The 71712-nt window shown below is 46.9% G+C and overlaps 1 protein-coding gene across 1 annotated transcript; it reads left to right on the top strand.

Moving 5' to 3' along the window:
- Positions 1 to 19680: 19680 nt before the first annotated feature.
- On the top strand, positions 19681 to 31989 carry LOC111154312 (galanin receptor 1). The gene is made up of 3 exons (XM_022513828.1): positions 19681 to 20346; positions 24633 to 24698; positions 31672 to 31989. The coding sequence occupies exons 1-3, from the start codon at positions 19681 to 19683 to the stop codon at positions 31987 to 31989; spliced, it is 1050 nt and encodes a 349-aa protein (XP_022369536.1).
- The last annotated feature ends 39723 nt before the right edge of the window (positions 31990 to 71712 follow it).

Raw genomic sequence — 71712 nt, 5'->3', positions numbered from 1 at the left:
GATAAGCATATAATTTCTGGCAGTGTTGTGTAGTCATGACATCATCCATTCCCAGAATGGTCCTGGCATCCCGGACTGAGCTTCTGTCCCACGAAACGCTGGTTAGTCAGCCCTGGCTGACCCATCTCCACAGATTTTCCAATCTTAGTTGCTTTCCACTGTATGCCCTTCATTCCTTCTTGAGTTTTCTAGCCCAGGGTTGCCTCCATTTCTTACCAAGTGTCTATAGGGGTTATCAGGGTGAAAGGAGAGGGGCCATGTTTGTTTTCTACTTAGGCTTTCCTGTTTTATTTACTTTTTTCCTTCAGCAGCATATTTTTATAGGTTACAAATAACAGTACATCCTGCTACTGAAAAAAAATTAGATGAAATATTAGCAGCACCTAGAAATTTAAAATGAAAATTAAGAATTGGGAGTAAAAACATATCATCTTATAAAACAATGAATGCTGGAATACTGAAAAGAAATAGAATAAAATAAAAAAAATAAGCAATAAGATGTAAAGAAAAAAACACACACAAAAAACAAAGGCTCATCTAGTTTTCACTTTGCAGAAATCTTTTCATACTTTCAAGTTTTAAATCTTCCCAACAAGTGTTCTTTTACACGATCTCATGGAGAGCAAGGTCATGGAATATACCTGGGCCAGAGAATGAATCCATATACCATTTCTTTCAAAATATAGGAAGACGCTCATCTCTGAATAATTCCCAAGGATATTGTATCTTTATTAGCCAGTTTATGGGACACACTGTGGAAAGGGGTTATTATTTAAACCACATATATGATGATTAATTCAGTTGAACTTCATTGTAACAAGCTGGTTATGATAATAGGTCATGAAACACGAGACACCTCACATTTTGTGATGAAAGTGTTAAACCACCTTAATAAATAAAAGAGTAGGGATATTAAATTAGCAGAAATGCATAGAACTAGTTTAATTTTTGATAGCATAATTGCCAGTGGTCTAAGCACCACCTATAAAATCACCACACTTCCAGCTGTCTCTCCTAAGGAAGTAAGTCATCACAAGAAACGATTTCTAGAAGCACAATTGTTCATTGTGACCTTGTTCCAATATTTCATCATTATTAGGAATCCAAATATTTAATAAAAGGCAGATGACTAATACATCATTATATGCCCACCCAAGGGGGTAAAAGCTATAGCTAAGAGGAACATAGAGCATGTGAAATTCTTTCAGGACTGAATAGATAAAAGCAGGATGCATAAATTTGTGGATGCTTTATTTGTAATTATTCAGAGAAAACCCACTGGACTTGACCTTTATGTAATCAACAGCTGCTTAGTTGCTGGCTCAGTAACCTGACTTTCAATCTTCAATCTTCCTGGCTTGTGGATAACTTTCACACCATTGCCCATGGTCCGCATGTGGAAGTTCTCTCCTCACTGTGTCTGTGTGGCACCTTTCTCTCTCTCCCTCTCTCTCTCTCTGTGCCCCTGCCCATTCTCCTTCTACATCTATGACTCTTCCTTCTCACGTCACTTTTTTGGTTGCTCTGGTTCTTATTCCCTAGACTCAGTATTCTTCCAGGCTTTGGCATTAATCATCGTTCCTTGTCACCCTACACACACAGCATGGTCTGACCTGTCCCAAAGAGTGTTAACTAGGGCTGGCTAATATTTGAACTGCTCCATCAAATACAAATTGGCTTACTGTTCGTACAACATTCTGAGTCTGTTCTCCTTGGTGTTGTCAGGGACCAGGCACTCATTTCCGTGCAGGGAGAGGGCATAGTTCTAATGTGTGACAAACAAGGTTGTGCAGTCCACATTATTGTGGGAAGTCAGAGTAGGGAGAGAAGTGGAGGGTGGAGGGCAGTTTGAAGGGAGACAGAATTAAAGGAAAGTTTCTTTCAGGATGACTTGGTCTTGGCCTCTTTGTGGGTTGAGGAAGAGGAGCTAAGTAGGGGTTGGGAGCTCTGACACCCCTTAGTGTACCTGAGACGCATCAGCTTCTGGGACACAGGGCATACAGGCACACAGGAATCAGGCTAGCTTGGGAGGGTGCTTGCTGACTTCTCTGACAGAGGATAGCACATGCACTTAGAAGAGAGGTGGACGGGAGATGTGGGAGTCAGTTTTGTTCAAGTCAGATGTGGGCTCAATGTTTCTGTCTTATGTCCTGAGCCAGAAGTGGAGGATGGATGTGAGGATCCGGGCTTAGTGGCTCTTGAAGCTTCCACGCACATGTTGTCCATAGGCAGAACCCCACTCTTACAGGGCCCAAACCGAAGTTTTGGTTTGATGACATTTTCTATGACTTTTTGTTTGCATGATTTTGACTTTTTTTTTTTTTTTTTGGTAGAAGAGGAATTACTACCTTTAGTTTTCACTTTATTGTGTCCTGCAAACTGAAACAATGGGTCTTTCTTAAGAACTTTGGAAAATTTCCTTCATTCTTTTAGATGAGAAAGTATCTATTTACTGCAAGTTTTTGCACCTGTTGGTAGATACCTGGGAGCCCGGTTGCTGGATCGCAGTCAGGTCTGTGTTTAGCTTTATGAGAAACTGTCCACAGCTGCGTCCACGGTGATCGCACTGTCCTGCATTCTCACCAGCTTCACGTCCTCGCCAGCATGTGGTGGTGTCCACGTTCCATGTTTTGGAACGTTGTTTTAATTTCTGGTCCTTGGTGACCTGTGATGGGGGGTGTCTTTCGTATGCACAGTTCCCACCTGCACTTTCTCTCTGGTGTGTGTGGGGATGTCTGCTCATGTCGTTGGCCCATTTTTCAATTGGGTTGTTTCTTTCTTATTATTGACTCCCAAAATTTCTTTGTGTATTTTAGAGAGATAGTTCTTTATCAGATGGATCTTTTGCAAATATTTTTCACCCAGTCTGTGGCTCGTCTTCTCATTGTCTTGATACTATCTTTCACTGAAGAGTTTTTAATTTTAATAAATTCCAGCTTACCAGTTATTTCTTTCACGGATCATGTCTTTGGTGCTGTATCTAAAAAGGCATCACCACACCCAAGTTTACTGGTTTTTCCCGGTGTGTTTTCCCAGGAGTCCTCTCTTGTTTCTCATTCATGTAACAGTATGTTTGTAGAGCAAAAGTTTTCAATTTTAATAAACCCTGACTTACCAAGTGCAAGTGTCTTCTTTCTTGTATCACCCCTTTGACCGAACCAAACTCATGCAGATTTTCTTCTGTCTTGTCTTGTAGAAGTTTCCTAGTTTTGTCTCTAACATTTAGATCTGTTGTCCATTTTGAGTTAATATTCATGCAAAGAGTCATGTTTGTGTCACCTTTTCTTGAAATTGCCTTGGCATCTTGTCAAAGACAGGTTGTGTATATTTGTACGGGTCTATTTCTGGGCTCTCTGTTCTATTCTACTTATACATGTGGCTATTCTTGTACCCACACCATGCTGTCTTGTTCCTGTAGTTTCAGAGTAAGTCAAGAACTTGGCATTGTGGGTCCTCCAAATTTGTTGTCCCTCCCTTCCCGCACAAACAGTGATGGCTGTTCTACGACCTCCGCCTTCCAGACCTGTTTTAAAATCAGGTGCTTGATAACTACAGAAAAGCTTGCTGGGTTTTGGGCAGCATTGCAGTGACTCTGTAGCTCAGTTTGTAAGAGCAGACATCTTGACAATATTGAATCTTCCTACTCACGAACATGCGATATCGTTCCACTGGTTTAAATTTTCTTTGACTTTTTCATTCATGTTTTTATAATTTACAGTTACAGATCCTGCACATATTTTGTTGTATTTGTACTTACATTCCTTAGTTTTCAGTTGCAAATGGTATTTTTTTTTTTAGTTTAAAATATTAATTGTTCACCGCTGATACATAGGAAAATGATGGGCTATTGTGTATTTGCCTTGCATTCTGTGATCTGGCTAAACACACTTATTATCTCTGGAGATTTCCTGTGAGTTTCTTGGGTGTATAGGGGATTTTCTACATAGACAATCATGTCATCTGTGAATAAAGTCAGTTTTATTTTTTTCTTTTAAATCTGTATATCTTTGTATACCATTAGTGCATTTTTCATTCCAGTTATTGTATTTTCAGGTTCTTAATTTCTGTGTGGTTCCTTTTTATACCTTCTCTGTGTTTACTGATATCTCTACTTGGGAAGACCTTGCCCTCTTGGTTTCCTCTTACTCTTGGCATAATTAAGAAGTTGATTTAAAGGCATTTTCTGGTGAGTCCAACGTCTTGAATGCCTCAGTGGAGGTTTCCACTAATTGTTTCCTTTCCTGTGAATGGACCACACTTTTTGTTTCTTTGCATGCCTTGTGACTTTTTGTTGAAGACTGGACAATTTGAACGTTATAGTGAAGTGAGTGTGGAAATAAGATTCCTGCCTCCCCTCCCAGGATCTGTTGTTGCTGCTTGTTGTGCATTTTTTGAAGTTGCTTCTTTGTTTAGTAGCTTCTAAAGGAGCTCCGTAAACTCTGTGTATTCTTTATGCATTTGGCCGCTGAAGTCTGGGTTTTGTTAATGAGTGGACAGCTTGTGTTTTGACAGTGACTTCCTTAAACACTTGGCACCAAAAACAAGAAAGCAAGCGAAGAAACAAACAAGAAATCTACTCCCCTACTCCTTACAAATTATTCTGGTGAGACAAGCTTCCATGTGTAGCTGGGGTGTTGTCTATTACTCTGCTGTGGTCTTGCTTTTCTGCAGCACAGAGCCTGCGGTCAGCCGGGGGCTAGAGCTTGGGGTCTTCTCTGTTGTTTCCTGAGCACCTGCCCAGCACCGGACATGCATATGTCCTTGGGGGTCCTGATACAGGTGGACATTTTCCAAGTCCTCATTCCTCCCATGCGTCTTCCTTTTCAGGGTGTTCAGGCTGTCTTTTGCTTGCCTCAATTATTATCCTTTGCCACATGTGGCAATGACTAACACATTTGCCTTCAAATAGTTTCAACAAATGCTACCTGGGAACGCACCTTTGCTGTGGGGGACTCCAAGGCAGGTGAGACAAGGACAGCCCTTGACCTGATCCTCTGGGAGCCACAGATCTTGGAAATGCACAACCACTGTGGACTGGGTGGCTTCCTCTAGCACCAGCCACCTGCGCAGGCAGCCGGCCGTGGCCCTCATAGTCGTCTCACTAAGACTCGGTGGCTTTTTGTCCTGGAGCACACCCTAGTCATTTTAAATTCTTTTTTTTTTTCCAATTCCATCATATTTATTACCATTTCACAATAGATTATAAGGTACAGCAACAATTCTTTCAAGATTTCAATAATGTTTCCTTGGGGTTTAAAGAGAGCTTCATTTTTTTTAAAGCACACGAGTGTGTACTCAATTTATTTACTTTTTAAGTTTTAATTAGCTATCTAAGTGAAAATATGAGATACATAAGATATATAAAAATGCATATCATTTTAAACTCTTGATTGTACTCCGGAGTTCTGAAAAAGTTGATTCTGAACATTTTCTATCAGCTGATTCATTGCCTTTGTGGGTGAACGTGGTGTGGAGTTCCTTGCTCCTTATTGGCTCCGAAACCACTCCCTGCCTCACCTCTAAGCTCCTCTCCTTTGTGCTTACCTTTAATGATGGCTTCCTCAGCCTCGTTTTTCCTTCCTTTCTCCTTTTCCTCGTATGGAGGCTGACCCTCCCAGGCCTCTGTGTCCTTTCTCATCACTGCTTATTGTCAAGAAATTTATCTCCTCCTTCTCCCCTCCCCACCTCCTCCCCCTCCTCCTGTCCTCATTCCATTCCTTTTCCCAGAAAGGCTGTACTTTAACACTGATCAAGACCTCACACAAGAAGAGGAGAATCACTCCTGAGACTTTCAGCAATACCGAAAGGCACGCATGTTCTAGGGGTGAGGAAGCCTGCCTGGCTGGACAGATATTTTGAGAAATGGCGACGGCTGTTGCTATCACGCATAAAGCAGGCGTGCTGAGCCTGGAGTTTTGTTTTCCAGACATTTCTTGCCGAAAGTTTGAGTAACGGTACAGACCCTGTCCGCGGTGAACATCTTCCAGAATTTGTCCTGAGCAGCCAGCTGGGAGCGATGGAACAGGATGTAGCTGGGGTGGCCGTGTGGAGAGGGCACCTGGGTGGATGCCTGATTTAGGGATTACCCTGGTGAAGTTACATTTCTACAGTCCCCGTGCTCAGTTCAAAGGCTGGCCTAGAACTCCATATATACTTATTTTCTGGGTAATTAACATCATCAAGGGGGCACCCGGCAAATTAGAACCTGTCTCACCTTGATAACAGGAGTGTGCCTGCATATACTGGAATCTTGGGTAAAATTATGGCTTTTTACAATACACACAAGTTCTGGTTTGGAAGCAAGAATCTTATATTGAGGTCGGGACACTGAGCTCGTTTCCAGGTGTGCGTCCTCTTTGGGGAGGCTCGGCTGCGAGCTGCGGTGGTTCTGTCTTCCTTCACTCCGGGTGGGGCTTCTCCTGGGACCTCCCATGGCCTTGACCTCTGTGCACCTGTGACTGGCAGGTGCCTCCCGGGCGCCAGTGCCTCCTGCCGGAAGGTCGCCGCAGCCCCTCCTACAGCTGTCACTGCTACTGCGTTCTAGACAGTGCTTGATATGCAGCCTCTCTTGTAATTTTGAAAGCAAACCTCTTTACAGACTGATTAGCTGAGGCCTTGGGAAACAGTGTCGGTTGCCCTGTCACAGAGAGTGTGAGCCTGCACGCGCTGCAGTTCTGTCTCGTGCCAAGTTCATGCTCTTCACGGCCAGGCTGTGGTGCTTTCCTTGTCCTGAAGGTGTGAACTTTCCGCAGGGCTCTTGTTGGCTACTGCTCTGTGTACATGCAGTCAAGCCGTCACCATCACAAGCGTGCGAGCGGCGCGTTACAGTCGTGGTCACACCCCGTGGTGTCCAAGACGGTGGTACGCCTGTGGCTTTCACCTTTCTCTCTCGCCTCCCCCACCCTAAACAGGGCGGCTTGTGTACCTCAGCAACTGCATGGAAGCCCCAGACAGGGGAGGCATGAATCAGCAGTTGGGTGGTAAGTCACGATGTCAAATAACGGATATGGCTCCTGTCTTGTGGGCTTCTCACATTCATTGCATCCGCGGTATGTTCACTGTATCACAGTGTGTCCATGAGAACAGTGACGCTCATTCTGCTGCCTCTGTCTCCAGCCTCCATATTTCATGACCGGAGGGACCTGTGGGGGCCTCTTTCTTGTGCAACAGGTGCTCTCTCTCCACCAGCCCCTGCCTGGTGGGAGCACCCCCTTCGTGCAGAGCTCCTGTCCCTGTGGCTTCTTTATGTGATCACTTGCGCCAAAGTGCCCAGAGCAGACCTCTGTACATGACATCTGCTCGGGTTCACTGTGCCTCAGGGAAGTGTCCTCTCCTGCAGGGAGGACAGTGGGCTCTGAGTGTTCTCAGTCAGGTCTTAGATTGAGGTCATGGAGGGCCAGAACCATCAGAGCAAGCTGATTTTTGAGAAAGATGCACACCTTGCAGAAAGCCTCTGAGTTGTGATGTTTTGTGTGGCCTATTACTTGGCTGGGGACAAGGTCAGTAGTGTTGACCGAATAGCACATACAAGGGAATGTCACACCTGGTAAGCGAGACAAGCAAACTGCGTGCAGCTGGGAGTGGCTCGGTGGCTGCTGGAAGGGAGCACTCAGGGGCAGAGAAGGGAAGGAGGGACACGCGTGACATTGGTGGGACTCAGAGTCTCTCCTCTTCTCCCTGTCTCTCACGGCTCTGTCTCCTCTGTCCGTGGCTGGGAGGAGACACAACAGCTACCAGGAGCTGGGGGGAGGCCAGGGCGGCTGTCAATCATAGCCGGTCTGTGGGAGTGTCAGAACTGTGTCAGGGGTTGTAACTCTCCTTGGGGCTAAGAAAGGAGCTGCTTTGTAATTGCCGACAGCCTTACACTGGAGAGGTGGGTCTGAGAGCAGGAAGGGGCTGGAGATCAGAGTCTGGACCTCCCAACAGAAAAGGAGGGAGATGCTAATGATTTCTGACAAATGGGACAGGGCTTGGGTCTCTCAAAGACCGGCGTTTCAGAAGCCTTGACACACCGAGCCCTGTGTGGGAGTGTAGGTGGATGGGGTGGCATAGTGGCCAGATTTCTACCAGTGAGGACCAAAGGAAAGGGGGCAACTTGGAGGCTGTTTGCCACCATCAGTCCCCGACTGATCACCGGATGTTCCCTTGCTCGATGTCGTAGCTACGTTGCTGCAGTTGGAGAGGAGGCAAGGAGGAGTACTTCCTCACGTTGGGCACAGCCTGTCTGCATAGGCTGGCAGCTCCCGGAGAGCACGGTCGCTGGGAACATTAACCCCGAGCTCCTGCCTGAGGCTCCTCAACATCCGTGTCCTCCCGAAGTTCACGTCGGCCGTTCCAGGTCGTGCCACTTGCTGTGGCCACTCTGCCCTCCAAGGCGCCTTCTAAACCTGTGGCTCATGAGTGGGGCTTCCGGAAAGATGAGATTTTGGAAGGCGTGTGCGCACGTGGAGACCACAGGTCTCAGGCTGACACCCCAGATGTTGGATGATCAGGGATCGGCTACCAGTGCTGGGGTTTGGGTGAATGAGGCAAACCAGCTGACGCGCTGTTCCACGTGCAGACTTTGTTCTCCGCGACTCCATTCCCACACTGGTCTACCAGCAAGTGTCGGGAAAAGTCCCTGCTCATGTCTACACGTGCCACCACGCGGGCCCTGCAGCCGGCCACGCGGGCGGTCTTCGGCAGAGGCGTGTGGTCTCTCGGGCTACTCTCCCCACCTTATAGACAGAGAAGCCTTAGGGAGACCTCAGTGACTGAAGGAAGAGATTCAAATGACCTCATCAAATTGCTTTGAAGATTGGTAGGATCATGTGGACAAGGTATACGAGGGCTAAAAATGCTCGTTTACAGTCCCTACCATTTAACATTTGTGTGAATGAACTCACTCAAAGTGATGGGGTCACAGTATGACCAGATAAATCTACCCCAGACTTTGCTGATTCCTAATTCATAACCTGTTTACTAAGCTGCAGTGTTTTGCGACATCTCCTAAGTATTTAATTTGACATTTTCAAACATCCTTAAGTGTGGCTTAATTAGATCCAAGAAAACATATTTTCAGTGAAATAAATATTCGGTACTGTAAGAGGCCCCTGGCTTATGTTTCACTCACCAGGACTTATTATTCAACAAATTTCATTTAAATCATAGTCCCGTTCAGCTGTAAACGTCTCGGGCTCACTAACTACCTCTTGGGTTTTTAATGAGGTTGGAACTTAAAGAAACCACAGACCCAGAGCTGCTGAAAGTGTAATAAGGAACGAGAATGTGAACCCTGGGGGCAGAGGAGGGATTTCCACAATGTGTCTAAACATGAAGGCATGCCCGGTAAGGTGGCCGAGCGCTCCTGTCCTTCCGTGCACAGATGTGGGCTGCGGACGGGGCATCTTTGTTTTCCTTGTGTTGAGACGCAACCCAGCAATGGGGGATCCTGCCTGGTGCAGTGCCTCTGGGGTGCTGTGGGCCCCACCTGGTGTCCTGTGCTGGCACCTGCCACAGGGAGGGCAGTGACGAGGCGCCAACATCCACCAGCAGGTCCCTGTCCTTAGAGGATGATTTTGAACCTGGAAGGGAACAACAGGGCCATGAGCTGAGGAACCATGTCGTAGATGGAATTGGGCAGGTGGGATGAGAGAAGTTAGAGCTCCCTTGAGTGACAGCCGGGTGGATGCCCCATGTGGCACCTCTGCTCAGAGGTGTCTACAGGAATCGGGACAGCCCCAGCTCATGTGGCCCCCCAATGTCCTCCCCACCACCCAGGGAGTCCCCAGTGCTGAGTATGAGGCAGAAAGGCTCCCGCAGCCTGTCCAGGGCAACCTTGGTCAGCTGCACAGCGCGGCTCGCTTCAAACTCCGAGGGAAATAAGAAAATCAGGGGATGGTGGAGCTTCTTTATTCTGATGCCAGTGCCACATGATCAGTGGCTCCCTTGTACAAGCACACATGAGGAGAGAGCAACCTTTCTGAGCCAGCCCCTCACCACCCGCAAACGTTTGTGTGCAGTCGTGCGTGCTGGGGAGACTGAGGTAGGACAGAGCGCAGAACGGGGGATGTTCATGAAGTTTCTGCAGCTCTGTTACTCTGCAAGGTTCTAAAAACACAAACACAGGTTTGCATTCATTTCATTTTGTTGATCCTATATTACACATTACTTTCCGTAAGTAGCATTTGTTTCTCCTCGCAAGGAGAGGAACTCTGTGTGCAGTCCGTACATTTTACTATTTACATCCTTTCATGCACGCACTAAGGATTTTTGTGGGTTAAGTAATAGAATGAGAGACAGACGATCTCAAGGAAACTCAACCCTGACCTTGTCATTCTTGTCTCGGGTGAGGAAGTCAAGGCTCACAGGGACGTGCTCTCCTCAGGCTCGTGCCTCTGCTGGCATGGGTGGGCCGTGCCTGGTTCAGAGCTGTCCTTTCGTCTCTGTGCTGTTTGCCCTCTGTCTCTGGTCTGGGACACTGTGCTGGTGCGCAGGGTCCCTCACAGCGCCCCCCCTCCCTGGTACGCAGGCCACTGCACAGCCCTCCCGTGGGCCAGCCAGCAGTGGTGGAGGGAGAAGAGTGTCCCCGGCCCAGGCCTCAGCCCGGGTTAGGTGTGCAGCTGTCAGGCTGGGACACAGGGTGCGGGGGCATCCTGGTCGGGGAGGAAGCTTCTCCCCAGTGCTGGGCTATCATGTTTCTCCTGATATGAAAGACTGCGTTTCCCCCTAATTGTTTTAATGCAAAGCTTAGGAGGGACTTTAAGGGGATAAGGGAGTAAATATGTGAATAAAATTGGATAGACGGCGTCAATGGCATCTTTTAGATATTGGAATTCAAACTGACTTCCAAGAAGGAAATGAAGACGTCAACTATGTGCAGAATGAACAAGGTCAAATGTTGTGAAGATGGAAGATGAGCCAGAAACCATGTGTCGAGTAGGTGATGAGCCAGGGTCCTGCGGTGACCGGCTCAATCAGAACTTGGTAGCCGCCCCCGCAGGCTCCCAGCGGCATAACTCACGGTGACACCACCTTGCTTGGTTTCTAGGAGGTGAGTAAGGGCGTCGGGGCCGTCATGTCCTCTGCCCGACGTGTTCTTTCTGTCACAACACACAGAAGGGCGACGACTCCGTCTCCGGACCCTGCCTCTCTTGTGGTGATTTCTCCCAGCGCCCAGCCCGTGACCTGCATGTTAGGGGAGCGCAGCAAATCAGCTCCGATGAAGCGTGGAAGGACTCCTGAGAATCTGCCCTTCTGTGAGTGAATGACCTCCAGGTGTCCCTGTGTATTTATTACAATTCAGCAAGAAATGTGTCTTTAGAAAAAACAGCACAGAGAGTAATCCTTCCTTGGTGCAAGTGTTCCACATTTAATTCCCAGAGGAAGGACTAGTATGACGATGGACAGCATTTCCTCCGGTGAGTGCATGAATGAATGAATGGGATGAGCAAACACATTGCAGGAAGGAAAATCCCTTGCAAATAGATGATTTCTCTAATGAGACATCATGAGACACCATGCTAGTCTTTGAACTTATTTTCTTAGAGATCTTAAGGGTAAACATAACGATAACCTCAAATGCGCATAAAAAGAAAAAAAAAAAATTTAAATACTGGAAAATTTTAATCTGGGGGACAGACTAAAATAACTAGTTTCAAGTGTCTATCCATTTAATTTGTATCATCTTTTATATTTTCTTCTATTTCATATATATATCATCTCTCAACTTGAGCACGGATACCTAAATAGTTGACAGTTGTTATATAAATTACTCTTGAAGCCATGCTCAGCTTTTTCCAGTTGCAGAAACTGAACGAAAATTTACTTAAAAAAAAAAAAAAAGGAATGTATTATCTCACATGACTGATAAATCTTCAGGCATGGCTGGATCTAGCAGCTGTAGCTACTCTCTTTCCATCCCTGGGCTTTGTGTTCCCCTATATTATCTGTGGTCTCAAAGGGTTCACATTACATGGCAGGAAAGGCAGTTCTCACCTTATGTAGGTCTTGTGGTCCGGAATGCTGCAGGAAGTGGAGCCTCTGGAATCTTCTGATTGGCCAAGCATGGACAGATATTCATTCTAGAGCAGGGTGAGGACAGTGAGGGATCAATCAGGATTACTGCAGAATGGTCAAGACAGTGTTTCCAGCCCAGCCAGTGATGCTGGCAGATAAACATATATTCACATCACAAAATCTCTCCATGGTGGGATCCCAGTACTTCCAGTCTAGAGGTTGTTCCTCCCCAGACAGCCAAACCAGCACAGGCAGATCCCAAATGTGTGCTAGGTGTATGAAGGTTAAGAAAATCACCACCTGTGCGGTGGAAAATGGTCCGATGAGAGCCCAAGGTGGCTGGGCTGGGGCTCAGGAGCAGAGAGGACGGGAACCAGCCACCATTATCTCAAAATCCCAGAGGAAATTCTGGCTGACTCTTGTAGCCCAGAGTATGGGCTGCTGGAGGAAGTCAGGAAGAGCAGTGCATGACCCTCTAGGGTCTGGGGAGGGAGGGGAGAGCAGGTTTCCCTGGCTGGCTTACAGCATCCCAGACTGAGGTCATCCTGAGGACACCCATGGTGTGAGTGGAAAGGGTGCCCAGGACACAGGAGAACGGTGGCCATGGTTCCAGAGGCTTCTGCGGTGGACACAGGGGGACGATGGCTGCCTCTCAGCAGAGGAAGCAGGATGTGGAGATGAAACTTGAACCTTCCAGAAGCTGAGAGTAACTCCATGGGGGAGAGGGGGAATCATCTGGAACCGACCTGAATATTCACCCAGAGGAGACTCGGGTTTTCAGCCTGGGAACTCAAGCCCTCGACAGACAAAGTTACTTTGCAGTGTGCTGAGTGATTTGAGAGCGCCAACAGTCAGGCTTTCTGTGATTCTAGCAGGAGTGACCTGCCCTAATGGAGAAGCCCAGAAGACCCTAGAAATGAGGAAGCATGGTAGCCAGGGCATGAACAATGAGTGAGAATTTTCCCTGGGTAACACAAGGATAAATGATATTCAGATAGATGGACAAAGGCACACATTTATGGAGAAACACGGTATTGTTGCTAGAGAGCAGCAAACATGGCTGGAGCCGCCCCCAGTGGCAGGGCCAGGATGCTGGGGAGCGAGGAGTTAGGGGTGAATGGGGGCACCAGTGTGCCAGCTGGTGGCTGGGAAGACCCCGGTTCGGAGGTCCACAAGCAGCGAGGGCAGATGGAGCTCCTGCTGGGAGGAGAATCCCATGGTCTTCCGCAGAACCCAGAGCCACGTTCGCACACCTGCCTTCATGCCCCGCTATGCAAATCCTGCGCCATGATTCTGTGCCTTACTCAGAAATCCAACCCCCCTATATTTCTCAGGGTGGCTCTTGATTTTATGTAAGACAAACAGTGAAAACCCAGGGAAATGCACATTAAATCCTAGACATTCCCTCATCAGAGGAGGACATGTACCAGTACGCAGGTGGATATGGGAACTTCTGTTCATTTATTTGTTTCTTCATGTTCCCATGAAACGTCTCCTTTCTTCAGGGACATTTTTCTAAACTTTTTCTCCCCTGATGCATTTATTATACCTGCAGCAGTCAAGTTCACTTTTAAAAATCAGTTTGCAGACATGTCTTTCTATCGGTATCAGGGACTCTGTACGGAAAAGCCATACTAGGTTTTGTTGTTGTTGTTGTTTTAAAGCATCTTGAGCCCATAAATAATCTTTCAATAAAATGCAAAATTTCTTAGGATCAAAAAATAGAGGAGCTGAGTATCGTAGGCAGATGCTGAAGTCATTCCATCTAGGAGAGCTTAGCCCCAACCAGGAACTGGAACTCGGGGGGCTGCTAAGGACGGGCTATGCTTTGCTGCAGCAAACATACAATTCTACTACACATGTCGAACACCGTGTTGTGTACCGAGATGAATATACCGTTACGTGTCAGTGAGATCTCAGTAATAGAGGAAACCGCAGGTTTCCTGTTATTATTTAATTTCCACTAGGATAGACAAGGTCTTAGATTCAAACGAGATGGAGAATTGGAACTGGGACCCTTGCAAGACGCCAGGATGTTTGCAGGGCTCCACTTTCCATGAAAGAGTCAGCCCTACATCGTCTCCTGCCGAGGCACACATTGGTCAGGCTTGGGCTGGCAAGGCTGGGGCCATCAGTAGCTTACAGCCAGGAAGGTTTATTTCTTGCTTGTGTTACCTGTTGGCTGGGCTCAGCTGAAGTTCTGCCCCATGTGAGTTTGTCCAGGAGACAGCTTCAGAAGCAGCCCCTCTCCAGGATGGGCCAGCTGGGCCAAGGTCACGACATCCCACGGCATCGCTGGGTGGGACACAATCCTGCTGCTTCTGGGATGGGCCACCTGGCCCAAGGTCATGACATCCCATGGTGTCTCTGGGTGGGACACAGTCCTGCCGCTGAGACGAGCATGGACAGTAACACAGTGAAGATGGTGGTTATCCTTCAATGGGATGAGTAGAAGCAATAAAACAATGACCAAAACTGAGCTTCTAGAAAGCCCTGAAACTGCTTCAGATCTGGGTGGAGAAAAAGGCTTCTCTGAGAATTTATGCCACTTTGCCTCCCTCATAGAGTCAAATTCATATTCGACTCCCTTTGGAGTCGAATTCATATTCGCATGTCCTGAGACCCATCAAGCTGAGAAAGTCACGTGAAAAGTTCTGAGTCGATGGTGGGGATGACCGGCAGACGCGAACAACAGCACTTTGATAAGAAACGACTCTTAACTCAGGCGTCATGAAATCCTCACAGATGTGTCCTGGCCACGTGGAGATCTGAGCAGGGAAATCAAACACAGCAGCAACCAGTGGGCCCAAGCCTCAGGCCACAAGAAGGGCTCGTGGAGAGTGAACAGCATGATCAGGCTGCCAGGAGCTCAGATCAGAGAAGTTCCAGAATAATCTCAGCCCAAGTAAAATCTTTGAGTAAACAAGAGAGGAATTTAGAAACATGAGCAACAAGAAAAAAAATTAAAAAGTATCCTGTGAATTTGGAAAGAAAAAAAGATCAGAACTCGAGAGAAAATAGTGCAGCGGGAGGTGTAGAGCCCGAGAAAAAACAGTCCGCTGGCACGGATGGCACGTGTGCCAAGCACACAGGAGCAAGGCAGACACGCAGGGCAAGAGAGCGAAAAGGCCCAGCTCACGTCTCTCGGAATCCTGGAGGAGACGATGTCACGGATGGGGAACGCCGACATTTACAAACTAATGGCCAAGAATTCTCCAAGACTGATGAAACATGTGAATTTCCGGCCTCAGAAACTCAACAAGCACCAAGAAGAAGGAACAGTGACAACCATCGCAGTGAAATGACCAAAAACTAATGATTCTTAGAAGGTATCACGAATTGAGAAAAAAGTGAAATTGTCCACAGAAGAGCGACAAAGTAGCTGAATTCTCCAGAGCGGAAACAAAGCCACACGGAGATGATGAAACCTTCCATGGGCTGGGACCCAGGGGCTGTCTACCGGCCAGCTGCCCTTGAGCGACAGGGCCCATAACACACAGCGCGAGGAACGATGACCACGTCTTACCGTTGGCCCTCGCTCAAGGAGACTTTGAAATATCTTCCTCAAGAAGGAGGAAAATGATCTCCCAAGAGGCCTAAGATGCACACAGGACGGTGAAAGGAACAGACACTGCTGTGCGGTCCGGCAATGGTCATCGTGCCTAAGGAGGGAGTGTCCAGGGACTGACACCGGACGGGAGAACCAGGCAGAATGGGCAAGGCCGCCGGAGTTACAAAGACGTTCAAGACCTTGTCTTGCTCGGGAGGAGGGTAATAAGAGTGGTTGATTTTAAATTCTCTTAGTTGTCAATATTTTAGTTATTTCTGGACCCATGAACCAGCCCTCCCCTCTCCCATTAACTCAAGTCTAACTAATCCTATGTCTAATAAACACCTCAGATTTTAAATGAGTTCCCCCCAACCCACTCTGTCTGCGCTTTGCCTCAATCCAGTAAGCGGTGGCCTCCCTGCAGGCCGTCAGGCTCAAACTCTGGGAGCCCTCCCTCCCTCCCTCCCCCTCTTTCTCTCTCTCTCCTACTCTCTCCCTCTCCCACTTCTTCCCTCTCTCCCCCTCTCTCTTTCACTCCCTTCCATTTCCTCTCTCTCCTCCATCTCCACGCCACCCCGGGACTCTCTGGCATCCACATTCCTGCAGATTTTCTTCCTGCTCTTCCTCCTCTTTCCTTCACTCTCCTTGTGGCCTGTTGCAGCGAGCAGAGCGATCTTTCGAAAACACACAATCAGGTCCCCTCGTGGCTTCCACTGTACGCAAGTAGAACCAAGTTCTGTCCCTGGTCCGGCGTCACCCGTTCCCCTCGCCCCACCCCATCTCTTCTGAACTTACAACTTAGAATCTCCCCAGCTCTTGACACCCCAGCAATGCAGGCCTCCTTGTTCTTCCAAAGAGACAAGCGTGTCTGAAGGCAGGTCTTTCTCATGAGAATGTTCTAAATGCAGTATTCAAAACGTGTTATGGACTGAATGTTCGTGTCCCCCCGAAACTCATATACTGAATGCTAACCCCACTGTGATGGCAGTGGTTGCTGGGCCCTTCGGGAGGTGATTAGCTCATAAAGGTGGAGCCCCAGGGACGGGATCAGGGCCCTTGTAAGAGGCCCCAGAGAGCACCCGTGCCTCTTCTGCCCAGAGGGCAGGGCGAGAAGGTGCTGGCCATGACCCAGAAGGCAGGCCCTCACCGGACACCAAATGCGCAGGTGGCTTGCTCGAACACCAGCTCCCACAGCCGAGAAAGAAATATCTGCTGTTTGTAAGTTCCCTGGTCGAGAGCATTTTTGACAGCGTCCTGCACTGACGGAGACACAGGCTTTCTGCTTTACTTCCTCTCAGCTCCCGCCAATATGTCGGTTTCTCGAAGACAAGCCTCCTGATTATTCTCTACGATTCCACCCTCCGACCGCTCTCTTTCACTTACTCCGTTTTTTTCTCCTTCAGAGTATTTACCATACGGCATATTATGGTTTCGTTTCTTTTTTAATGCCCTGTCTCCGTAAGAAGACATAAAAATCCATGAAAGAAGGGCTTTGGCTTTGTTCATTGCTCTGTCTCCAGAACATAAAATAGTTCCTGGCATGTAGGAGGCACTCAAGGGTGACCAGCAAAAGAATAAAATGGATCATATCCCTTCCCCCCGTTTTGAGATGGGAAAAAAAGACAGGTTAGAATGCAATCCTAAAGATGTGAAGACATGGGGGAGAAGCAGAAACATGGAAACAGAAAACAAAAAATAAGGCCACAGAGATCAGTAATAACAATAAAAGTAAACAGGCCAAACTCACTGGTTGAAAAATAGAGATTGCAAATTGGGTTTTAAAACAATCCAGTTATTTAAAGTTATTTAAAACAATCCAGTTATTTAAAACAATCCAGTTTCTGAGAGATACCCCCAAAGCACAGGACATGAGAAGATTGCAAAAAGTACAGCAGATCAGTAAGTAGCAAAGACTGTTGGTGTATCTAGAGTGATACCAGACAATTTACAGGGAAAAATCAGGATTACCACACAACTATATAACATTAAAAGAAACCAGAACCTCACAGTCTATTATTTAAGAACCTATACGTATGCCATAAATATGTAAAGAAATGATCAACAGACAAGATATTTCGGTTACCCGGAGGTAGGGGTGGGTGGGTGAAGGTTGTGATTTGCAAAGAAGGTAAAAGCTGTTCCAACTCTATTGATGTTTTTTTTTTTTTTAATTCTAGGTTGGATGGTGGGCACATAAGTATTCAATATAATTTCATCTTTATTTGTTCCATGTTGAAAATAGTTCATAACAATTAGAAACATCCCTTTCCCAAATCTGATTACAAATGACTTCCAGTGTAACGGAGCTGTCCAACACAGGGTCCCGTGACAGTGTAGGGCCCAGAACCCCTTGGGGAGAAAAGCAATGGACGGGCAAGGTTTGGAGCCACCTTCCAGGGAAGGTAAGAGGTTTCTTGATTTAGGAACATACTCTGCTACATAAGTTACTTAAACACAACTGCGTCCTCTGGGAGATGTGTGTGGACACTAGAAGGAACCCTGAGTATGGGCGCTTGCTGTATGGTGGATGGTCAGTGAGCAGCCTCCAGGTCTTCCTGGAAATGAGGCAGAGGGAACAGGTGAGGCCGAATGAGAGGGGGATTCCCTGCCACCTGCTTCCACTCTCCAAGGTTCAGCCTTGTGCCTGCACTTGGCCTGTTCTCCAAGTAATCTTTGTGTCACACTGCAGGGCTGTGACCTGACTGTGTCTGGCACATAACGGACCCTCAAACATCATTTGGAGAGTGCTGGAAACATACCGGGATCTTGGAGGGGAACAGAGACACATCATACCAACACTGCAAATAGACAAATCCATTTCAGCTCTCTGGTTGGGAAGGGGCAAGATTACACACCAGGGGCACGCTGACTCAAGGCTCTCCCCCTCTCAGGTTGTGGTGTAAACGTGTTCTTTCCACCTCACAGATATGTCGTGTCAGTACGTCTGCTTACGTCACTCAGATAAGAAACACAGAGCAAAACTGACGGAAAGCTGGCTGGTGTGTACAGGACACCTGTAATATTTTAGACGTTTATAATGAAAAGGCAAAGAGACCATTCATGTTTTTTCTTATTTCCTCCCTAGCGGTGGGGAGGGCGAGGGCGGGTTAGAGGTTTTACTAAACTCCAGGTTGCAGTGCCAATCACTGATTTCTAGGGGATTTAATTCCTGGGGCAGGGAGCGCTCTCAGGGACAGCCTCCCCAGAAGTGAGAAAGATGAGCGGCGCCGGTGGACGAGGAGGCTGCGCGCCCCACAGCCTCCCCGCCTGGCGCGCGCTAGAGCGCGCTCTGCTCCGCTGGGCCACCCGGGCGGTGCAGCACCCGGCAGCCGCCGCCTTCGCCGGACCCACGCAGGTCCGCACCCTGCAGAGGCTAGCGCGCGTCTGATTCCAGCCAGGCGGTGGGCGGCGACGCAGCCCTTTAGGACTCCTGCAGCCTCCGCGCGCGCTGGGACTCCTGGCGGGGGAGAGGGGGACGGGAGAGGCCCCCAGGGACGCGGATTTCAGCCGGCTGTTTTCTAAGTCTCAGCTGCGACACAGAGGTTCTGGAGCAATCCCCCCGGTCAGCCCTCAGGAAAGCGCCTGGAGAGCGATCACTTGGAATCCCTGCAAAAACTGCGAGGGGAGACCAGACGCCGCCGGCTTGGAGGAGCGGGCAGCCCTCTCCGCGAGCTGTGCGGTGCGCTGCAACCCGCCGGCTGTGCCCGGGAGCGACGCGGTAAGGGAGAGGTCCGAGCAACAGGTGCAGCCGAAACCACTCCCGGAACGAGGGAAGCGGCCAGCAGGGATCAGGGAGCGGTAAGGCGCAGAGGGGTCCCTCCACCTCTGCAGCTGCCCTGGCCGGTCTCTCTTCCCCGTCTTGGCGGCCGCGCAGAGGGCAGCGGCGCCCGGGGCAGAGGGAACCCCGCGCTCTCGGGACTGTCACCCCCTCCCGGGAAGGTACGGATCTGCGCTCCTCGCGGGCGGCCCCGCGCAAAGACGGTGGCAGGAGGCTCAGCCGCAGGGTGCGTGCCTATCCCTGAGCCTCAGGATCGGAAACTCGCCCTCTGCGTGCTCTGGCTCGGGACCCCCGGCGTCCTCCGGAGTCTTCCTTAGCAGGCACCGTCGCCGGCGCGCCTGGGCGCCCGCGCACCATGGAGCTGGCGGCCGGGAACCTCAGCGAGGGGAACGCAAGCGGGCCCGAGCCCGCCTCCCCGGAGCCCAGGCCGCTCTTCGGCGTCGGCGTGGAGAACTTCGTCACGCTGGTGCTGTTCGGCCTGATCTTCGTGTTCGGCGTGCTGGGCAACAGCCTGGTGATCACCGTGCTGGCGCGTAGCAAACCGGGCAAGCCGCGCAGCACCACCAACCTGTTCATCCTCAACCTGAGCATCGCGGACCTGGCCTACCTGCTCTTCTGCATCCCCTTCCAGGCCACGGTGTACGCGCTGCCTACCTGGGTGCTGGGCGCCTTCATCTGCAGGTTCATCCACTACTTCTTCACCGTCTCCATGCTGGTCAGCATCTTCACCCTGACGGCGATGTCGGTGGACCGCTATGTGGCCATCGTGCACTCTCGGCGCTCCTCCTCCCTGCGGGTGTCTCGCAACGCGCTGCTGGGCCTGGGCTTCATCTGGGCGCTGTCCATCGCGATGGCCTTGCCCGTGGCCTACCACCACCGCCTCTTCCACTGGGAAGTCAGCAACCAGACCTTCTGCTGGGAGCAGTGGCCCAACCAGGGCCACAAGAAGGCCTATGTGGTGTGCACGTTTGTCTTCGGTTACCTGCTGCCGCTTCTGCTCATTTGCTTCTGCTACGCTAAGGTGGGCACACGGGTCGCGGGCAGGGGCATGGGCATGGGCAGCGGGGAGGCGGGGCTCGGGGCCTCGGGGCCTCGGGGTAGCTCCTGTGTCGCTGCACCCCTCTAGGAGCCCCTTTGCCCTCACCCACTCCAGTTTTTTGGGCACCTTGGGGTGAGAACACTCCCTCTGCCGGGTGGATGGTGTGCGAGGGGGTGGATGGTGTTTGAGAGGGTGCTTGAGAAAGTCACTTGGCCTCTGGAAACTGCTGTGGAAAGTTTGCAGGTCACTTCCCCGAGGTCCCACCTCCCCTTGCCCTCCTGCCACCACGGCCCTGGATCCTGAGTTTGTCCCTTGAGGGACCGGCTCTCTGCAGAGGGATGTCCCTCAGTTTTAGCCACTCACACCCGGGACCCGCAGGATCCAATCTGCGACCTGCTGCAGAGCCTCAGGAGCAAGGGAGGTGAGCTAAGCCAGGTGCCCCCTCCCCCATGCTCCCGTCCAGTGCTCAGGGATCTCCCAGGTCCCTTTCCCTGGCTGCAAAGCCACTCTCCTGGCAACAGAGCTTCAAACTGTATTTTACTGGAGGCTTAAGCTTGATAAACCCCAGTGCTAAAAGACTATTTCTTTACAATATTTTGACCTTCGTCTCCGGAGACTTGGATGGACGGGTTTCAGTTCTGTTTAGAAGGTTTGTGTAGACAACATGAAGTGATTCAGGTCTAAATCCCTAACTCCCCTCAGGAGTCCCCTTAGTGATGCCTCTGGTCCAGCTACCTCTCCATCCTTACCAGGAAAATTGCTCCCACCCTCCCTTAACATAGCATGGCAGAGCTCAGCAAATTTAATAACACTGGGTTTTGAAGATTATCATACTGATCAGTCTTCAACTTTCTGGATACACTTGTTTGTGCTTGAGTAAGAATATACGTTTAATCACGTGATAGCAATTCCTGGGGGTAAACCCCAGCCCCCCCAACATATTCTGGGAGTATCATCACCATGAGGACAACATCCTAGCCAACTTTTGAATTTCCCAGGGTTTTATTTTCATCTTTCTCTTCCTCTCTTTCTGTCCCTGATAAGGCAGTGACTCTGGGGCCATGAGTAAGGAGATCACAGAGGACAATACTTACTTACATTCAATTCATAAAGTATTTTTCTCAGCAAGAGTGTTCACTCTAAGCTCCCTGGTTTCTGTTTTCCTCTGCCCCATATCATCTATATAGAGTTATGTCTGTTTGAATGCTTAGAGTTTTGGATATTTGAAAGGATGGCCAGCATCAAAGGGTTATATATAAAGAAACATGGAGGAGATAGGGCAAGATGGGGCATTTGGAAGATAGCTGTGGCTTAGCTCTTTGTGGAACTAGCTGGTGTATTCACTCAACCTTCTCCAAATGCAAAAGAAAAAGAAAAAAAATGTGGTTCTACTAGTGCAGTGCTTAACCTGAGCAACTGTCTCACTCAGTCTGCACAAGCCTGTCAGGGGGAGCATCCAGGAAAGGGTTTGGGAGGAGCAAAGCAACTGACCCATGTTATGAAGCTGATAGATGGTTCAGGAAGGGTTTTAAGGCAGTTTCCAGTCTCTGAGGGAGGACCTTGGGGGCATGAAGCTCAGGACTAGAAGTGTTCTTAGACTATTTGGTGGTGGATTCATAATCACCTGGAGCAGAGCTGAAGCGTACTCTTCTTTCACTTCCTCAAAGTTTCCGGATCTTCTTGATGGAAATGACTGGGCAAACTTTTAGGAAAATTTAGGCTACATTTCTGTCATCTGAGAAGTTACGAAAGTCACACATAGGACAAAGTTTCAAAATAGTTTAAAAAATTTCAACAAATACATGCTCATTGGGGCACTTTTTACATGGAAATAGTTTGCTGTTAAGCATAACTGGAAATTTCTTTTAAATTCAAGATAATATTTGCAGATTCACTCCAGGGCTTGAAGAAGAGCTTACGCGTCACTTTCTAGCTGCTTCTCTTTGCCTCCATCATCAAGGAACGCTGTCTGGCCAGCGATTCTTCTTCCTGAAAGTTAGGTTCGGGACTAGCTGTTTCTCCGGGGCCCAGGACTGATGACCACTATGCAAATCACAATTGGCTGAAGAGTCACCTGAGATTACACTCCCCCCCTTTTTGTTTAACTCGACAAAGAAATTGCATTCTAGCATTGCTGTCTACTCCCCAAACTTTGTATAGAACAGTTTGTGCCTGATGGTCCCTGAGAGACACACAGAATGCCCAGGCTGGTGTGTGCTTGTGGTGCTCCCTTTTGCATGGGCTGACCCCTCCTTCTCTTCCCTTAGAGGGAACTCTTGTTCGGGACACCTACCATCTGACATGGGGTCAGACACTCTTCACGTGCCTACCTGCCAAATTTTCTTACATCCCCAGAGATATCTGGTGCCCAAGGTGACCTTGGCTCAGGTTTGAATGTATGCCCCCTACACACACTGCGAAGCGTATAGAACCACAGAGTGATACCATCTTTTAAAGAAATGCAATTACAACCCATCATGCTACCTTTGATGACAAGACCTCATCAAATGTATATATCAATATATGCATTATAACATATCAGTGTGTGCTCATAGTATGGGCTATTGAAGGGAAACTCTGAAGAAAACTGTTAGGGTATTTTCTCCATTGGCCACTCAACAACATTCCGCAGATGGCTTAGCCATTGAGATGGATGCAATGAATTTGTTGGAGGAGGGAACAGACCCTCAGGCAGCTTTATGAAGCAGATGACATTTCACTTTTCTGTTTGGCTACCCCTCTAGGTGTCCCTTTCTGGTTTTGTTTTGTTGCCTGTCCCCTGTTCTCTCTTCTTGCCTCTCATCCTTAATGACCAGTGTCTTCCTGTGGTCTCTTGCTGGGAAGGCTGCCAACAAGGAAAGTCACTAGGCCCATCCTCTCCAGACAAGATCCTGCAAAAGCTCTTACGTTCGGTCCCTGGAGCCCCAGTTTCTGTTGGCAGAACCGTTATGTAATCTATCGTCAACGTATTGAAAGTGATCCTAAATGTCACTGCACCAAGTGAAAGGCTCGTCTTGTTGGAGGTGACGCTAAGCCACTGCAGGACGTGAGAAGTGACTCAGTAGGGCTGAGAATTTGGAGTCAGAAATTCGTACCACAGCGATGTCTGCTTAACTAGCTTAGAGCTCATGACATTGGTAGATAAATCCTATAGTTTCTTAATTAGGGCGTCACTGATCACTCTAGAAATCCCATATGTAGCTGAATGCAGCAGACTTCAGCAGTAAGTCCAAATTGATCGCTTTATTTCCATGCCGAGGTGCTGGAGGGAAACAAGAAAGGGTCTGGAATGTGGTTTCTACTTCTCTCCGAGCCTCAGTTGGCAAACTATGGATGACCCAAAGCCCACAGTCATCCACAGGTTAGTTTTTCCTTAGATGTTCCCTCAGATGGTATATAAAAATGAACCCCAGTATGAGTCTGCAAGGTTGATTTGTTGTGTAAGACCGAGCTTATGTTGTAAATTCCTATATATAACCTGAGTGTTACACATCATTTCTCCCGAGTATGACACTGGCAAGAAAAGGCAAAAATAATTCTCCTGATGAATGAAGCCAGTATCTCTCAGGAGATCCTCGGACAGGGAGGTTAACTGTGAAACTGCCAACCCTCTACAAATCCCCGGAGAGGCTGAGTCCTCCACATGTGAGCTGTCCAAGTGCATGGCGCCGTGGGTAGAATTAGAATAAAGAACTCAAGGGAAGCAGGTGGGTGGGAATTTGCTGTAAGGAGCCCACGACAGGAAAACAGAAGGAATCAGTGGACGCAAGCGTCGGCCGCACGGGAAAACTCTCAGATTACATCACCTCGCTTTCCCTGTTGGGTGGTGCCCTGGACGGAGATCTCTGGTCTTCCCATATATCTGGGATTGGCACCGCTCTCAACATACAGCAGGGACCTGGCGATTGTTGAGATGGAGAGTATTGAGGAAACCGAGGTGGAAGATAGACCAGTGAGGACGTGTATATAGGAGCAGTTTGGCACTTTGTGGACAAAACCCCAGAGCCACATGAGCCCAGAATTTCTCTGCAAACAGATGCTGTGACCACAGACTGTCCCTGGATCCTCCTGAATCTTAGAGAAACGGTGGCAGGTGGCAGGTGGCACTCATTGCTACTTTGGCACCTTATGCGCCTTTCGATTCGAGTGGTTTTTAGGAGTTTATAAGCAATGTGATCACTAGGTCAGAATGCCAAGAATTGTCAATGCAAAACAGACGAGGAAGTGCGGGCACGAGGCCAAAGGTTTTATTAATCTGTGCTTTCCAGGTCCTGAGTCACTTGCATAAAAAGTTGAAGAACATGTCCAAGAAGTCAGAAGCATCAAAGAAAAAGGTAACTATGTATTCTATATGTCACATTTCAGAGCTCAGTTCATTTTCATTCCTAATTATCCTATACCCACCCCTGCCTGTGACACTTAGGTTCCTTGGTACAGACATTTGAAAAGAGCCTCCGACCCCGAGGCACAGGGTAGGGGCGCAGACTCCGCCGGGGAGGGCATCGCAGGGGACCATATGCTGCATGCAAACTTGGAGGGAGGTTTGCAGAGGTGAGGAAACAGGTAGTTTCTTTGGATTCTATTTAGGAGGTGTGTTCTGGGTTCATTGGGACAGAGGGTAGAGTTGCTGACATCCATAATTTGCCCAAAACCATTTTATTGTGTATTTGCCATCGGTGATGTGATTCCAGGAGGCTCTGGCTTACTGTCTTTTCAGAGAACGTTACTTCAATCTCTTTCCTAAGACCCAAGTTCAGGCGCGTTGTCCCCTCTTCCTTCTGGACTGGTGCCGACACTCGTCCTCAGGGGAGACGGGGGAGGGGCCCCAAGGGGACTTCTACCACTTTTGGCTTTCTCATCCTCCGAATCCTGATGTAAATAAGCTTCTGCTGAATCACAGCAAAGCATCTGACATCCTGGTATTTATTACAGCTCCCAATCTCAGAGAAAACTACGTCACAAATCAGGATTAATCTCTTACACGGTATCTGTAGAATCTCTGACGTTACAAAGTAGAAGAAGAGAATCAGACAAGATGCTTGGGGAGGAGATTATCGCCAGGCGTTTTACCCACAAGTATTAGTCATAACGTCGCAAAGCACCTTGTTTGTCCTTCTAAATATGGATGATGATCAAGGGTGCATACTTGGCAGAAATAATAGTTTAATCATATTTATTTTTAAAAGAATTCTACTTAGAGCACCGCTCTTCCTGACTTGCCTTGTTTACAATATGGTTGCAAACATGCTGCTCTCAGACTCGCTGAGAAGCAGTGGTAGGAACCGGACGAAAAGGTGGCCATGTAGCCCGCCTTCCAGATACGATCATGGAGTGTTGATGCTGACCGCCGAGGAACAGAGACCGCAGCCGAAACCAGCAGACTCCCTTCTCTTTCATCTGCTGATCCGTCCTTGCGTCTCAGCCTACAGTCATGTAGGTTTTATTTCACGTTATTGGCAGAGCGTTCCCTTGTGTGAATGGAGTCATGGCTAAAGCTGGTCCTTTCCTTCTGTCTTTAGGGATGTTGTTGTGCTGGGCTATTTCCATTGTTTTAGTCCGCCTTTTAGTTTGTCCTCTGAGCCACGCATCTCCAAGAAAATGATTCATTACAAACAATTAAGAATTGTTTGTCGTTTCCCCTGGGATAGTTATTTATAGAGGCCCTGGCCTCTGGGGCATGGAGCTGACCCACGGGACTGGAAGGGGGTGGGGTCCTCTGCAGCAGCTCTGCAGGGGCACGGCCGAGCTGGGCTCAGGGGAGGCCAGGGAGCCTCTGGGGGAGGACCTGGCCTGCCGAACTCCCGCCAAGTGATGCCACTGGGTCATGCCACACGCTTATTAGTGCTGCAATCAGACCCTTCCTTCATACTGGCTGCCCCTTCTCTGTGAGCCGTGGCTACTGTCAGTCCCTGTATTTGGGAAGTGCTGCGGAGAAACGGTGGAAATCCCCGCAAGGAACCAGGCGATGGAAAGAATGAAAATAGATGGTGTAGGAAATAATTAGAAAAGCTTGTGCACTATAGAGAAAATCTCTACAGATTAGTGGAACAGTTTCTGTGTTCAGTTTTGTAGATATGTGTGTGTATGGGATGTATGTACATACGCGTGTGTATATGCTTGTGTGTGTTGTATGTTAGATACGTGTGTGTGTATGTGTTATGTGTATTTTCTGTGTGTACATAAAATGTGTGTATGTACATGTAAATATACGATTATATATGCACGTGTCCATCACACACATGTGTGTAGTATGTATTATAGATCACATGTAAGTGCACATGTGTGTACGTGTGTACAGATGTGTACAGAAAATAACTGTTCTGTATGTGTATGTACGTACACACATGTGTATACATGCACACGCGTGTACATATATACACATACACACCTTTATTTTATGTTTACATATATGCGTGCCTATCATATGCACATGCTTAAATATAATTCTTATCATAGGAGGTGTAGTGTCTGGAGGTGGGAAGGAAACGTTCTCGTCCCTTCTCAGAGCCTCTGACCCTTAACAGCACCTGAACAGATGTCAGATCTCTTTTGATTCTTTTAATTGCCTCCTTGTTTGTAGAGAACAAATAAGGTGTGGGGCTGGCGGTGGTGCACACGCCCGCGTCTGAGCGGGAGGTAGCAGGAGGTGCAGGGACGGGGTGGGAAGAGGGCAAAGGGCAGGGAGGTGGAGGAGGAGAGGGGGGAGAGGTCTGCGAGAGGAGCCTGGAGACACATGTTCCCGCGGGTCTTAGCGCAGGGGCCTGCCCGAGACAGCCGCTCTGAGTTCCCTCAGCTCGGGTGTACTGGTTTGCAGACCTGCTTCTCCAGGGTGGGGGGCAGAGCCCCCGTCCTCCTGCTGCCTCCGTCCTCGCAAGGGCTCCGCGTGCAGGTGCACCATGGTCGGTCGTGGGGCGGGGAGCGAGGCCCTTCCAGACAAACACGCTGAATGGCTATTCCGCATGTTTGGGGGATACCCAAGAAGAACGAGACCCCCGCAGTAGAAATAGCAGTGTAGAGCCTGCGGCTGGTGGAAGGCTCCACCGCACGAGGCTGAGTGGACGCGGAGGCAGGACTCTGAGGGCCTCTCCGGAGACCGCAGGCCGGGCGGGGCCCCATGCGGACGGGCAGCCCTCAGGGGAGACGGGAAGCTCCTGGACACCTGTCACAGGGGGTCGTTCAGCACCTGCCCCCCCAGCCCCCGAAGGAACTCGGCAAGCATTTGGTCATTGTTTATACATTTAGGAAATGTTTTCCTTGTTCTCTTCCTTCGGCCGCAGTTTTCTTCCCAGCTAAGCTCCATTAGACACATCGTGAGTAAGATTCTGTGAAGAGAGAACAAATGCCTCAGACGACTTTGATGAGGCATTTCTCACAGGAGGAACAGGGAGTGATATTGTTTAGATACTGTTGGTAGAAAGAGAAAAAAAAAAAAGGCAGGAAACAAAAAACCAAAACCAAAACAAAACAAAAACCAAAAAAAACAAGGCGATGAAGGACCCAGTCTCAAGGGTAACAAGTTAGTACAGAGTCTTTTCTGTATAACTTTAAGGGATGCCTTTTTCTGTATCAAAAGTTAGTGCTGGGATTCGATCTGCTCCTGGAGGAATGAGGGAAGTCGCAGAGGCACTGGGTAGAACCCCATCTCTGATGAAGGCAGTGATACTCTAAGAAATGAAAACACGTAAGAAGTTAAAATCAATCAGCCTCATTCTCCACAGAGGGGAATTCTCCCGCGACATGCAGATGTTTCAAATAGAAGGAGAACAAGGAACTTCCCCCAGTCCTTCTGAGGAAAAGGCAAGGTTCAGCCTCAGGGGCCGGTCAACGCGGAGGAAACAAGGTTGCCTTTAATCTGAGATGGGGAAGATAATGTGCTTTTGTTGTGGCTTTTATGGACTTCACCAGTGGTTCCTCAAACACCACTGAGCGTTTAGGAAAGGCGGGTTCCTGGTCAGTTCCTCCTGGGGAGGTGTCTGGTGACCTTACCAACTGCACCGCACCGTGGGTGGGGACTCAGAGGCCCGAGTTTTAACAGGCAGTGTCCGGGGTGATGATGGGCACGTGAGGTCTGCAAGTCTCGGGTCTGGGATTGTCTGGGGCGTTATTCTGACCAGACCTGCTGTTGTTGCCCGGGTTCAGAGTTGGACGCCACGAGGAGTGACGGAGGCCGCCGTTCTGCCGTGTGGGCCCCTTTCCAGCAGCCACATCCCCTCAGCTGGGCCGGGGTCTGCAGGCACCTGCACGAGGGAGACAGAAGACAAGCGCCTGTCTCCAGTGACACCTGGACGCATTAGCCCAACTGTCGCTGGGGCTGCCTGGAGTCGGCCCAAGGCCACAGGACCGGGGGCCCGGCCCCCGTGCGGGGCGCTGTGTGGACGACAGCTGAGACAACGTCAGCTCGGGGGGAGACGCTCCCCGGGCAGGGAGAACACGGGGCGTCTGTGAGGGCGCACACCTGAGCGTGGTCAGCGTGGACGGGCGTTCTCTCTCCTTCTGGAAACAACCTTCAGTAGCGGGTAGAGTTTATGTTTGTGCCCAGTAAGTCTTCTTCCCTGGTACCTATTGTAAATTGTAATCTTCTCGGACTCAGTGCTGTGGGGAGACCAAGAGAAGAGCTTGTTCATGGTTCTGAGAAAATGAAGGGAATCACTAGAAATTAAAAGGTAACTTTGGAAGGAACTGCAAACACACATACACATGAAATATGCCGTATCCACGCACATTACCTCTGTCTACCGACTGTGCATGTTACGATCTTATCAATAAGCCACCGGGTCTGCTTCTGTCCCGAGCTTGGCCCTCGGTAGAAACGTCCTGAAGGAAGCAATGAAACAGGATGTGCAGCGGGTGTTCATTTGGTGAAGGAGAGAGATGTCCTCGTTGTCTTAGAAAGAAAAGACGATGTGTCTGTTCTATTTATAGGTGTAAGTATGTCTCGATTGTTTTTGATTACATCATCTGGGAATGGAATCTCTCGTACGCTAATGGATACGTGCACTGATAGCTGACGATCTGCTAATGGATGGGAACAAATTTCTTGTTTGCTTTGTGTGTCCTGCAGTAGAGCAGTTTTAATACGTAATCCTGCTGTCCTACGCAAACCTGCTGTCGGATTTCACCCGAGTTGTTTGAAGTGTTCGAACGGACAAGGCACAGTGAGAACCCTTTCCTTGGGGCAGAATGTCGAGGCCCAGGGAGGTTACGTCATTTCCCTAAGGATGCACAGCCAGGTTATGGCCAGCAGGAGAGCCAGGCTTCCATACACTCCACAGGGCCTTGAGAAGATGAGCAGTCCTGCCCCTCCTGAACTGAGGAACCTGCCCTGAAATCCCACTCTCCTCCAGCATCTCTGCCTCCACCTGGTCACAGAGGGCCTGTCCTCCAGCCCGTGTCTCTAAGGGACGTGTGTTGCCTGTGGGTTTGCTGCTGGCAAGGGTCCTGTGGGCATGGGCGGCTCGCTGCTGCCCTCCTGGGGGGTCTGGCCTCTATGGTGGGGCGGGTGGAGGGGGCCGCGGGGCAGGGCTCGAGGCAGCATGTTCATTTGTGGTGTGACAGGGATGTCCTAGGATGGAGCCGCCTCCTGCGTCCTGCCCTTGCTCCCTGTGAGAACGTGACAATGAGCGTCCCCGCACTCTTAAACCTTCCTTCTGTCTCTGCCTGTCCTCCCAACACTCCTTCGCCTTATCCATCCATTCCGGCTGGTTGCCTTTCTCTCTGCACAAGGGGACGCTCTGGCGGGGAGGTCAGCGAGAGGTGCGTCTTTACCCTTGCCTGTCTGGGGTCGGTGCTGGTGACCGGTCCTTCAGACGTCCATGTTTCCAATCCACACATTCAAGCAACCGGGGCTCAGGCTGAAAGGGAAGATTCTAACCGTCAAGGAAAGGGCTGAGAGCCTGTGTCTCTTATGTCCTCCGGATCCCCTTCTCTGCTGGTGGTGACCTCATTCTCCAGGAGCGGCCAAACGCAGGAGGTGGGGGACACATCGTGCATGGTTCCTTGGAATGCCAGGTGACCAGTGTCTTCTGAGGCTTTGATTGTCTGCTCACCTGCCCCGACGCTCCGCTTTCCCAGCAGCCGGCGGGGGGCGGGGGGCGTGGTGGCACAGAGAGGGAGCTGGGGTTGGTGGTGACGGGGCAGGCGGGAGGCTATTCTCTCCTTGTCCGAGTGTTAGAACGTGGGTTTGGGACCAAACTCTAACCTGGCACTGGGCTCTGGAGCACCAAGCACCTGTCTTGACCATTCTAAATCTCAGCGTTCTTATCCCAGACCTGTGATCCTGACGGGGTCTGCTTCCTGCACACGGCCAGGGGTCAGGCAGTGACATTCCCAGTTGCCCGTGACTCTCCTGGTGCCCCTGTGACCATTAGCAGGCAGGACCCTGCTTGGCTTCTGAGCCGCCCTGTTGCAGGAAGGGCAAATTTTTAAGGAAGGAGCCAGATGATTGTGTTGTATTTTAGTTTAAGAAATATTAAGAGACCCCATTTTCGTTCGAAGCCATAGATAGAGGGTTTCCAACCGATCACAGCATTACTATGTCATTGCCCTTCAAAGGTGCACCAAATGGACTGCCGTCACAGACAGGAAAGGTGATCCTGAGGCTCAGCCCAGCCCACTGAGGAGGTAAAGGGCACACGAAGCGGGCAGCAGAGGGGAAGCTGGAGGCAAGGCTCTCTTGTGTTGAGGTCTGTAATCAGGTGCGGTTTTCTTCCATCCCCTGTTTGGTCCAAATCTCAGAGGAAACACGTGGGTCCTGCCTCTGCCTCCAGCTGTTTTCTGATTTAGGAGCAGCAAGGGAAGGGTTGTATGCAAGCCAAAACACGGGGCTAGTTGACCCCCAGACAGAAACTAAGATGTGTGTCTGGAAGGCATCAGTATGCTGGGGATTGTCACCGATAGAACGAAGAGAGAGAAAGAAATACGTGGTCTGTCGAAGTCGCCGTTCAGAGAGGGTTGGAGCGAGCGCTCACCGGAGCTGCCTCTTGGTGACTCTGCATCAGCGTGTGCCCTGCTCAGAGCTTTGTCGGTCTAAGTCACAGAGTTTAATCTCTGCACAGTTAGAGTCCCACGACCCAGCATACCCTTCCGGCAATCCACACGCGTCTCACATACGTGACCAAGTCATTCCCGCAGAGGTCCTGGACAAGTCCTGAACAAAACCGTGGTGCGAAGTCACGGCCAGCACGGAAAGCACTTGGCGTCTGACTCCAGGGCAGTGCACAGAAAGTGCTCTTAGAGCGCGTTGGGAGCTCTGGGTCCTTCCCCTGCGGTAGCTGACGCATGTGCCTTGTCTCCTTCTTCTTCCTCTAGACCGCGCAGACCATTCTGGTGGTGGTCGTGGTTTTCGGGATATCCTGGCTGCCTCACCACATCATCAATCTCTGGGCTGAGTTTGGGGTTTTCCCGCTGACCCCCGCCTCTTTCCTCTTCAGAATCGCCGCCCACTGCCTGGCCTACAGCAACTCCTCGGTGAACCCCATCATATACGCTTTTCTGTCTGAGAATTTCAGGAAGGCCTACAAGCAGGTGTTCAAGTGCCACATTTGCAGCACCTCGCCTCTTAATGACGGTAAAGAGAACAGGAGTCAGGTAGACACCCCTCCGTCCACCAACTGCACTCACGTGTGAGACGGGTGCTAGAGCACGCTCGTGGGCTTTCTGTGCACGTCACCGTACGGCGACGGCGAGCAAGGGGGCACCTTCTGATACTCACAACGATCCATTCATTTTAATGCGATTCCACTTGGTTTAAAAAAAAAGTGCTTTGGTCCATTTAGGAAATCTCTAGGTCTAGTAAAGATTACTTCTACATTTTATTTCAAAAACAAAAGAAAATGCCAATTAGTTTTATGCCTCTACAGAAGTGAAAGTTCAGCAGAGTTCCCTAGATTCATTCAGTCTTCACAGGATAAAGGATCAGGACCGACAGATATGGTCGGGAATACGGGCGATCTGCATTTTGAACCAAATTTATTTAGAAAAACACATGTATGTGTTTATTCTTCAATTTTAAGAAAAGAAGTAATGTTCTAAGCTGTGTGTTTGAAGATATGATCATGGACCCATGATGGAAGTTTTACCTGAATTTGATTTTTGTGGCCGTTTGCACAGAGACATGTCTCTTAAATGGAAACGAGACTTTGCCGAGTTTCTTTGCTCAGGCTGTGTTTATTCCCACCTTTAAATAGGGAACAGGGTTTCTGGGGCCCAGCTGCAACCATGTGTGAGCATGAGGTCCATTAACTATCCCTGGAGGCTAACAGGGCAGTGCCCCGTGACTCGGGGTGGCAGCTGTGGGCGCCGTCCTTTAAACTATCCTGTGATGTACACTTTGTAGAGTTAACAAAAAAAAAAAAAAAAAAAAAGAAAAAAGAAAGAAAGAAAGAAAAGAAAAGAAAGAAAAAGAAAAACCAGGGGAAAATGCCAAATGTGTGTATTCTAAGAGTGGAAGCTTCAGGTGAGATTCGAAAAGGAAACTGGTCATTGCACTTTCATAAATCTTCTTGCCGGGGTGATCGTTATGCCTTGAATGGAACTGAACCAAAGAGAGTTAAAAAATAAGTCGGCGAGGATGCAGTATAGGTAATTTCTCTGGGGCCAGAGAGAAGTCAAGATTCAGTAAGTGGCGTGCAGCAGGGGCTCGCCATGCCAGGAGAGCATACTTGACATTGATTCAGGTGACATTTTGGGGCTGGTATACCCAGGGACACATGCTGTACAAACAGATACTTTTCTCATTAAATTCTTCGTAATGTTAAATGCACATTTACCCCAAGTATTGCCTTCTCTGGAAATGTTAATTTGAGGTTAAAATGATCACTACCTGAATTTCAAATAGTTTTCATGACAATTTCATACTTGTTCCTGTTTACAATGAAAAAGTGGGATGAAAAGATTAAATTATCCCACCTTAGAAGAGTAGTTTGCAGAAGGCAGGACTTTGACATGTCTTAGGAGAATACAAAAACAACAAGATTTTTTTTTAAAGGGTTTAGCATAATGTACACCTGTGTAAAATGAAGATTTCATATGAAATATCATATTTTAGGAAAAAAAAACTCGATATACGTGTTTGCATGTTAACTTCTTTAGCTTGTGAATTGATCGTCAGTAATCGTATTCCTCCAGCAAACAGTGTTTACGTCCGCAATGGGACAACTGACTCTCCAGCCAGAAGAGGGAAAGTTCTTTGACAGGACGGGCAATCACGAGCGCCCTGTTTAGCGGCTGGGAAAGCTGTTGTGTGTTTGTGTGTGAGTGTTTTAAAGAAAAGCTTAAGTCCTTGGCGTGTGGACCATTGTTTGCACTTTATTAAATACAGCAGCGGAAACATTGTGTCCTGACGGAGATACCTCATGTGCTTTGTGGAACTTGAAGCTGCCGTTGCAAACGCCGAACAGGTTGTGTGTCGACTCACACAGCTGCACGGAGAGGTGCCAGAGGTCCTGGCTGCCTTTGACCTTGCACAGTTGACCAAGACTTCCCGCACCACAGCTGTTTCTCGGTTTTCCTCCTCCGATTCCTGCACACAGATCTGGAAGCGCTGAAAGCATCAGGGCCTGACGCTGCGCTTTGCAAGCAGCCTGTGGACGTCGTGCTGCCCCGTGACGAATTTACTGACCACACTGATTCTTTTGGTCCTTCCCATGTGCTGTTGGCAGGACAGAAGCGGGAGGCATCCTTGGCGCCATCGCTGTCCCTGGGAAACCTCACAGGTGCCAAGTGTAGATGCAAATCCCTTCCTTTTGTAGTCGGAGCGAGCGTTTCTCCTGCCGTCGTCATTCGTTGTCTTCAGAGCACCCGTGGTCGCCGTGTGACAAATTTTGATGCTGGTGATCACGTACACCCTGCAAAGATCCGCCGCTCTGTCAAGCTGTCTGCCTGGGGAGTTCCAGAGGGACGGTAACAGACAGCAGTCGCCCGGAGAAGCGTCCGAGGGTCTCCTTCCCAGGGGGTTGATCTTCTAACATATCATCGATGTGACCAGTTCAGAAACGCCTTTGCTTCCTTCCCTAAATAAAGACGGCCTCCCACAGACACACTTTCTCCTGCGACAGCTGGACCCAAGGGGAAATACTGTATTTGCCTTTGAAGTCGGGCTGCTTGAAAACCAGGTTTTTCAGGGGGACTTCAAAGAAAATTGATGTTTTCTCCCTTAGATTTGCCGTCTCAGCATCCCAAGTTGGTGGTTATTTTTCTGGGCATTTGCCTTCCCATTTGGAGACTGGCTCTGGAATGTTAATTAGCCAGATTGCTGGCAGCTTCTTACGTATGTGCCCCGGTGTCACTCTCTTACTGAGAACAGCGCCGTGGCTGGAAAGCCTTTCCCGTCCTGCCTTCCCAGGAGATCTCGTCGGTAGATGCTCTCTGCTGCTCTGACCATGTGCGTTGCTCACGGGCCGCTCTCTGAATATTTTAGGCACATAGTTTTGCTTTTAATGCCATTGTTTGATGCTCACACTGAGTGTAAAAGAGTCCTCTCCTGCTCTTCCTCCGTCCACGCCGTCTTGTGCTGCTCTCCACCCTCACGCGCGTCCTGAGTTTCTCACTGTGATGTTGACGTTGTGCAGTCCCTCCTTGGACTCCATTACACTGAGTGACGGTGGAGAGGGAGGCTGCAGAGGGGCTACACGAACCCCTCGAGCTACGAGCTGCCTGTGACTGAGCTGTCACCTGGGGTCTGGCCGGGACGGCACTGACCCAGCGCCTCGGACGCGTGGAGACAGCGCGGTGCGTAGTTCCCAAGTGTTAGCGGAAAGCCGCGCTCGGGCTTCTCGGGAGCGGGGGAGAGGAGCCTAGCTGGGCATCCGTCTCCTTCCACAGACGCCCCGATGCGGGCGAGTCCCAGAACGCTCCCGCTGAGCCCACCTCGCGTTAAGCATGGTGACGGATGGCTTCACCATATTCTTGCTCAAAGGGACTTCTTAAAAGCATGTCCTTAAACACACAGTCATGTAATTTGTGTAAATCTATCAATGTGGCTACTTCCTCTGGAAACTTATCTAAAATGTATAAATCCGATCTACACTGGCCGCAGATGTCTCCCAGGTTTTAGATTTGTGAGTGGCTTTCTAGATAAGGCAGTCCCGTTCTTCATGACCATGAATAAATGTTGTGTATCAGGTTATTTGTCAAGTGGATGTTAATGACTCGTTTATGTCAAAAAGCCATAGAGAGCAAGAGTAAGTGACCTAAAACGCTGATGGTCACCGACTGTCTTGGGAAGAAACAATTACAGGATGCAGTTATGCCTGATTTGATAAAGTTTCTAGGTTTTTCTCCTTCACAAGTGGAGAGCATGAGCCTGAGGAACAAGTTCGCACACGGACCTCTTGGATGCGGGCTGTGTCCGAGGAGGGTGGGCCGCGTCCTGTGACGCATCACCCAGGAAGCTTCGTTTGCTTTTCTTAGGGGACAGGTTCACTCACAGCTCTTTAACGTGGCTGCCCTTCTGGGATTCAGAGTGGGCAGATCGCTTTGATTTGGCAAGAGCTTTAGAAACAGTGGCAGGCCCTGGGCATTCGCTTCCCCGAATGCTGGACGCTGCTCACTGCTGGCTCCCGGGCACATGCTCGGCGCTCCCGTCCTCCAGCCCCTGTTCATGTGCATCTGAGGACTCGGGTGCCATCCTGGGTGCCGCTGCACTGGGAGGGGTCATCCTGGCACGTGGGGAGTACGCTCTTAGCTCTTGTGTACATTGTGGAAACAACCACAGCTGGGCTGCCTCCGTCTGTTCCAACACTGGCTACGTTTCCCATGTTTAAACAATTGTGTGGAGAACTGGTCCTATGGTTAAAGGTTTTGATGTCACTTTTGAGGTGGAAAGCCTTGCCCTTTCTGGTGGCAAACACGATTTCTGGATATCTCTGGGTATGTGTGTGAGTCCAAATTTCCAGCATTAGAGAGGTCTGACCACCAGCTGCTAGAAGAGATTGGAGCTGGGATCCACCATTTACTCTCAGGCAGTGGTAACCTATAAACTAGGGCGAATCTTGGGGTCCACTTCGGGCTTCCTACGGAACACCATGCACTATAGCACCTTATTTCAAAAGATTGAATATTGACTGTTAAAGCCGAAAGATTTCTGTGTCTTTGTCCTGAAGACCACAGAGGATTTGTGAAGCTCTCTCTCCCCCTCTGGTGATCTTGTTTTGGGTCATCAAGGTAACCTGCCATCCAGTGGGTAAAAATGGGATGGTGCCGGGGCTGGTGCTGGTGAGGAATGGATTGTCTGGAAGCCCTTTACAGCGTGGTCAGCATCAGAGCTGGGCGAGGCACATGTCCAGGCATGGGAAAGGTTGTATCTGTGTGGCCAGGTGCACCTGTCACTGGCACTGCTGACGTGGCAGTTGATATAATGTGTTTTGTGGTGATGGGATGAGTGTCAACCCCCAGGACAAAATTCGTGAAGTCCCCACCTATGGAGCTTAGGCAATGGGGTCCCAAAGGTGACATGGGAGGCCTCCACGATGTAACGGGTTGTGGCTAGTACCTAAAGGATCCCTGGAGGTTCAAGAAATTTGGAGAACGTCCCCCAAATGTTTGGTGCTAAGCCTGCTCCTTGGGGACCTCAGGCTCCATAGATCTTTAGGGCCGAGCACGGAGGAGGGAGCAGGGCTGGGCGAGCAGATGCCAGGCTCCACTGTGGTTCTGCCAGAGCCCGCCTGCCCCAGTCTGGCTCTGGATTTACATCCCCTATTTCACAGACGGAGACTTAGAAACAACCAAACCAATGCAATTCGCGATCTTCTGAATTTGTCATCATTGAGGGATCCCTGAATGGCCAACGCTTTTCATATCTTTGGGTTTTTCTTGTTGTTGTTGTTGTTTTTTTGCTGGATTCATGACTTTTTCCTGGCTACCCTATCCATATTTCTCCCTTTAACAGTGGAATGTTAGAAACAGAAGCCTTTTTTTTTAAGAGATTTTATTTATTTATTTATTTGACACACAGAGAGAGAGAGAGAGAGAGAGAGAGAGAGAGAGAGACAGAGATCACAAGTAGGCAGAGAGGCAGGCAGGGGAGGGGATGGGAGGCAGGTTTCCCGCTGAGCAGAGAGCCTGATACAGGGCTCGATCCCAGGACCCTGAGATCATGACCTGAGCCAAAGGCAGAGGCTTTAACCCACTGAGCCACCGGCGCAGAAACCACCCAGAAACAGAAGCTTTAAGAGAAAATTACTTTTGTAAGGATCACAGATGACCATTTTCTTCAGAGAACTCATGCCGAGGGTCCTCTGTGGGTGCTTGATTCTGGTGATGTCACACCACAGGAGCTCCCGTCACAGCAGGGGGGGTTAGGAGCAGGCAACTGGCTTCAGCCATGGCAGCTTTCCTTGGTCCCCTCCCTCTGGTTGTGTAGGATGAGTCTTCCTTCCTTGGTCCCCTCCCTCTGGTTGTGCAGGACGAGTCTTCCTACCCTGCTCTGCAGCCCCTGCATCCACTTTGCTAAGAGACTGGAGCAGGGGAACGGCCTTTTCATGAGCCCTGGGCTAGCAAAAGCGCTTTCTGATTGGCCATGACTGAAGATGAAATTTAGCTGAGCTCCTTGGGGCACAGAACCACCAAAGTGAAAGGATCAGAATCCAATTATAAATGGTTGTCTCGCCAATTAACCTGCTAGTGCGGGAGCCACTCCTTATACAGTCTCCTTTCAGAAACGACCAAGTCCAAGAAAGCAGAAGTGCGTGGGGGTGGGGGGGTGGTCCATGCTGATTTTCACTGGAAACCTTCCCATCTTGTTAGAAAGAAAAATCATTGTAAACACGTAGTTGCGACCCATTTTGTCCAGCTTTGACTAAGAGGAACTATTGATTCCAATGGAAGGCACATCGTTTTCCCGCTCAAGGGACTGTTGCTGATGTGTAAACGTAAGGTGATGACGTGGATTGCAGGGGTGCAGCTCAGGGCAGGCACCTTATCCTATTTACTTATCCTTGTAGCCTCAAGGTCCTTGGGAAGCCTCACGGGGAAGATATTACTGAGTGAGAGCAGATGCCTCATGGGTGATATTTTCAAAACAGGGCTAATGTGGACCAAGAATTAAATCTCACAATCCTCTTTATATTAAATCAGATTATAATTTAGGAATATTTGCAACCTGAAATGGATACATAAGTATTATTTTCCATACATTGAGTTTTCTAAGAGTCATGTTTTATTGCCATGTATTTCATAAAGATTGAAGATTTGACATTGAGGGTTAGAAATGCAACGTCTCCTTGAACGTGGTTGGGAAATCTATTAATTTCTCAATTTCTATCTGCCTGCGTGTTGAGGAGAGCTGGGCCTTGTACAAAAGGTCATGGATGTTAGGGTCCTTCAGGGAGGTTTGGTTTAACCCTGTTGGTCAGCTGCTGTTGGAAATGCAGTCTTTGGATATCCTCACGTGTAAAAGAAGACTTGAAAGGAATGAAAGTTGCTCGAAATGGAAATACGTTGGAATAAACCGGGAGTTCTGCCAAAGGTATTCATGATGCTCTGGGCTCGCCCTAGAGTTGTGGTTCTTAAACTTTACCAAGTATCAGAATCTTGTGGAGAGTTTAAAATAGATTACTGGACCCTACCTCCAGAATTTCCGATTTGGTTGCATTTGGGGTAGAGTCCCAAGATCTGCCTTTCTAACAAGCTTTTTGGTGCAGGTCCAATGACCGCATCCTCAGACCTTGTTCCTGATTTGATTGGGTTGGAGTTGGAGCCCAGGCGTCTTTGTAAGGCCACAGGCAGCAGCCAGAGTTCAGAATCGTTCAAGCGGAGTGGATGACTCGTTGTGTGTCTGAACCTCTGTGGTTCCATGAGAAGGAAATTGCTTATATGGGGCCTAAATCATTTGAATTTTATTGTTTACATGGATCAGATTAATGAAATATCCATTCAACTATCATACTAGCCTATCTGCAGAAACTTACAAGTTTAAAAAATGTGAAGGAGTTTGATAACGTACATGTAAGGATTTCAGAGATTATAATATATTTTCCCTTCCAAAACATAGCTTGGTGGAAAGGAACACCTGTACTTTAATTTTGTCCCCTCCCCCCAAAATAGAGGGGGTGAATATAGCATTCCAATTGTTACATGTGAATTTTTGAACTAAATGTTTAAATTAAATAAATGTGTGTCTCTCCGTGCAGCCGCTAATTTTTAACCACATTATTATCTCTAAGAGATAAATGTAACTTCTCTGTCTTTCAAGTTTTTCAGTTATCTCCTGAGAACATAGTGGTGTGGATAAGGAAGAAAACCTGTGTGTATTGACTTTTTCTTTTTTATTTCACTGGTGTGATTGCTCGCACACTGCTGTGCACAGAATGAGGAGCGTGGGTCTTCTTACAGCAGATGCTGTTACCGCAATTCTTGGACGTTTGTTTCTCTAAAGTATGTCTCATTGTCTGTAGAGCTAGCATGGATATAACGTGTCAGTTGAGCATGAACACCCATCAACTTCCAAATCCAAACCAAAAATGGAGCTTACGTTAATGCACTTAGTATCAGATGTAGTGCTCCGAAATCACTCTGTGCTCTGCATGATGTCTGGGTGGAATTTGTGATTTGAATCAATTTCATGAATTGAAAATAAAATTTGTTCCTCAAAGTAGTCTTTCTTGCGAGTATGCTATTTTCCAGCACAGTAATTAGCCCGTTTTGTCAGGCATTTCCCTAAGGACAGAAACATAATACAAAGTGGTTCAATTATCTTAGTTTCCCTCCCACGGGGCGCCATCGTGGAAAATACGCAGGAATTGTGTTGGTGGAAAACAGACAACTATGTTGGTGAAAGTTCTCTCCCCTTCCCCTCCTCTTCCTCTGGCCTCTCCTTCTTCCTCCTCTTCCTCTCTTTTCCTTTCTCTGTTTTTAAAAAAGGATGCTGTCCGCTGTGTTTGTGAAACCGACACAAGGTTACGGCCAGAAATTGTCAAGAAGAAGGAGCCGCCATTAACATCATCTGGACATCCCCCCAGCGAACGGACATCGTAACCGGATGAAAGGACAGGATGGGGGGAGCTTCAGAAAAATTAGTTTGCAATATGCATTTCACCTATAAAAAGAATTATTAGCTTAAAAGTTGCTTGAATTTAATTGGCAAAATACAAAATGAAGTAAAATAGGAAGAATTGCTAAATTTTAAACAGTTGATCACTTTAAGTTAAAAAATGAAGTAAAATAGGAAGAATTGCTAAATTTTAAACAGTTGATCACTTTAAGTTAAAAACAAAGATTATGTAAGGTTGATGGGAATTAGAACCACGTGGTAACTATAAATACATGTAGATTTAGACAGTGTCTAATTACCTTTCTCATACAAAATTATTTTTTAAAAAATTTGATTCTTTATTTCAGTTGATATACTGTTTACCAGTTGGGTTTTTTGTTAAGATCTCTTATGAACTCTTCATTCGGATTCATCTTGTCAAGTAATATTTTTCTCCTCAGAAGTTCTCAAAGGTGCTGTATTCCGGAATTATTACATGTTGGAGAAGATTCGTTTGTTATCTTAGTACATGGAAAAAAGTCAAATATGAACTTATTTCATTGCACTTAATTTTCATATGTATCTTTAGACCCAGGTCAGAATTTTGATGTTACTGAGAAGAAGTCGGAAGGTAAACTGATTTTCACCATTTTAGATAAAATTTTTTTCCCCCATTTGGATGCCCATTGCTTTTTAAAATTATTGATGTCTGGTATTTTCACCAGGGTGTGTGCTCTCATCACTCTCTAATGCCTGAGTGTTCTTCACAAACTGAATTATGACTCCATAAAAATGAAAAGGATATTCATACTTTCTTAGCCAGATGATTTCCAGCCTTTTGGAATGTAAGGATTACTTTTGAAACATAAACAACTACCAGACTTTTATTATGATAATTGTTTTTTAGTATATATTGATAGAGAAAAGGCAAAATGAAAAAAAAAAGCAGAGAGCAAATTACAGGCTAATATCTCTCATGAATACAGACATGAAATCCTCAATAAAATATTGGCAAGTAGTATCCAACAATGTTTAAAAAGAGTTATAGGGATGCCTGGGTGGCTCAGTTGGTTAAGCAGCTGCCTTCGGCTCAGGTCATGATCCCAGCGTCCTGGGATCAAGTCCCACATCGGGCTCCTTTCTCCGCAGGGAGCCTGCTTCTCCCTCTGCCACTCTGTCTGTCTGTGCTCTCTCTCTCTCTCTCTGACAAATAAATAAATAAAATCTTAAAAAAAAAAAAAGAGTTATACACCATGACCACATGGGGTTTATTCCAGAAATGCAAGCCTGGATCAGCATTCAAAAATTAATCAGTGTAATCTACCACATTAACAGGCTAGTCAAAAAATACTGTAGGATCATAACTGACATAGAAAAAGCATTTGACAAAATCTAACACCCATCTATAACTAAGAGTTCTTAGCAAACTAAGAACAGAAGGGAACTTCCTCAGCTTGGTCAATAATATTTACATTAAGCCTTACAGCTTACATCAGAGTTAATAGTGAGAGGCTGAAAACCTTCCCCCTTAGATCAGAAAAAAAAAGGACATTTGTTCTTATTCAACACAGCGTGGAAATCCTAGCCACTGCAGTAGAATGAGGAAGAGAAAAAAGGGCATACAACCAGAAAGGAAGCATCAAACTGTATTTGCAGCTGATATGATTGTCCACGTAGAAAATCCCAAAGAACCTACGGGCAACCATTTGACCTACGAGTGACTTCAGCAAGGTCATGGGATACAAGATAATACACAAAATAGAAATGAGAAAACCGCTACAGCCAATCAGTGATACATTTAAGTGACATATTTTGTCAATCCCAGTACGACTTACATGCGTTTACGCGCTTTCCGTGCATCCGTGCTCCACAGACGGGCATGTAACTTGTTCAGCGTGCTGACGGCGCCCTTTCAGACTTGCCTTGACCACTGCGGAAACTCAGAGCTCCCTACATCAAATTATGAGACTTGTTCATACTCCTAAAATGAGGGCCTTGGCCATGGTTAGGCTTTTAAATATCTGAGCTCGGTCCCTGGATTTGTCCAGTCGAGTTTCCCCTTCCTATCATCTTCCCTTTGCACGTTTTTGTCATAATTATAATTTTGAGGGACAATGAAGTGAAATCTATCCTGAGTCCAATAATGCTTTTTAATACTGTTTGCTCTGTAGTGATCCTTATGGCCAAATCTGTGGTGCTATGGAGGGTTGCATAGTACCCTCACTTTCCTTTCTACTTGATAAATGTTTATTATTTTAGTTAGTAAGAGGACACTCCACATTTCCCTTTGGGTTACATACACACATTTGATAAGATTTTCTGTACAATGTAAGAGAACGATCTTTATTCTTTATTCTTAGGAATTGTGTCCAAGGTTAAGATAATTAAAAAAAACCCACAAAAATTATTGTAATTATGATACATGATATCAACAACATTAGTGGGTCATTTATTCTTCTTTTAAGTGAAAAATATTGTAAAATTAATAAAAATATTGTAAAATTACAAAAATATTGTAAAATTAAGAGAAAAGTGTCCTCAATAAAAACCATTTTAAAATGGATATCCCAATTACCATTTTGCCCAGGTATAAGTACAGCTTTATGACATAGTAGAATATATTTTAAAAATGGAAAAAATCCAGTGCTAGTGATATCCTGTAAAGACTTACCCTGAGATACAGGTGTTGCAGTAGTGCACCAAGACCCCTCAGTGAGAGCGTGTCCCAGCAGGGCATCTTCTCTGTTCTACTGTTTTGGCATCACAACCTTTCACCCCACTTGGCAGTATCAGCTGTGTCTGCCAGGACTTAGCAGTCCCAGCAGTCCTGTCTTGGGCCATTCAGCCTGCTGTGATAGAAAACCATTGACAGGATGGCTGCCAAACAGAAGAAGTTCATTTTTCCAAGTTCTGGAGGATGGAAGTCCAAGACCAAGTCACTGGTTGCTTTGGTGTCTCCTGAGGACCCACTTCTGGTTCACAGAGTGCCGTCTTCTTGCTCCATCCTCATGTGGCAGAAGGGGCAAGGGAGCTGTCTGGAGCCTCTTCGATAGGATGCTAATCTCATAAATGTGGGCTCCACCTCATGACCCAACCACCTCTCAGATGCCCCACCTGCTAACACCATCACGTTGGGGAGTAGATTTCAACAAATTAATTGGCAAAGGGGCACAAATGTTCCGTCTATAACATCCTCCTTGATGGTCAGGACCTGATCTGCCATGGTTCTGCGTTCCCCTCCTTAACATCATTTGCCTCCTCCTCTGTCCTGCATCCCCACCTTGCAGCCCAACCCAGCATCTGGGTGAATTCAGAACCATCACTGTGCTCATCTAAGACCCTGCTGGATGTGTTCATGAGTCAAGGGAGAAGGGAATCCCTGCCTATCCCTCCCACCCTTGACATCTACGACCTCTTTTATGTAAATGGTGGATTTTGGATGGATTCAGGAGACTAACACTGTTCTCTTCCCTCCTTACCCATAAGTAACCACAACACCGGGGTTTCCCAGTGGCAGTGAAGGGGAGGTGAGTTCTCTTATCTGGGAACCCTTGAGTCCAGACATTGTTCCTGCAGAGATGCTAGAGCTCATGCCTGCTAAATTGATTTTCAGATCTAAGATTATAATTGTACTTTCTGACATCCAGACCAGAGATATACCCACAGATAATCTTTTGCAGGTGGTTATCTTTTTCTATGGCTCTGTTTCCCCTGAGGAGTACATTATTTTTAAAGTTCTCATTGTATAGACTTATAGTAGTAAGCTTAAACTTCTCATTTTTTACACTATTATATAAAATGATTTAAGTGTTTTTGGGAACTAATTATGAGAAGAAAAAAATGCTTGTTGACCCTTACAATAAAGGTGCTACTTCATGCATGTTCCTCTCTAGCATCTAAAGCTTAACTTAGGGGGTATGTGCCCCAGTGTCTAATCTAGATGTCATGTGTGACATCGCTGAAAATGGCAGTCAAGACCTCCAAAAAGCCACCCCTCCTTAAAAGCAAAGAAAACCCTGACAAAAATGGTCAGAATCAAGTTTTTTGGAACCAAAGTGTTGGAAGCCAAAACAAAGAGATACTCTTTGAAGCTGCAAGAGAGATGTAACTTACCAGACACCACAGGTCCTCAGTATGGTTTGGAGCTAGTTCCTCATCCAAACCATCAAAGTCAGGAGGCAGTGTGATGCCATGTTCAAAGTGTTGACATTTTAAAAATCCTGTAAACCAAGAGTTCTATACCTGGCAAAACTATACTTTAAAAATGAAGGGGAAATTAAGACATTCCTAGATTAAAAAACAAAAAACATAGGGGAACCCTCTTGCATTGTTGGTGGGAATGCTGGTTGGTGCAGCCACTCTGGAAAACAGTGTGGAGATTCCTCAAAAAATTAAAAATAGAGTTTCCCTATGACCCTGCAATTGCACTACTGGGTATTTACTCCAAAGATACAGATGTAGTGAAAAGAAGGGCCATCTGTACCCCAATTTTCATAGCAACAATGTCCACAATAGCCAAATTGTGGAAAGAGCCAAGATGTCCTTCAACAGATGAATGGATAAAGAAGATGTGGTCCATATATACTATGGAGTATGATGCCTTCATCTGAAAGGATGAATATCCAACTTTTGTCTCAACATGGACGGGACTGGAAGAGATTATGCTGAGTGAAATAAGTCAAGCAGAGAAAGACAATTATCATATGGTTTCACTCACTTGTGGAGCATAAGGAATAACATGGAGGATATTAGGAGAAGGAAAGGAAAAGTGAATTGGGAGAAATCAGAGGGGGAGATGAACCATGAGAGACTGTGGACTATGAGAAACAAACTGAAGGTGTTAGAGGGGAGGGGGATTGGGGGCTAGGTGAGTTAGGTGAGTCTGGTGGTGGGTATTAAGGAGGGCATGGATTGCATGGAGCACTGGGTGTGATGCATAAACAATGGAACACTGAAAAAATAAAATTAAATTTTAAAAAAGCCTGAGATAGTTTTTTGCCAACAGAACTGTCCCACAGAAATAGTAAATGGAGTTCCTTGGGCTGAAATGGGGGGACACTAAAAAGTAACTCAAAGCTGGGTCAGGATGTTTGCCGGGCATCCCCTTTGGGTTAGGCAAGATCTGAAAGTCTATGAAGTTTCAGGAGTGTTCATTAGTATTTCCAGGGAAAGACAGAGTGGTTCCAGGTGGCAATGCTCTGTGGCATGATTTGAATGTTCTCAATTTAAAGTTCCTTTACCCAGAGTATGTCCTCCACTCTCCCAAAGGCAATTCAAAGCTGTCAAAATTCCACACTGCAGGCCATTCCTTTGGGGCCCACAGAACCAACATTTGTTGAACACTCTATTACGAAAACACAGTACTGACCAGGGTTCTCATGAGAAACAGAACTATATGTGTGCATGAAGGGATTTACTATGGGGAGTCAGCCCACATGATCATGGAGGCTGAGAAGTCCAGACCCAGGAGAGCCAGTGACAGCTTCAGTCTGAGTCCAAAGGCCTGAGAGTCAGTAGAGAAAGGTGTGGGATCCAGGCCGAGTCCTTTGTTCCAGCTGGAAGACATTCAGGTAGAGAGGGAATTTTCTTATTTAGCCTCTTTTAGGCCCAGTGGACTGGATAAAATGCAGCCACGTGGCAAGGCCATGTGCTTTACTCAGTCTACAAATGCAAGCGTAATCTTATCCAGACGTTCCCAGATAATGTTTAACCAAATATCTGGGCATCCGGTGGCCCAGTCAGGTGGACACATAAAATCAACCATCACAGTCACCCAAGATAACTATTGTTCAAGATTCTTTGCATTGATTATTAGAGAGCACAGTAAATCTATGCAGTAAGTTTCACTGTCCACTCGCTACAGTGAAGGAAATGGGTGTTCAGAGATAAGGTAACATGCTCATTCACCGGGGAAAGTGAGTGGCAGAATTAGGCCTGAATCTCAGGCTGTGTGATGTCGTGATTTCCCAGGATGCCCGTGGTTCGTGTGCACCTCCTCCTTGCCCAGGGCTGACCCATGACGAACCAGTCTGTTTGCATTTCCAGGGTAGCTGGCCGAGTCTGGGGCAGGGCAGGGTGCGTGAGGGTAAGTACAGGAGATGGAGCCATCAAGAGCCTTTGAACGTGGGAATGGCAGATGGGACACACGTTCTCAGGGGAGACGAGCTGGTAGGGCTGGTGTTTCTAGAGGGCTCCAGGGATCAGAGGCTAGAGTCAGAAGGCTCCTCTGAGACGAACGTGCGGTGGGAAGGCAGACAAGAGGAGGGAGTGACAGAGGGACAGACTTCAGAGGAAGGGCAGGGCTCTCTGGAACCCTAGAGCTAACCTGCCCGTGGTGTGCGCTGGCCCATTTGTCAGATCAGTGCTCACATTGCACGGGGGGAATCCTCATCCCCGCTGCCCTCACTGTGGCAAAGGAGCGGGCAGGAGGGTGCCCAGCATTGGTTTAGAAAGGGGGCACACTTTCCACATGGTCAAGGCCTCGGCGGTGGATGGCCTTCCGTGAGTGAGCAGGGAACCCCAGGACCAAACTCACCGGTGGCAGACTCTAGTCCTGAGATTAACCCTTGTTTCCTCCCAGAAAAAGCCGTGCTTCTGGGAAGGTATCTTTCTGTCTGAGAAGGTCATTAGCACCTAGAGTGCAATTTTCTAAGAACAAAACGTCTACAAGGAAAGACCTTGGATTTTATGGATTTTTTTGTTTAGTTTTTTGTTTTGTTTTGTTCTTTCCCTGAATACTGTTAGAGAGTTTTAGCTGTTTTTGAAAACAATGCTTTCAAACCAGGTCAGAAGCCCATACGTTCAATCCACAGCACAAAATTCCAATGTGCCGAGCACACACTCAGGCTCCGGGCCCACTCTTGCTCCATTCTGACCCTGAACATGAGGCTGTGCTTCATTCTGCACTGCGGCCGGAGAGGATGAGGCGAGGCCTGCCTTTGGGCAGGCTCGTGTGGAGTCACCGTGTGTGCACATGGTGAGTCTGTTTCTGCTCAGTGCACATACAGCGTCAGGCTGAAAAATGTGTCGGGACGGCTGCGAGGACCCCGGGAGCTAATGGGTAGTTGGAGGAGCTTGGCCAAGAGTGGAACGCTGGTGCTAGAAACAGGGCTTCAATCATGTCATCCCCCTTGGAATCCTTTTAGGAGAGAGCCCTGCCTTCCTGGTCCTGGGATCTGCACAGGCGGTACTGTGTGATGGGTAAGTGCAAGTTAGGGCGAGTCCAAGACCTCCCCTGCAGCCCTTCTTTACTCTTCATAACAGTCCAGCTGCCCCCCTCGGCGGGCAGCCGGGGAACTGGCCTGGTGGCACTATCTTGCTGGCTGCTGCCTCCACTCTGGTGTGGGTGATGCCTCCAGGCCTGTGGTGGGTGGAGTGCCGTGGGCCCCTGCCCCCAGCACACCCTCCATTCCCAGTGGTCCTGAGTTTTCTCCTCTGATACCTGTGGGAAGATGCAACCATCCGTAAGCTTTAGTTCCCAACGTATCCATGGTGGAGGGTGGTCGTGGTGGCTGTGAGCAGTCTTCTGTCTTGTGCACTAGGTTGTAGAACATCTTTATTTTAATCGTATTTAGAGGCTGTAAGCACACAGACATATACATTTGTTAATTCACTGGAGTCATTTATATTGGCTATAATAAATAGTTCTTCTATGACTTCTTCCAAAAAAAGTCATTGATTTTACATCTAAAATGGTGAAGGACACAAGAGAAACACATCTGGAAAGTCGTAGGGTACACGACTGTCACCAAAGGGTGCCACGGTCAATATCCTGTTATTTGAGGGAAGAGTCATGCTCTCTTTTATTGTGTTAGAGCCAGACTTTCGTTCCAAACCTGCATTCAGCTCACTGGGTATCATAGATTTACTTGATACTGTAAGTTCTTCCAAGGATTTGTGACTTTTATTTTGAAGACATTTTCAATGTCATGTTTTCATTACTTTTTAAATGGAAAAATCCATGCATTCTCATCAGCTGGGAGTAATCACAACTGGTTGCCCCTCCAGGCTCCAGGATCTTCAAAATCAATGGTTCTCTTACTAACTTGTGCTGCACACAGTTCTTTCTGGCCATAGACCTGACTTTCACTGTGTCTGATGTTGGCAGCTTTGAAGGACCATCTGACCCTTTCCAAAGCTTCTGTTCACAATCCTGGCCAACAGTTGCCATGCAAGTTTAGACACTCTCTTGGGTCATGCCTGGAGGTTAGGACACTCTTGTGGGTCATTTGTAGAGGTTAGGACATACTCATGGGTCATGCTTGGAGGTTGGGACCCTTGTGGGTCATGCCTGGATGTTAGAACACACTCTGGGTCATGCCTGGAGGATAGGACACTGTTGTGGGATGTGCCTGGGGATTTTGACACTCTTGTGGGTCATGTGTGGAGGTTAGGACAGTCTTATGGGTCATGCTTGGAGGTTAAGACACTCATGGGTCATACCTAGAAGTTAGGACATACTTGTGGGTCATGCTGAGGATTAGGACACTCATGGGTCATGCCTGGAGGTTAGAACACTCTTGTGGGTCATGTGCAGAGGTTAGGACATACTCATGGGTCATGCTTGGAGGTTGGAACTCTTGTGGGTCATGCCTGGATGTTAGAACATACTCTGGGTCATGCCTGGAGGATAGGACACTGTTGTGGGTTGTGCCTGGGGATTTTGGCACTCTTGTGGGTCATGAGTGGAGGTTAGGACAGTCTTATGGGTCATGTATGGAGTTTAGGACACTTGTGGATTGTTGTGGAGTTTAGGACAGTCTCTTAGATCATGCTTGTAGGTTAGGACAATCATGGGTCATGCCTGGAGGTTAGGACACTCGTAGGTCATGTGTGGGGGTTAGGACACTCTCATGGGTCGTGTTTTGACCTGTGGCATAGAGCTCACTGATATGTCTTATTTGTTATTGCAAGTGTGTGGCTCCTTGATGGAGTCTGTAGTCCTCAGTCACAGTCGCTCCGAGGAGTTGGTATTGGGGCTGGTTCACAAGGGAGAACCAGAGCTCTGGTGTGCCACGGGGAGAGCAAGCACCATAGACTCAGACCCTGGGCTTTCCTTCCAGTGCCTGGTGGTCCCTGTGAGTTCAGCCTTCCTTGTGTGTGATGTGGGGATGTCAGTGCCTACACTGCATGGCAGTCATAGGGAACGCATGACAGATAGATGGGGCCCCCAAAAGCTGTGCAGTCAATGCCAGGTTTGAGTGAGTCTGTGTGAGAAGGTTGCAGGTAGCGTCCACTGCCTGGGCTGCACTGTTGGGCCCTTCCTTTAATTCAGAGAACAAATAATGTCAGTGACTCTGCCAAGACGGTGAGGAGAGTGACAGGCCCAGAGCTGTGTCCCAGGTCCCCTGGTTCTTGTACCAGACCAGTGGTTAATCAGCAGTGCTCACCTCTATGGGCATCATAGCAGAGAGCAGAGCACACAGCTAGAGGAAGTGAGAGCGAATGGGACACATGCAGCTCAACCCACGTCACCTAGAGGATTCTTTAATTTCCGGAGCTGGAAACCCAACTCATCTTCCCGAATCAGAAGGTGGTGATGATGACAGAAATGACATAAGGTACTGCAATACGGATGTTTGTCCGCCAGGTATCAGGGCGGCTCCCGACATGCAGGGGCTGCACGCACAGGGTTACAGATGGTGTCGCCTGGTCTGTCCTCCCTCCTTTCCTCTTTCTTCCCTGCTTTGCTTCCTCCTTGGGGGCTCCTGTCTCTGTGATGAGCTAGAGGGCTGCTATTGGTCTTAGATGTGTATACCCTGAATTTAATCAACAGCCAGGCAGATCCACCCTGGAGAAGACATGCATGGTGGCCCAGTTTGAGGCATGTGTTCTGGGGTGTGGGTGCTGGGAGCCCCTGCAGCCCAGGGACGTCATGAGGCATTTCCCGCTGGAAACAAGGGAGATGGGGAGGAGTGCTCCCCAAGAAACGTTGGGCACGAAGATCAGAACACAACTAGGGAGAATGTGACCTAAGGCATTTTGTCAGGGCGTTTTTCCCTTCTTCCTGAATAAATGGATTTAGCAAGCAATAGCACATCTTTTTCAACACCCCACTAAGATATGTTCTTAAAATCAATAAAGCAGATTTGGAACCCAAATAGCCTCAGTCTGGAAGGTGGGAAGCAGACATCCTCTTGCTTTGCTAAACTAAAGAAAGTGGCTGAAAACAAAACAAAACAAAACAAAACACTGAAACTATTTTATGCTAGTCCCTATTTCCTAGCTAGACCATTTAAGGCAGATGAAATTTCCTCTAACTGTAAACTCCAACTGAAGAAAGCAAAGAACCCTAAGATTTTAGGGTTGGACATGAGGATAGTCTGGTCAAGTTTCCTCGTATCTTAGAATTAGAATATTGAAACACTGAGGATCAAATATTTTGTTCAAAGAAACCAGCTGGTTTGTTTTCAGCTCTTTCTGAAGCTGTCATCCAAATGCTGGTTACAGCGGGTAGAGAGAGGAATGAACCCATGTGAAATCTGTCCTCAGGCGCTTGGAGCCCAGCAGGGTCACCAGGTGGGGCTGGGGCCATCATGGTGCTGGAAAGACAGGGGCGCCCCGGACCCCAAACATCGGGGAGCCAAGGCCAGGGACAGCTTGAGAGGAAGCATGTGCAGGGCATGAGCTCCTGGCTCTGGGGCAAGAACTCATTGATTCTTGTCTGTCTGTGAGCACGTCACATGAAAGAGAATGCATTTTCAGTTCGCCAGCAGCAATAAAGGGTATAGAGAAATCACAGTAATGCTGTGTGTGTGTGTTTTTTTAAAGATTTTATCTATTTATTTGACAGAGAGATAGAAGGAGAGCATAAGTAAGCAGAATGGCAGGCAGAGGGAGAGGGAGAAGCAGGCTCTCCACTGAGCAGGAGCCCGATGTAGGGCTCAATCCCAAGACCCCGGGATCATGACAGCTGAAGGCAGATGCTTAACCAACTGAGCCACCCAGGTGCCCCAATGCTGTGCCTTTAATGTTAGCAAGATCTAACTGCTTCTGGCTCCCACGTAGTATAAACTTACTGAGAAAGATTTTGTGGGACAGATGCCCAGTGAGATCTTCCCACTGATTACATTATCTCAGGGCAAAGGGTGAGAATAAGGGTGTTGGGAAAAGGCTTCCTACAGGAGCCAGGCAGCCTCAACCCAACAAGGGATGGCTCTGAGGCCAGCCAAAGAAGAGTGGACACTGACTGAAGATGCTGGTGATGGTCCTGGCACATGGTACTGATGGAATGAAACAGGGAGAAGCCTACAGCAATTTCAAGGGGCTGCCCTGCCTAAGGGGGTGAAAGCCAGGACTGGAAATTTTGTGAGTCTGCCAAATCTCCAATGACACTGGGGCTGCGATGTCGCGAAGCCGGGAATGGACGGAGGAAGCTGTGATCTTGGAGGAGGGTCAAGGAGAAGAATGGGGTTGTGGGTCCGAGTCACTGTGATGCTGGGTGGTCTGCTGCCATGTCACCCACAGATCTCACCCAGGTGGGCCCAATGCTGTTGGGATCAGCTGAAGGAAACAGTATTTCTGTGGGAAGAGGTTTTGGTAAGCCCACTGCAGAGCAGAAGAAATCTCTGGGCTGCGCTCAGTTTGATCGCGAGGAGGAAGGCGCTGTGCTAAACGAAGCCAAGAGGGAAGTGGAGCTGGACGGCTGTGGCGACTCTGGGACAGGATACATGTCAGGAGAACATTTCTAGCCATTCGGACCATGCTGAGCAATGTTATTTTCACCACAATGCTCAGAGTAGTCACTAAATAAAAATTTCAGTATGGTCTCTGCAGTGAGAGTTCTTATGGAAGCTGGATCACGTGCATCCAGAAATTGGCTCCTTGTTGCTCCCCAGGCAGTGCAGGAACACGCACAGCACCATCAGCTCGCCCTGTCTGCTGTGGACCAGTGCTTGCAAGAGAGCACTCGCGGTAACTCAATGACTCTCTCCAGCTCGTTCCCATTTTATCTGCTTGGAGGTACGTGAAAGGCACAGACGGTGATTTTCACAATTCCGGTGTTCCTGGTTCGAAGGTCTAGAATGAACCGTGCTGTGTTTTGATATATATTTTCAGGAGAAGTATTTCTAAGAAGGAAAAACAGGATTCAGGACGAGCACTGAGCGCAGACTCGTCCTCTCTGTTCCCACCTCACACAGAGGTGTGGAAGTCTGCCTCGGCAAAGGCGATTTTCATCACTCTGAAGGGAAACAAATTATATTTTAAAGTAAGTTTTGAAACCATCGAAATTTTACAATGACAATAGGATCTATTTTCAGATTGCTAGATGATTAAGGATAATTTTTAAAATCCCAGTTTTTACTCAAATCTTAATTAGAAGGCTCACATTTCCCAAAAGAAACTAACAAAACAAACTGTCATGAGCTGTTTAGGTGTCTTTTGCTCAGGAGAAGTGTCTGCCTGTCCGTGTCCCTGTAGTGCGTGATCCCTGCTCATAGGGCACCGGGCTAGGTGCTAGGAATAATGGAGGGAAATAGTAAATCCTGGCTGTTTGGATTACCTTACTGACCATTACCTTTCATTATAATGCTTTAAAAGAAAAAGCACTCCTTGGGGCACTTGGGTGGCTCAGTCAGATGGGTATCTGACTCTTGATCTTGGCTCAGGTTTTGATCTCAGGATCCTGGGTTCAATCCCCCTCCTGGGCTCCACGCTGGGCACCTGGCTTGGAGCCTACTTAAAAAAGAAAAACAACTGCTCAAAAGTCTAATTGGGTGAATACGCACCTTGGACTTTAAAAAACGGCCAGGATCGGGCGCCTGGGTGGCTCAGTGTGTTAGGCCATTGCCTTTGGCTCAGGTCGTGATCTCAGGGTCCTGGGATCAAGTCCCACATCGGGCTCTCTGCTCAGCAGGGAGGCTGCTTCCCTCTCTCTCTCTGCCTATCTGTCTACTTGTGATCTCTGTCTGTCAAATAAATAAATAAAATCTTAAAAAAAAATGGCCAGGATCACAACCACCATTAAAATACTGACTTACAGCGGCCTTGGGACACTAAAATGGAAATACACCTTTTAAAAAACAGTCTGAAGGAAAGAATGTTCTCCCAGTTTCTTTGGTAACCATTCTCCACATAGTAAATCATTATAATTATCACCAGTTATATGATCTTTGAAGAGATCAGTTCCCTGTGCACATGGATGATGAACAAAAGGTTCACACAGACCAACCCAGGGTGCCCAGACCAGGTTCCCCTCCCCTCCTGGAGCCGTGGGAGGACCCTGAGGGGAGCCCTGGTGTGTACTGGTGTTAAGACACCCGAACTAACTTGGTGAAAAGAGGTGACGTTCGTTCCAAGTGTTACTTTTTAATAAGCCATTTAGGAATGATAGCAAAGAAATCAATGGAAAACCTGTGAGATCACGTTCCCTCCCCATCTCTGTGTGCATGTGTACTTGCACATGCGTGCACATGCATGTATGTGCGTGCATCTCCTCCATGGAATTAGCATTGAGGTGATCAATGAGAAGGGAGTGCTCCCATGTTAGTGATGTTAGGCATGTATGCAGATTTCTGGGCAATGCCAAGAGATTTCCAGTTTGCACCGTGAAGAAGAGGGTCTAAAGGCCTCCCAGGGAGATGCCGCTCCTTGGGAAATGGGAGAAAACACAGTGTGGTGTGGACATGAGTGAGTGGCTGGCGTGGCTTCAGGTCTTCTGGAGCCTGCTTCGTCCCTGTCTGGGGCTGAGCCTCCCTTTCCCTGCTGATGTCAAAGTGCGTCTGTGTTCTGCTTCAGGACCTGTACATTTTTAGTTGACTTACATTCCATTAATAATTTTATTCTTCTTCTTTAACCATATTTATTGAGATACAATTGACACATAACATTACATCCATTTCATGTGTATGACATAACAATATTTGTGTATATTGGGAAATGATCCTCTCACTAAGTCTAGTTAATGTCATCACCAGAAAGTTACAACATTTTTGCTTTGATAACTTTTTTTAAAGAGAGAAACAGAAAGAGAGCTGAAATGGGGGTTGGGGCAGAGAGAGAGAGAGAATCTTAGGCAGACTCCATGCTGAATATAGAGCCCGATTCAGGGCTCATTCCCACCAGCCTGAGCTCATGGCCTTAGCTGAAATCAGGAACTGGATGCTTAACCAACAGAGCCACTCAGGTGCCCCTTATGATGAAAACTTGTAAGAACTACTCTCCTAACAAATTTCAGATATACAATACAATATTATTAACTGCAAAATTTTAGTATTCTTGAATTTATTTTAATAATGACACACAGTAATGTCACTTAATAAATTTTAAAATTGTTGCCTAATATTATTTGCTAACCAATCTACCACCAGTGGTTTGTAATGAAACATTCACCTCATAAACATTTCCTGGTCCTCTGTGATTTAAGGTGCTCACTTAGGTGGCTAGTCTGCTGTAGGTAATCAGGTCATAGTATTTGGAAAATGGAGCTTGGCATGAGAGCTTTAAACCAAGAGGAGGATGTCACACAGGCCCACCCAGTCACGCAATGTGACAAGTGCAGTGACTCCACCCCCCTCCTCTCCATCAAATTTGCACCCATGCAATTCCCATGCCCTATCCCTCAGCTCCCTTGTTGGAACCTAATCCAGCACCTGGGTCCCATGTTTGCATTTGTAAATCACTTTGAGTAGGATCTGTTCTCTGAAAACTATAAGACACTCATAAAAGAAATTGAGGAAGACACAAAGAAATGGAAAAACATTCCATGCTCATGGATTGGAGAAACATATATTGTTAAAATGTCTATGCTACCCAGAGCATTCTACACATTCAATGCAATCTCAATCAAAATGCCATCAAGTTTTTTCATAGAGCTGGAACAAATCATCCTAAAATTTGTATGGAACCGGAAAAGACCCCCAAACAGCCAGAAGAATATTGAAGAAGAAAACAAAGCTGGAGGCATCACAATGTCGGACTTCAAGCTCTATCACAAAGCCATAGTTATCAAGACAGTGTGGTACTGGCACAAAAAAAAGACACATAGACAAATGGAACAGAATAGAGAACCCAGAAATGGACCCTCAACTCAGCAGTCAATTAATCTTCAACAAAGCAGGAAAGAATGTCCAATGGAGAAAAGGCAGTCTCTTCAACAAATGGTGTTGGGAAATTGGACAGCCACATGCAGAAGGATGAAACTGGGCCATTTTCTTGGATCATACACAAAAATAAACTCAAAAATGGATGAAAGCCCTAAATGTGAGACAAAAATCCATCAAAATCCCAGAGAAGAACACAGGCAGCAACTTCTCTGACCTCAGCTACAATGAGTTCTTGCTAGACATGTCTCCAATGGCCAGGGAACCAAGGGCAAAAATGAACTATTGGGATTTCATCAAGATAAAAAAACTTTTGCACAGCAAAGGAAACAGTTGACAAAACCAGAAGATAACCAACAGAGTGGGAGAAGATATTTGCAAATATCTTTTCAGAAAAAGGGCTAGTATCCACAATGTATAAATAACTTATCAAACTCAACAACCAAAGAACAAATAATCCAGTCAAGATATAGGAAGAAGATATGACCAAAGATTTTTCCAAAGAAGACATCCAAATAGCCAACAACACATGAAAAATGCTCCACATCACTCGGCATCAGGGAAATACAAGTCAAAACCACAACGAGATACCACCTCACACCAGTCAGAATGGCCAAAATTAACCAGTCAGGAAATGACAGATGCTGGTGAGTATGTGGAGAAAGGGGAGCCTCCTACACTGTTGGTGGGAATGCAAGCTGGTGCAGCCACTCTGGAAAACAGCATTTCAAAAAATTGAAAATAGAGCTACCCTATGACCCAGCAATTGCTCTACTGGGTTTTTACCCCCAAAATACAAATGTAGTGGTCAGAAGGGGCACCTGCTCCCCAAAGCTTATAGCAGCAATGCCCACAATAGCCAAACTATGGAAAGAACCCAGATGTCCATCAACAGATGAATGGATAAAGAAGGTGTGGTCTATATATACAATGGAATACTATGCAGCCATAAAAAAGAATGAAATATTACCATTTGGAATGACATGAAAGGAACTAGAGGGTGTTATGTTAAGCAAAATTAGTCAGTCAGAGAAAGACAATTATCATATGATCTCACTCATATATGGAATTTCAGAAACAAAACAGAGGGTCATAGGGGAAGGGAGGGGAAAATAAGATAAGATGAAATCAGTGAAGGAGACAAACCATAAGAGATTCTTAATCATAGGAAGCAAAGTGAGGGTTGCTGGAGGGGTGGGGGAAGGGAGTAACTGAGGGCTGGGCATAAGGAGGGTAGATGATGGAATGGGCACTGGGTGTTGTTCACAACTGATGGATCACTGACCTCTACCCCTGAAACTAAAAAGTAGAGTATATGTTGATTATTTGCATTTAAATAAAAAAAATAATCAGTTTGAATTTCCAGCTAATTTTCTTTTTTTAAAATTTTTAAATTTATTTTCAGCGTAACAGTATTCATTGTTTTTGCTCCACACCCAGTGCTCCATGCAATCTGTGCCCTCTCCAATACCCACCACCTGGTTCCCCCAACCTCCCACCCCCTGCCCCTTCAAAACCCTCAGGTTGTTTTTCAGAGTCCATAGTCTTTTTTTTTTTTTTTTAAAGATTTCATTTATTTATTTGTCAGAGAGAGAGAGCACGAACAGGGGGAGCAGCAGGCAGATGGAGAGGGAGAAATAGGCTCTCCGCTGAGCAGGGAGCCTGACATGGGACTTGATCCCTGGACCCTGGGATTATGACCTGAGCCGAAGGCAGAGGTTTAACCAACAGAGCCACCCGAGTATCCCTCCAGCTAACTTTTCTTATACACTTGTCTTTATATTCTCCAAGTATATGATCATTTGTATCTCTTCCTCTGGTGGAGCTCTCTGCAGTTAGGAGGTTTCAGAGAAGGAAACATCAAGAACAGATAAAACTGAGTAAGAACATGACGATAATCACAGAGATTTTGTCAACATGCTGTAACTTTGACATAATTGGAATATTCGAGCCTCATGTGCACGTCTTAAATTGGCACCTGTCTCTGGTTGTCATGCCTGTGGGATTTCTCTGTGTACTTGTGTGCTCAAGAAAATACCGCAGCTGCAACCCTGTTCTGCAAACATGAAAAATAGTCCTGAGCAAGCTCCTAGGTGTTCCCTCTGGGGCCTTCCCCTTACTTTGCATTCCTTCATCTGTCAGCAATTTTTGGGACACTTCTATGTGCCTGAAGCAGCAATGCTCATTGAAGAGATGAGAGTGAGTAGCACCTCAGGGTTTATGCCCTCATGACAGAGATGGGCATGTAAATTAGAAGACACAGCTCTGTCTGAGAAGTAGGTAATTGGAGCTCCAGGACCTGAAGCACTGGTACGAACTTACAATGTTCCCTGTACATCATTAAGAATTGATTGAATTGATTGAAATGAGGTCATTTGCTTCTTTATAATCTACTTTGGTTCTCAAGGGCGGTTTTTCATAAAGTTTGAATTAAATTTTATAATTCCAAGTAGAGTGCTTGGAAAGATTTTTTTCTTACTACATTGGTACATTTTTGTTATTTCTCGTGTGACTTTCTCTCAGAGTTAGTGGAGAGAAAAAGTTCTTGAAAACTCTCCAGCGTCATGGGGCTCATTCACTGCCATGTGCAATGGTACTAATCCAATCTCACTAATTATGCGAGGAAGGCTGAGTATGAGATATATTTCCCCAAAATAAGGGAAAATTGCTACCACTCTACCTTAATCATCTCTTTCATGTGGTAAGCCACTTGGTCCAGCCTCTGTGGTGCGGTGAGTGGGAGCCCCAGCTGTCCGGGACCCCGAGGAGAAGCTCTCCAGGTACCGGACCAGGGGAAGGAGCATGGGGGGTAGCTGTCGCCAGGAACAAGTTTCCCGTGAAATTGTTCCAGCCACACGCAAACAGCATTGCTGTGGATGAACCTGAAAGTGATCATCACAATGTTTGAGTCCAAAACTGGTTTCCTAAAAAAAAAAATGTTCTCTTGTGTGGCTTTGAATTAAAACAGAGTAGATTGGAAGATTGGAGACTTTCTATTTTTACAGCACATGTTGCTCATTATAGATATTTGATTTGTTTGAAGAAATAAAGTGATAAAAATGTGGGGAATAATTGTGGGAGGTTAGCCAAATAGAACTTTGGAGAACAGTTAAAGGTCTTGGTGTTTTAAGATGAGGAAAACAGGGCTTCAGGTTAGGAAAGTTGCCCAGGGCCATCTAGGCTCAGAGCTCATTGACCGAGCTAGACTCGCTCTGTTCCACACTCTTTCTCCACAGGATACTTTGGGTGAAAATCAGCTTACCAAAGTCTACTAATGGAGGGAGAAATGAACTTCTGCACTGATATCATATTCACCCTCAACGAATGTAGCCAACACCATTGATAAAATCAGTGTCAATAAATCCATCCTCAACAGAGTATTGTTCATTCTGAGAGGAGTTATGTAAATATTTTAAATTATCTGCGGTATAACATATTGCACTAAACCAGGTAAACTGGACGATCTAAAAAGTAGAATTACCGGCTTGAGTCAATTCTGATTATGATTCCTTTCATTTTCTCGTGAAACGATATTGCTTCACAGAAAAAGCTGGAAAATTACAAGGCTACTAAAAGCTGACAGACATCCTGGTGTGTGGGTCTAGGAGGAAACTTACTGTCTAAAAACAGCTAGATTGGTAAGAGACGTCCAGGGGCTTTCATTCATTGCATTGCCTGGTTTGCATCATGACGTACAGAGTGATAAATGGAACGAGGACATCTCACCCCTCTGCTGTGGTCTCTGTAGGGACCCAGGGCTCATCAACTGGGCTGAATCATGCGTCAAGAGATTCTCCTCTCCCCAACCTAAATTATGCCACTGTTTACACCCTTAAAGACAGTAAATCCAACAAAAAAATCAGGACAAAAGGAAGAATCTCAAGTCATTGTTTTGAATATTTTGGAACACTGGAGTCTTCAGTAGAATGGAAGAAGACATCACCAAAGTAGAAAAGTGTTAGAAATCGTGACTGCGTGAAAAAGACACTACTACACACTATAGCAGAAAGTAGATGCGACACGGACTGGAAGAAAACCAAAATATTGTTATGAGAGTTAAAATATTATTGGCACATGTCATGAGCTGCACATTGGAGGTGGGAAAGAAATGTGAGAAAAAGAATTAAAATAAATAAAGAAAAACAAAAACAATACATAAAACAATAAAGATTTAAAAACTATACAAGTTGATAAAGTAGAGAACAAAGTGTAGAAACCTCTGGGATCCCAGGAGAAGCCAAAAGACAGTTATTTAAGAAATAATAGAAGAAAAAATTTCTGATCCTAAGAAAACCCAAGAACTAGATGGGTTTGGCGCGCACTAGGAAATAGCAATGACAAGAAACTGACGTCTAGACAAACTTCGCAAATTTTTTGAATTACAAAATAAATAAGCAAATTTTATATAACATTCCAGGCTGGAAAACAGGTGACTTGCCAAGGAACGCAGATCATCTAGCCTCAGCCGACTTCCCCTGGGACACTGATGTGGGCGCCGTCAGTGCAGTCCTGCCCGCCAGGAGGAGAGGCGTGAGGCCAGAGCCGCAGCCTCTCTCCGAGCTATGCTTGTGTGCGCGTGGAGCCTCCACAAAGGCAGTTTTGAAATGTGTGTGAGCTGGGAAACACTGCGCACATGCACTCTTCCTGAGACATGTGGCTGGACATGTGCTCCAGCTAACCACGAAAGGATGAAGACGAAGAGTGGCAAAGTTGTAACAGAAACCGACCGTAATAAGCCAAGTTAAGTGACGGCCGTAAGGAGCTGCAAGGAGCAGTATTGTGATTGTGGTAAAATTCACATAACATAAATCTGACCATTCATCATCCAGGAAGGGATGATTCAGTGGCATTGGGTAAGTGACAACATTACACAGCGGTCACCTCTACCCGGCTCCCAGTCATGCTCTCCCCTCAGCCAGCAGACCTCGTATCCATTCACTCGTCATACTCCTAGTCCTCCCTGCCCCCCAAACCCACCATCTGCTTTCTACCTCTATAGACTCACCTATTCTAGACATTTCGTATAGATGGAATCATACGATATGTGACGCTTTGACTAGCTCCTGTCATCTAGCATGGCTTTTCAAAGTTCAGCCATGCCAGGCGTCAGCACCCCCTTCCTTTTTAAGGCTGGGTAATGTTCCATTGCATGCTTATCAGTCCTTCATCTGATGGACATTGGGTTGTTTGTAGCTCTTGCCTATCATGAATATATTTCTATGAATATTTGTGTGTAAATACCAGTTTGAGTCCCCTTTTAGTCCTTTTTTAAGTAAGTCCTTCCTTATTTAAGTAAGGAATCTCTGGGTCCTATGAAAATTCTACGCTTAACTCTGTAAGGAACCACCAAACTGTTAAATTCATAGCAGCTGACCTGTTTTACATTTCCACCCACAATGCATGAAGGTTCTCCATATCCTCCCCAACACTTGATGTTTTCTGTCTGTCTATTATCTATCTATCCTCTATCTGCCTACCTATGATCAATTGATCTATCATCTATCACCTATCTACTATCTAGCTAGCTACCATCTATCTATCATCTATCTATCTATCTATCTATCATCTATCTGCCTATGATCTATCTATCTATCACCTATCATCTATCATCTCTCAATCATCTATCAGTCTTCTATCTACCTACCGACCTATCAAGCATCTAATTATCCATCTATCATATATTTTAGCCACCTGTTGGAGGTGAAGTCATACCTCACTGTGGTTTTGATGTACATCTCACTAATGACTAATGATGTTCAGCCTTTTTTCATGTGCTTACTGACTATTTGTATATCTTTTTTGGAGAAAAGTCTATTTAAGTCCTTTGCTTATTTTAAAATTATTCATCCTTTTGTTTTAAATCTGAGATATATAATTTTCAAAAATTCATAAAAATCTCAATATAAAACTTAGTTATAAATAAACTATGCTCTCTATGAATAAATGACAGCCTATTAAGAAAATGGTAAAATGAGAATACTACAAAGAAAACTGATTTTGTTAACAATTTAGTATTACATAAAGGAGAATGTCAAACTTGTTAGAAAAATGATTGATTTCTCAATAATTGTTATTGGCAAAATTGGCATAACATTTGAAACATCAGACAAAGGTTGGTCCCTTGTTCACATCACAAAATGAAATTAATTTTGGGTGGATGGGCTTAAATGAAGTTGTAGCATGAGAAAATAGACAATGTTTGACCTTGAGGCATTGGAATACATAGAAAAAGAATAATGGATTTGATCACATGAAAATTTGCAAATTAAAGACATCCGGCACCCTAAAACCACACAAAAAGTCGGGGGTTGTCCTTGAAAAATCAACTGCGGAGCCTCTGACAATGTGTCCATGTCCCTACCTGTGTGTGCCATGCTGACCAGCCATAGTGAAGTCACACAGATTTTGGGTAGGAAATGATCAATAAATATAGAAAAATCCTTAATCTCAGTATCTCAATTTCAAAATAGAATTAAAATAAGATTTTTCACCTGTCAAATTTAATGTCCTAGAACTGGGGATGCTTAATTGGTTGAGTGAATTGTACCCCTCAGAGAGAGCTGTGTCAACAGGGAGTAGCCTTTCTGGAAAGCACTGCCTGTATCAGAAGGCCATTGTCTTGGTCCCTGTTGACCCATCCTGTATTCTAAAAACGTGGCTGTGGATATGGACAAGCTTCCTGCTATCGTGCGTCTCTTTACAACAAAACTTAGAAACTATCTAGGTGTCCCGCATCATGGAACAGAAATGCCAGTTATGATACGTTTATAAAATGAGGTGATTTTCAAGCATTCTCTAGCAAAAGAATACTTCAGAACAGAAAATTGCTGGCGACAGTGTTAGTACGTACTTGTTAGGCCTGAGAAGGAGGCAGACGGAGCACACAGCCTCCACGGACCCCACCTTACAAGGGGTCCCTTGCATGAGAGCTATTTGCACAAAATAGAAAGTTGAAAAAGTACATCTCTGTGCTTTTTTAACTACACCTTTATTATGTACATATCCTAGAGACCTATCTTTAAAAGACCAGTTGGCAGGAATTAGGGTCATTTTTATGTTTTTCTTTGTGCTTTAATGTGCTTTCCAAATTAATTAAGCTAATAAGGAATAATTTTCTAATAAGAAAAGCATCATATGAGTTCCTCTTTAAAAGCAAAAAGCTAATTTGGAAGCAGAATTTCATGCTGTTGCATGGTGTTATCTCACATTTTCTTTATTTATCTATAAATCCTTTGCCTACATCTTAAATTTAAAAAAAATGAAAAAGGAATATATATTGATGTACATTAATTTATAACCCAGATACATAAAGATACCATATGTCCCGTTCGTGGACAAATCATAATACACCGAACCTTTTCCTGCTGGACCCTAGGATGCCCAGGTCCCTCCCTCCTTCCCTCCTTCCCTCCTTTTCTTTCTAACTCGATTTCTTTCAACAAGTAATTCCAGGAATTTTCTCAAGACAGTCTTAAATGCCCCACAGACCTGCCTTTGTTACTGTGTGTCCCCTGAGGCACCTGACATGGGATTCCAGCTGTCTTTGACCAGACCCCACTTGCCCAGACTGGTCCCTCTCCTCCTGCCCTCCAGTCCAGAGTCTCACCCAGAGAATGCAGAGACTCCTGAGCTCCTAAGGTCAGAGCACAGCACTCCCAGCCTGTACCATCTAGTGGCTCTTGACTAAAGACCGGGGTGCAGGAAGAGTGCAAGGCAGAACGTGAGAGCGGATGCTAGAGGACAGGTAGATCTGGGATCCCTTTCCTTGCCCATAGGCCCTAGCCCTGCTGAGAAATTGCCTCATGGCCCCGGTATCTGGAGTGAGGTGCACCGAGCGGAAACCAAATCACCCCTCCTAGCAGAAGCTAATCCATAGTGGTGCAGCGTCTCCCACAATGAAGATGGCGTCTGTCCACTTGTCTGCTCCGGTTAGCACCTCCTGACCTTCGCAAAACCAACTTCATTCCCAGAGTGGTTTTAGGTTCATGGCAAAATTGAGTGGAAAGTAGAAGTTTCCAACAAGACCCCTGATCCACACTTGCACAACCTCCTCTGTCATCCGCTTCCCCACCGGGTTGTGCAGCTCTCACTACAAGGACCTCCACAGACACATCATCACTGTTGCCCACAGTCCGTACTTGACATTGGAGTTCACACTCGGTGGTCTACATTCTATGGGTTTAGACAAATGCATGATGTCATGTGTCCATAGTTAGTGTTACACAGTGTCGTGTCCCCTGCTAAAAATCCTCTGTGCTCTGCCTGTTCATCCCTCCTTCTCTCTATACCCAACAACCTCTGCTAATTCGACTGTCTCTGGTTTTGCTCTTTCTAGAATGTCATAGAGTTGTTTTCCCAGAATTGCTTTCTTCACTTAGTAATGTTCAATTAAGGCTCTTTTACATCTTTTCACAGCTTCATAGTTCATTTCTTTTTCATGTTGAATAATAGTTTATTGTTTGGATGGACCAGTTTATTTATCCATCACCCATTGAAGGACATCTTGGTTGCTTCCAAGTTTTGGCCACTGTGAGTAAAGCTGCTATAAACACTCACATGCAGATTTTTGTGTGGAGATATTTTCAGTTCATTTGGGTAAATACCAAGGAGTAGGATTGCTGGATCGTATGGTAAGAAGATGTTTAATTTTGTAAGAAACCACTGAGCTGTCTTCCAAAGTGGCGGCACCACTTTCCCCTGGCAGGAAAAGTGTGGCAGCTCTGCACCTTCTCCAGTGAGGGTTGTTGTCCACGTTCTTGACTCTGGCCACTCTAGTGGGGTAGTGGGGGGTCTGAGGCATCTCGTTGTTGTGGCTCCTCATGACTTTAACTCTCTTTATTCCAAAGTACACTCTTTGTTTATCCTGTATTGCAAAATGAACCATCCAAATATCCCACCCTAAAGGAAGGAAGGAGTTGTTAGTAAGGAGCTGTGTTGAGCCTCCATAACTATAAAAATGGAAACGTTGGTTGAAGGTGTCAGTGGCTCTCCTCCAACGTTAACCATCAAGATTTTCAAAACAATATGGGGGTTTGGTCCCTGGCTGAGTCTGAGTCTGGAACACCAAGTCCATCCTTTGCTGCTGTTGGTCCCGCTGCAGACCAGGAGTGGGGAAGATCTGGAACACCTTCTCTCTGCACCCTGTCCCTCGGGTGTGTGCATCTCTGCAAACATTCTCTGGTTTCGCCTAAGTTTTTCCCAGGAGGTATGGCTTCCTGTGACTGCCAGGACGATGCTGATGGACTTATCTGCCTTCTTTTATGTGAGTCTCCCAGCAACTGTAGGCAGTAGATGCCCAGAGAAGGTGCCCAGAAGTCTTTAGAAACAGTGAAGAAATGCATCCCAGTTTCACAGCTGGTAAGTGACTGGTAACTTCACTGTAATTCTGTGGGGATATTTTAAATTTCAAGAAGGTTGGGAGGGACAGGCCAATGCCCACATCTTAAAGGAGATTTTCAGCATTTCTGTCTGCATTCAAGTGTCTCTGGCTCCAAACATGTTTCTATCCTAGTGCTTAGGTGACTTTATTTCATTTTTTAAAAGATTTTGGGTGGAGGGAGAGAGAGAGAGAGAGAGAGAGAGAGAGAGAATCTCAAACAGACTCCATGGAGCCTGATGCAGGGCTTGATCTCACGACCCTGAGATCAAGACCTGAGCTGAAACCAAGAGTCGGATGCTCAACTGACAGAGCCACCCAGGTGTCCCAGTTGACTTCACTTTTTAAATCAGGGGCTGGAAAACCTGGCGTGTCAGCCACGTCCTACCTGCTACCTCTTTTTTTTTTTTTTAATAAACTTTTCATTTTTAGATTTAAAGAAAATTTGCAAATAGAGCAGAGTCGCCCTTCCCATGGTACACCCGTCACAAGGAAGAAACAGCAGTGGTTTATCACTGTTTGCTGAAGTGCACACCTTCATTGGTGGCGCAACTTTCCCATGAGCGTCGCCTTGCCGTCCCGCGATCCTGCCGCGCTGGGCTGTTACCGCTCCTCCCGCTCCTCTGGTCTGGGGCTGTGTCTCAGCTTGTCCTTGCTTTCATGACCCTGATGGTTTCTACTTCCCGGGTTTGTAAATCAAGTTTTGGTGGGGAAGGGAGCATCATTACTGATGTGTCTGCTGTGACTGCTTTCGCGCAACAGCAACAGGCTGGCACAGGGGTGTGGCAGAGTCCCCGGTGGGCACAGACTCCCATCCCTGCCCCACAAGCCTTCACAGAGGAACGTGCTCATCTCTGCTCTAAGTCTGCGGCTGCCTTACCCAAGAGCTGGCGTCTCCTTCAGCAAGGGCTTTACCTCTTATCTCAAGAGCCAATCACGTTCCAGCACGCTGCCTGTGTTTCATAAAAGTTGGGTCATTAAGTGAAGAAAGACTACCAGTGTGTTGAAAGATGAGAGATACTGATAACTGGATAATTTTAATGAATTATTTCCATCTTATTTTCTAATTGCATGACCTCTAAGGTTTGTTCTTTTATAACCGGATGGCTACCCTTTACCCGTTTTTGTCAAGGAGATGGGAGAACTTTTTCCTTAGGGAGACTCTTAAATGCAGCTAGGATTCGCTACACTTTAATATTTATGATTAATTAGTTAATGCAGTATCTTTCCTTGGAAGGTAAAGGATTCATTCTTTAGAAGATATGAATTTCAAGAAATGAGGCAGTTTGATGGGTTTGGAAAATCATACCTAGGCTTTGAATTATAGTTGGGAAAACTTCCAAGTCTCTAGAAACATCCTTTAAAATCTAGTAATTCTGCTACTTTAACAAAGCAGCTTGTACTGGAAGCTCATTTTCTGGGTTGCGTTGCATGGGATTCTATTCCCTCAGCCAAGGGCCCCACTCTGATGTGGACCAAAGGACCCTTTGTGATGGCTTCTCGAGTTTGTGGCCTCGTGATGGGCAGTAGCAAAACTGCCCCATGAGGGAGTTCCTGGGGTTGTCTGGTGGGCTGAGGCCAGAGGTTCAGCCTTAGTCAGGGAAGACTTAGGAGAGGCAACCCCGTTTCAGGAGCTCTCCCAGGGTGCTTCTTGGGGAGGAAGAGGAAAAGGAAGGAAGACAGGGAGAGAGTCTGGGGGTCCCTGCAGCCATCCCCCTGACGTGGGCCAGTCACAGAGCATGTCACTTGAGAAATGAGGCTATTCCGTAAATTCTTTCCAACTTAACATTGGAAGGTTTTATGGTTTTTTTTGTTTTGTTTTTTTACTGAAATACAAGTAAAATTCTCAGAAGAGTTCCCTAAATATTGTTTTATTATGTTATTCATTTTCTGACAATTGCATTTTAACATTTAAATGTGCTCTATTAACAGATATAATCATTATTTGGAGGTCCAAGACCCTGAGGAAGGCCTAGTTTCTACTGAGAGGACAAGCCATAACTGGGCTTCTAAATGGCCTTCCCACAGCACTCAGCATTGTTAGATCTTTTAAAAATTTGATAGCAGCCCCTGTTTAGTATCTGTATTTTTTATTATTTCCTTATTCATTTAAGAACTTTTTCCTTGTACCCATAAGGCATATACCTATCTGATTACTTTATGAATAAAAACAAAATTAAAATGCAAATAAACAGCAGCCAGATCCCCTTGGATATGTTAGTTTGCATAATTGTGAAATTCTAATATATTTTTCCAATTTTTATATGTTGTTTTACTGTTGCTTTGGGTGAACATTACTTCTCTGTGTCTGATAGTTCTCAGAATTTTGAATATTGTAACATATTAGTTTCATTTTGTGCACAGCAATACAATAACCCAGGTGATTCTCACAAACAGGTTTGTGAGTAAAGTGTCAGTTCATCCCCGGTAGATTTTTAGAGTGTTTTAATTTTCTCTGGATGTTTTTAACCATATGTGTCATTACTGAGAGTCTTCTCACCCCATGTCTCTCACCGTCTGGGTGACACGCTCCGTTTCCAGCCTTCCTGGCAGAGGTAGACCAGCTCCTTCTGTCGCACAGATCTGTGTCCTCTAAAAGGGGTAAAGAAACACGACGAAGGACGAAGATTCATGTCCGTTCACCACTTTCCCTCCCTCCCACTCTGCCTCCTCCCTCTCCTGTCTTGTACTCTTGTAAAATTTAACCAGAACTGTGTTTCTTTAAATGTGTGTGTGTCTGGGCACCTGGCTGTTTCAGTCGGAAGATCGGGCAACCCTATATCTCAGGGTTGAGAGTTTGAGCCCCATATTGGGTGTAGAAATTGTTTTAAAGATAAACAAAAAATCTCGGGGTGCCTGGGTGGCTCAGTGGGTTAAAGCCTCTGCTTTCAGCTCAGGTCATGATCCAGGGTCCTGGGATCGAGCCCCGTATCGGACTCTCTGCTCAGTGGGGAGCCTGCTTCCCTCTCTCTCTCTGCCTGCCTCTCTGCCTACTTGTGATCTCTCTCTGTCAAATAAATAAGTCAAATCTTTAAAAAAAAGATTTAAAAGAATCTTAAAATAAAGAAGTGTGTCTGTCACTTGATCACCTAAAGAATTTCATTTCTTGGTATGAGATGGAGAAAACATGGAGATGTGCAAGCATATTTAATTAGAAAAAGAATTCAAAGTTTATCGTCCATTGAGGTTGTGAATGTCTGTGCACACGGCTACATGGCTTTGGGGATGCCTCTTTCTGGCCGGTCCCACAAACAGTCCATACAAAGCAAAACCCGGAACACAGTCTGGGATGGCGCTTCCTTCTCGTGTGCCGAGCCAGAAATTCTGGCCAGTGTGAGATTAGTGTGGGCGCCAGCCTGACTCGATAGGATGCAGCCATTGGCAAGAAAATGAGCATCACAGACCCGTGCAGCCCGCACAGACCCCGCAGGATTGTCAGGGAGCTGGAGCAGCTGGTGGGCGGCTGATTTGCAAGGACCTCGTGTTCGGAGCTCCGGGCACGGGACGCTATTCCACTTTGGTCGTTTCATTTCTACGACTCCCTGACACACACTTGTTTCCCCGAGACACACTTGTTTCCACACTTGAGACTTCCTGTCTTGGAAGTCCTTGTAGGAGGTAGAAACTGCGACCGAGACAGTGCTGAGGGAAACTTGAAAAGACCGGAACAGCGGGACATGATCGCAGCAGAAAGATGATGAACTTCTGTAGAAGGCTGCTAGGAGTCATTTCAAAGGGAACCTTACGAAAATCTAATTGTTCAATCTTTAAACATCAAAAAACACAATATACTTATATTTAGTATATGTTTAAGTATACATTTAATATAGTATGTATGCATTACCTATCAAATATACGTTATTATAACAATTTAAACACAAAAATATTTAGCATCTCAATTTATTACATATTAGTATAATAGATTAAAGACATTTAGTGTGTGAATTGTTCAATATATTAAATATTGATTATTGGTATATAATTATTAATATTTAAGGATGCGTATGTTGAGCACATTTTAGCATGTACACACGTGTATTTCTATGCACACACAGAAAGTGTGGATAATGTAGATACACGATGACATATGTGTGTGTTGTGTGTATGTGTATACATATGCGTGTGTATGGACACACACAGAGGTTTCGTTGCTCCCTGCGTGTGCTGTGGTCCATCCTTTCTGAGCTATCCCCCACTTTCTGGCAGTGCTGACTGCCCCAAGTCTGTGACCCCCTTGGCCAGAAGTCTGCACTCCATCCTGGCTGGCTGGCACACCCACTCTGGGGAGCACCTACAGATGAAGGCCATGCAAAGGTCCTTCCCTGAACTCTCTCCACTTTCCACCTGCCTTTCATTGCTCCAGTGCCTTCAAAGAGTAGCTCTTTCTCCATTCTGAGGCCACAGATGTGCTCTGCAGAAGGCCTGCCAAGTACAGGCAGAGGACGGTGTGCCTACTACATAGGGAAGAAAGTCAAGGGCACGGACATCTAGAGAAGTCCAGGAAAGGGCAGGTGGATGGGAGGGGCTCTTCATGGAGCAAGCCTGCAGGGTTTCTCTGGGTGATGGGCAGGGGACGGCCAAAGGCAAACCCTGCATTTGAGGATGGCGACGTCTGGGATGCAGAGGAAGGCTGAGTGGAATGAGGCTGGTCTCACAGTTCGTGGGCCACCCAGGGAGGCTGGATGCTGCCCCAAGGCTGTGGACTGAGGGTCAGTGCCATCCAAGGACACCCGGCACCCCGGGCAGCTTTTGGGTGGGGGGTGGTGGGAGGATTGGGGATTTACACGGAAACTCCAAGTTTCTTTCTGCAGGAAGGGAGGCTTTCGGTTCCCAAACCCCGGAGCCCTGGGAGTCCCGTCTTCCCAGGAAAAACTCACAAGTGTTTGTCTGTATCTTCTGCAGTTCTGCCAACTGCTGTGGGACTTTGATGAAATCAGAGATGGTTTAAGTAAATAAACTGAAAGTGCGAGCAAAGAAGCTGTGCTAAATTGGAAGATACGGAGTAAGAAAATGTTGACGTCCGCACCCATGCACGCCGCCGGGACTCGCGGTGAGGGTCGAGCCCACCGTGGCTGAGACCGCGGCGACCCCGGGCCCGGCAGCCGTCTAACGGCACCTGATGATACGTAAGAACACTGTGGAGGCATTTTCACTTGAAGTTCGAGTTCAGATAACAAGTCTCAAGGCAGGAACGTATTTGTGGTGGCAACAAACGACACCTCTCAGCAGGCTGTGTCCTGACGACAGGTGCCAGCCCCCGCACTCGCAGACAGGTGAGCACCTGGGTGGGAAGTAGCGAGAGAAGCGGAAGAGCGTAGAGGTGCTCGTCTGTCCAGAGGATTCTGGGAGCACCCATGCACTGGGGAAGGTGGGGGGCTTCGTTAGGAAATAGCTTGTTTTAATAAGCAAAGAGTGCTTTGAAAAGGTCCAGGGGTCAGGAAACGGCTCTACGGGTTTTCAGTTCCATTAATTGCATCCGGCAGGTGATGGTCTCAGGCCGCGCTCAGAGTTAAGGGCCAGTGATGGGAACCTCGGGGTCTCAGAAGGAATTTTGCCGTGTCCACAGCCACTAGGAGAACTGTCTTTTTTCTCATCTCCTGCCAAAAACACTTAGCCATTAAAGCTAACACGAAACAGCAAAACAGCACCACTGGCAGTAAACACCGAATTTTATTTTCTTTTTCTTATTTTATATTTTTTTCACTTGCAAGTCTCCTACCACTTTATGTAGGGATGTCCTGTCAGAGTTTCCACAATGCTGCTTGCAGAATACCACAAAGTTGAGGAAAACACCGAGTTTTAAATTGGGAGGGGGTGCGGAACAGTTTTCATAGAAACAGTTCCTCGTGATTCGGAATTAGCAATTAAATACCCAAAGAGGGTGCAATGAATACTACCCCAGAAGTGACAAGTAAAACTTCAAGTTGTAACCTTCGTGACACCAAGCAGAGAGCAGGAAGCTCATGATCTGAGACCAGAGTGAGCTACACACGACGTCTTTGGGCAGCGTCGGAAGCTGAGGAACCACAGCGCAGGAGCCAAGCAGCCTTCTGCCTGGTCTGTACCACACCCGGGGCCAAGAATGGTTTTTTGGAAGGGGAGGTGAACCATGAGAGACTATGGACTCTGAAAAACAATCTGAGGGTTTTGAAGGGGCGGGGGGTGGGAGGTTGGGGGAACCAGGTGGTGGGTATTAGAGAGGGCACAGATTTCATGGAGCACTGGGTGTGGTGCAAAAACAATGAATACTGTTACGCTGAAAATAAATTAAAAAAATTTAAAAAATTAAAAAAAAAGAATGTTTTTTTGCCTTTTCAAATGGGTGAAAAAAAATCAAAAGAAGAGTATTTTGTGATCCTTGTCAGTTGGGGCTTGGCGCCCCAAGGCAGAGCCTCTAGAGCTGCAAAGCCTAAAATGTTGACTTTTTGGCTCCTTACAGAAATCGTTTGCCAACTGTGGTGTCCACCGTTGTCCACAGAAGCTGAAGTGCCCGGTCCTCACTGACAGGAGTCCTGGGTGGGGACAGGGGCGAGTGGGCTGTGCTGAGGCTCCCAGCCATAGGGCAGCAACTCTGCAAGACTCAGGTGCGTCGGAGTCACAGTCATGTCTCTGGGGCAAGTGGGGGCATCACCCTGGCTTCCGCACGCAGCTCCGCAGCCTTGGGTCCTCGGGACAGGACGCTGGCTGTGGGTGCTCTTCTGACCTTTTCTCTAGCCCGGTCATACAAGGTCAGAGCCTGTGGTCTCCGGGCTCCTCCAACCCAGAAACCCATTTCCTGGTGTCCATGTGCCAGAAACGCTTCTGCTTCTCTAGAAGCCTGACTTGTGTGTGTCGTGGGGAGTTTGCCAAAGCACGTCTGCCGGCTGCTTCTGAGAGCCGCTTCCTAAAAAGGCATCTGAGATCAGAAGCAAAAGCAAAAACAAACATGGAGCGAAGCGTGGAACTGTTCCACACCGCTGCAGTCG

This window comes from Enhydra lutris, unplaced genomic scaffold (genome assembly GCF_002288905.1).
Source record: "Enhydra lutris kenyoni isolate GAN:26980312 unplaced genomic scaffold, ASM228890v2 scaffoldscaffold36, whole genome shotgun sequence".
Lineage (NCBI taxonomy): Eukaryota > Metazoa > Chordata > Mammalia > Carnivora > Mustelidae > Enhydra > Enhydra lutris.
The sequence above is the reverse complement of the archived record's forward strand: the minus strand, read 5'-3'. Positions and strand labels throughout refer to the sequence as shown.

Excerpts from the sequence above, each read along its gene's own strand:
- LOC111154312 (XM_022513828.1), top strand. The coding sequence starts at position 19,681 with ATGGAGCTGGCGGCCGGGAACCTCAGCGAGGGGAACGCAAGCGGGCCC. Across the intron at positions 20,347-24,632 it reads TTTGCTTCTGCTACGCTAAG|GTCCTGAGTCACTTGCATAA; the intron begins GTGGGCACACGG and ends TGTGCTTTCCAG. Across the intron at positions 24,699-31,671 it reads CAGAAGCATCAAAGAAAAAG|ACCGCGCAGACCATTCTGGT; the intron begins GTAACTATGTAT and ends TTCTTCCTCTAG.